We start from the raw sequence: 72,089 nt of genomic DNA, 5'->3' as shown, positions 1-72,089 counted from the left end.
AGCCCTTTCATATGCATACAACTCAGTGATCTCTTCTATTCAATAGCTCAAACTCATCCTGATTAATCGAGGACCTTGAGGAAGAAGAGCCACCATATCCAAAAGATCGACGACTAGAACTAAACTCTGATACAAGGCCGTAAACTCTTCCCTTATGTACGCCACCAGCCGCCTTAATCCACAAGTCCATATAATTCTCCTGGGATGGTTGGATTAGCTTTCCTTGATCATCAGTTGGTTGGCTTTGAATGAACTCCTCCAAGGATTGTTTGAAAGTATTCTGCAAAAAAGTTACAACTATTATATGAATAAATTTAATTAATAAAAAATATTAAAAAGTAACTTGAAATCTTACATAGGTTGTCTCGGCTCGTGGCTCGATCCAAGTTATTTTTGTTCCATCCTTTAGCTTCTTCATATGTGTATACTCAAATACCTCATCTTGAGTAACCGGTCTTTTTAAATACTTTTCCTGTTAAATACCATTTAATGCAGTAAGTTCATTTTGTTAAATTTCTATATTTTTTCACTAGGGACAAAATTTGTTTGTTTCACCAAATCATTAAATATTTACAAGTACAGTAGCTATTGCTAGAGAATTTCTTTTCTTGGTTGATGCATAAGAGATAAACAACACATGAAAAAAGCAAAATTAAAGTGTTATGTCCATGAAACTTCAAAAAGATCAGTTAACTGTTCTCAAATTAAAGTGCTATGTCTACGAAACTTCAAAATTATACTGAAAGTAATGTTTGACCTCCTTGAGTGTTTTGAGTTTTTTGTTATTAGTAATAGATGTCCACACTAATACGTACTCTGCTTGGATGGTTTTATGTGAAAAAGAAACTTCCTTAAACAGAAGAATATCAAAAACTTATACACAAACTTCATTTATTCCACATCTCATGTAATACAAACAAGAATACAAAGCATTACAAATGTATTAACTCACAAAGAGGAGAGGACACAATTCCTCAAAAAGAAAAGACAAAAAAACAAATATCGTAAAAACATTTACTACATTTTGTTTATTGATACAATATGGACAGGACCATATAGCATAGTCTAAGGAAAACGATAAGTGGCAGAGGATTTTAATAAATTAAGGGCATTTGCGTCTGTTGCCGTGAGTAGTCATATTTGCATAGCAAGGGCAAGTTTCAGTGTTGCCAGAAGTGCCAAGAGGAACACAGTTACATCTAGCACAACAAGTTCCACATGCTCTCTTACACAATCTTGGCCTTGATGATAAACGGCACCTTGCTTTACATGCTCCCCCACAATCTTTACACACACACACACACACAATTATCAATTAGTGTTTGTTTCATAGATTTACTTATAGTAATTACCTTATAAGTAACTTAATTGTATAAACACAGGACTAGACTAGTATAATAAACACATACCAATCTTCTTCGATGAGCCCCCATACTTATTGAACCTCCCGTGTGCAAGGAGCCACCTTTGTCGGACAAGCGGGCCGCCTTTGCCAATTCACTTTTCTTTTTAAATTCTGGAGAGGCCCAATACTCAGTTAGTTTAGTCGATATATCCTCAGTAATCCAACTTGGCATCTCTTTCTTATCTCGAGCTTCTAGAAGCATATCAGTCAACCTATCGGCACATTTCTTAAAAAAGACGCCTCGTACCTCTGCCTCACGTTCAACTGGCCAAGCACACTTCATCTGCAAATAATTAAGTTGTTAGATTGGTTAAATATGAGTTGAAAAATGAAATAATTTATTTTACCCTAAATTCATCAAACATCTTGTCCCTAATGTTCCATGGAACATCTGACCAGCACTTCCAAGGTCCATGATAAAATGAACATATTGATTCAACCACAACTTTTGTAGCTTGAGTACAAGGATGAAGCCTGCATTAAATTAAACATGTTAGAAACCAGATTTATAATTAATTAGAAAATAAACAAATAATACGTACCCAACTCCATCGAGAATGATAATCAACCTCCCGAGATCATCTAACCTTCCAAAATTTGGAGGATCTTGAGCATGTATAGGAGGCTGTGTAACTGAATCACTATCAATGCATGGGGACGTCGGAGGGCTATCTACTCCAATACGCATCCTAGAAATGCTAGGAGATGAATATGGAGTAGATTCAGATGAAGGCATGAAAGAGTGGTTTGCACGCCGACTAGAAGATGTGAGCATGCTAGGGGAAAAATAAGAGGGTATGCCGAGGGAAGATAATGAAGGAATAATGGGAGACGATGACGATTGAATGCCATGGAATGGAATGACTGGAGTAGATGATGGGGGTATGGCAGGTCTAGGTGTAGGCATAGATGGGCAAGCAGGTCTAGATGAAAATATCCCATTTATGTCTTGGGAAGACATATGATGATAGTAAGGGGCAGAGGACGGAGCAGTATACCCTAGGTGTGGTATAGAGTATAAGGGAGGTGGAACTGAAGACGGGCATGTAGGTGGAGGCACATGCGGACCAGAAGGTGCAGGTGGTGAAAAGGTAAGGAGACGACCTAAGTTACATAAAACTTATTTCTTCTTCTTTGATTTACCTCCAGCAGCCATCTGAATAATACAAGCATAAGAAAAAAAAATAACATGTTAATTCTCTTAGCAGCAAATTTAAAAGCATAATTACTACATAAGTTAGAAAAAACAAATATGTCAATTATCTTCATCGCTTGTTTTATTTTCATCATCCATTCCATCGTCATCGCTTGTTACATTTTCATCATCAGTTTCATCCTCCCCGCTTCTTTTATTTTCATCAGAAAATTCTTCCTCATCAATGAATTCATTTCATCACCTGAATCTTCCTCCGCATTGGCCATAGATGTCCCAGTTCCATAATTTTACTTCAACTGACAGATCAATTTCTTCGTATATGCCTTCACTATGTAGCTCATATTCTAATTCATTATCCACAATTTGTTGAACACTTGATATATCATTTTGGTATGCTACAACTAGTGAATCCTCAACTTCCACTCTTCCAACTGGCTTAGTTTTAATAACTACCCACCATTCATTCTTATTTTTACACGTCAATGGATAAGGAGCGTAATACACTTGCTTCACATTTTGTGCTTTAACAAATGGATCATAGCTTTCGTAATCCTTCGCGTGCTTAACTTCTACTATTTTGTATTGTGGGTGTACCTTTGTACCTCTATTTGGTGTGGGATCGAACCACTTGCATTGAAAAAGTACCAACCTTTTCTTTGGCCAACCAACATACTCTATTTCTAAAATCTCCTGGAGCACACCATAATAATCAATATCCCCACCTTGGTCACCATCACCACCTTTCACCCATACCCCGCTATTAATGGTTTTCTTATTCTTAGACCATTCTTCCGTATGAAACTTGTATCCATTGACAAAATACGTAGACATGATTTTGACTTATGGGGTAGGTCCCCAAGTTATATCACGCAAAAAAGATCACATATACCATTATTTGGATTATGAACCTATATAGAGTTGAAAAAAATTGAGAAGTTAGAAAAACATATAGTGTATAAATAATAAAAAATTTGTTACATATTAATTAATACTTACGTAATCTCTAAACCACTCTGAAAACCTACGATAAATATTAGCATGGACGAACTGACTCACAAAGTAACTGTCAGACATTTTACAATATTTATTAGTTAAAAGAAGAATAGATTATGCACATAGGTCAATAGTATAATTCCAAACCTACTTGTAAAACTGTTGAACTGCGGGGCAATTCAGTAATACATGTGTTGCAGCCAATTTTTTTCCTTATCAGTCCAACTTTTTTTTTGACGACTTCTCGGACCTCTACCTAATTGATTGAATATGGATATAGGGGGTGCCAAAGGATCATTATCGGCACGAGTTATTGAATTTGAAAGTTCAAAGTTCATAGATTTTGATTTAAGGTGTGATTCATCGTTTTAATGTTGTTATGTGTTTTTTGAGGCCTCAAATAGGTCTGTATTGTGTTATGGAACTTGCTGGCATGTTCGAACGGGGTCCCGAGGGGCTCAGGTGAGTTTCCAACGAGGTTCAGATCATTTCATTTCATTTTTGGATTTTTGCTAAGCTGCTGGTTTTGGTGTGATCGCAACTGCAGCTAGTTTCCGCGGGTGCGGTGGTCGCAGAAGCGACAATGCAGTCACAGAAGTTGGATGAGAGCTGGACGAGGAGGCCCACAGGAGCGGAGAAAAGGGCGCAGGTGCGGATACGCAGGTGCGTCGAGTGGATGGAGCTTGGATTGAGGCGATTTTTGAAGCAATTTTCATCTTGTGGACTGGGGTAAGTATCATCTACTCATTTTTTACTTTATATCACGACTCTACATTGGTTTTTGGTAATTGGATTATGAATTTTAAAGAAGAAATTGGGGTTTTTAGCCTAAAGTTTCATAATATGAATTTTTCAGTTTTGAACATCGAATTGGAGTCGGATTTGAGTTAAAGTAGTATGGTTGGACTCGTTATTGGAGTCGGATTTCAGTTTTGTAATTTTTTTTGGGTTTCGAGGTGCAGGCCCGAGTTTTGCTTTTTGCCGATTTTGGGCTTTTGATTCAAGATTTGATCTTTTTCGATCAGGATTGGTTCCTTTAGAATTATTTGATGTACTTGAGTTGTTTTTGGTTAGTTTCGAGCCGTTCAGAGGTCGGAACGCGTGGGATGGCATCGTTGGAGCCTCGCTTGGCTTGCTCGGCATTGGTATTGGCTTGTTAGAGGTAAGTAACTCTTCTAATCTTGGAGCTGAGGGTATGAACCATAAATATACGTGTTATGTGTTTGGTTTTGAGGTGACGCACATGCTAGGTGATGGGCACGTGGGCGTGCACCATGTTAACTGTGATTTCCATTATTTATGTGGTACTGTGTACTTACCTTAACTTGTCTAAAATCATGACAATGCATACATGAAAGCTAATTGTCCTGCTGATTCTTTATCTAAACTCAGCCATGATCTACCTCAAATCACCCACTTTGAGAATATTCTTAACCTCTCCATCCAAATCAGAGGACAAATCAGACTTGACCAAATGAACACACCAGTCTTTAGACATAAGAAAACAAGCAAACTTCAGTCTTTATCAAATCACACTTCCACCTTTAACTCTAATGGATATGGTTAAACATCCGAAATACTTGGGAGCAAATCACACAGTCCAAACAACTGACTTCTGGGGTAGCAAAGAGGGCAAAAATGTCCAGTCTTTCCTTAACACTATTTTCTTTTTTGCAGGAAGTAGGGATAAACTCATATTACTGATATACATGCAAGGAGTGGTATTAGCATCCCAGATGCTCAACCTCCTGCAGATGTGTCAATTCTCCTGGGGATATCACATGGATCATGAAATCTTGACATAAATACAATCACCTACAACGTGGAGGATCCATCAGGAACACACAATGAGAACTCCATGCCATCATCAGTTAGAGAAGGTCGATCATAGGGGTTCAAACCTAACTAGAAAGCCTTGTTTTGCCATCGGTTATCACCAGCTAATGGACACACAATGCTTCAATTTTGGAAGTCACAAGACAATCTCCAAGGCTTATTGGATGAAAGTAACATGCCATTGCTCACCCTCTTCGATCAACAACACCGGGCATCAACAACAGCAACACACATGCCCAGTTTCAAGGGTCCTTTTGATACATATCTTCAACTTGGCTTTCTTTGTACCCAATGTCAAAGAAAAGTTGAAGATAGCCCCCACCATTCTCAATTGTTTTCTGTCATACTCTATAAGGAACATCTACACTGTTTGCAGTTGTACAATTTACTGTATATGGAAGAAAATCTTCCAACTCACTAGATTAGTAGATTTAGGATATCTTGTGCTTTTTGTATAGTTGACCTATACTTACTTCACAAGGTTTTTGTTTACCCAAATGCCTATCGATGCTGGATAGATGGTTGGTATCCTATCATAGGTCTAACTTCACATAGCTCTAAGGGTACATTTTGTTGTTATGTTTGGATGACTAAATGTACATCAAGCTTTCTTCTGGAGGTAAGGTTTATGTCCCCCTCCATTGTTGTACTTTGTAATTTCTTATCTATAAAAACCAACCCTAGGCCTAAGCCCTAGTGGACTTTAATAAAAAAAACAAAGAGCTTGAGAACAAGTTGACCTCAGCGCCAGCTCTAACACTTCCAGATGGTCCAGAGTGTCATGCCGTGTATTGTGATGCCTCAGGTGTTGGGTTAGGATGTGTCCTAATGCAACATGGGAAGGTAATTACGTATGCTTCAAGGCAGTTTAGGAAGCATGAGAGGAATTATCCAACTCATGACCTCGAGTTAGCTGCGGTTGTCCATGCACTTAAGATATGATGACATTATTTATATGGTGTTCATGTTGATATATTTACAAATCATAAAAGCCTGCAATATATCTTCAAGCAAAAAGAGTTGAATTTACGACAAAGGCGATGGCTTGAGTTATTGAAAGATTACAATGTTAATATTCTCTACCATCCAGGGAAAGCTAATGTTGTAGCAGATGGCTTAAATCGCCGATCTATGGGTAGCTTAGCACATGTAGAGGCCGAGAAAAGACAATTAACTAGAGAGATTCATCAATTGGCTTATTTGGGGGTTTATTTAGTAGATTCTGATGATTGTGGAGTTGTACTCCAAAATACTACAAAATCATCTCTCATAGCTGACGTCAAGGAAAGGCAGTACGAGGACCTATAGTTGGTCGAGTTGAGAGAGCGAGTTTCGCAGCAGAAGAAGCTGTTGTTAGAGCTCAAGGGAGATGGGTCTCAGATACAGGGGTCGTTTATGTGTTCCATATGTAGTAGGGCTACGAGACAGGATTATGTCAGAGGCACCTTATTCGTGGTACTCCATTCATCCTGGGTCGATGAAGATGTATCATGACATTAAGGATGTGTATTGGTGGAACGATATGAAGAAGAACATTGATGGGTCTGTCGCCCAGTGTCCTAGTTTCCAGCACATGAAGGTGTAGCATCAGAAGCCCGAAGGGCTAATGCAGACTATAGAGATCCCGATGTGGAAATGGGAGGTGATAACCATGGACTTTGTCACGGGTTTACCTCGTTCTCATCATAAGTTCGATTCTATATGGGTGATAGTTGATAGGCTCACAAAATCAGCTCATTTCCTACCGGTCAGATCTATATATACAGCAGAAGATTATGCAAAGTTATATATTAAGAAGATAGTGCAGCTACACGGAGTACACGTATCTATTATATCTGACAGTGGGGCCCAGTTTATAGCACATTTTTGGAGGTCATTTCAGAGAGGTCTAGAGACTCAGGTGAATCTCAACACAACTTTTCATCCACAGACTGATGGACTAGCCGAGCGCACAATTCAGACGCTCGAGGATATGTTACGAGCATGTGTGTTAGATTTTAAAAGAAGTTGGGATGAACATCTACCTCTTATTGAGTTTGCATATAATAACAGTTACTACTCCAGTATCCAAATGGCTCCGTATGAGGCTTTGTATGGGCGTAAGTGCAGATCTCCAATAGAGTGGTTTGATGTTGGAGAATCTGGATTACATGGTCCAGACCTGGTTCAACATGCCCTAGAGAAAGTAAAGATTATCTGGGAGTGACTGTTGACAACTCAGAGTCGTCTGAAGTCATATTTTGATGTGCGACGACGAGACTTAGAGTTCGGGGTTAATGACTGGGTATTCTTAAAGGTATCACCTATAAAGGGAGTGATGAGGTTTGGCAAGAAAGGCAAGCTTAGCCCACGGTATATTGGGCCTTATAGGATCATTCAAAGAGTGGGCCAAGTAGCTTATGAGTTAGAAGTGCCCTCAGAATTAGAGTCAGTCCATCCAGTTTTTCACGTATCTATGCTACGGAAGTGCATTGGTGATCCTACCAGAGTGGTGCCCAAGGATGATGTACATATTACGAAGGACTTGTCATACGAGAAAATTCCAGTTGCCATCCTAGACCGACGAATCCGCAAGCTACGAAATAAGGAGGTAGCCTCCGTGAAGGTTTTATGGAGAAGAAAGAATGTGGAAGAGATGACGTGGGAAGATATAGCTCGAGATGGGATTCTATTACACAAATCTATTCAGACTAGTAGGTCATCAGGTGAGCTCTTATTTCTTGACTTTCAGTATTTATGATTTACGGCTGTGTGAGGCAAAGTGTTGCTATTTATAGACATTGGCCATATGTGGCATGCATAGTATGTTTTCTGGCTGCGTGCATGTTGGTTTTAGTCTAGTGTATGGAGGAGACTCTGGCAAACATTTTCCAAAGTCTCTAAGAGTAAACATTTGAGGACGAATGTTCCTAAGGGGAGAAAGATGTTACACCCTATATTTTTGTACGTAAAAGTGCATCGTGAGCAAACTAATATAGAACAAAAGATGAGATTATATTTGAAAATATATAAAGAAAGTTAATCATGTTACCTTGGAGGTTACAAATATTGAAGATCATGAACAACAGGTACAAAGAGGGTTGGAAGGTTCAGAAGCTAAAGTAATTGAAGAAAATAATGTTTCGTCGAAAGTCGACAAGTTGGGAATGTTATAACATGTACTTTTGGGTGAGATTAGGGTATTTAACATGATAAGGAGGTTAAGTTATGAGTTATGTTAGTCGTGTGATAGTCGTGTGTTATGGTTTGAAGTCAAGCGAGTTGTGGAACAAAAGTCGATGAAAGTCATCACAAGTTACGTTCATAAGTTTTACTGAAACTTTGGGTCAAATGTAACTGCGATTTTCTCCAATATACTTAGAGTTACGGGGTGTTCCACCCATCAAATTGAAGATCTATAAATCTATTTTCTAACGCATTAAACCGTTTATCAATACAATATTGAAGTATAGAGATATGTGCATTTTTGCGAGACTGCGCAGACTGTCACCTACTTGCTTAAATGAGAGTCTAAAAATGAGCCAGTACGGGTCGTCCAAAAATGGGCCAGTTCGGGTCGTCCAAAAATGGGCCAGTTCGGGTCGTCCAAAGAGGACTTTTTAAAGTCCTATCTCCTTCATATATTATACTGATAATAAGACATAATAACCAGACATAAAATCTGCAAAAAGCCTCCCAAAAATTGCCCACAACCCTAATTGATTTTCTCTCCCTTTTAAGTTCTAATTGGAGGTAAAACCTAGAGTTTGAAGAACCAAGATAGGAGCTGAGTTATCCAACAAATAAGATAAGTTGGAAAAGTTATAACATGTACTTTAGGGGTGATACTGGGGTGATTAACATGATACAGAGGTTATGTTATGAGTTATGTTAGTCTTATGATAGTCGTGTGTCATGTTTTGAAGTCAAGCGAGTGGTGGAACGAAAGTCGATGAAAGTCATCACAAGTTACGTTCATAAGTTTTACTGAAACTTTGGGTCAAATGTAACTGCGATTTTCTCCTAATATACTTAGATTTATGGGGTGTTCCACTAATCAAATTGAATATCTATGAATTTATTTTCTAATGTATTAAACCGTTTGTCAATACAATATCGGAGTAGAGAGATATGGGTGTTTTTGCGAGACTGCGCAGACTGTCACATACTTGCTTAAATGAGAGTCCAAAAATGGGCCAGTCCGGGTCGTCCAAAGAGGAACTTTTAAAGGAATATCTCCTTCATATATTAGACTAATAATAAGTCATAATAAACAGACATAAACTCTGCAAAATCCTCCCAAAATTTGCCCACAAACCCTAATTGAGTTTCTCTCCCTTTCAAGTTTTAATTGGAGGTAAACCCTAGAGTTTGAAGAATCAAAGATAGGAGCTGAGTTATCCAACAAATAAGATAAGTTTACTGCTCTATTTCATCCATTTTTTCTGCTGTAAATGAATAGTAATTCGTTCTATATTTGTAAGAACTCACGGGACGGTGATCGAAAGCCGTGAGTTCGAGTTATTCACTTGTACCAGACTGTTTTGTGGACTGTTTTGTGTTGCTGTTGGGCTGCGTATTTTACTACTGTTTTGTGGGGTTTTGGAGGAGGAAGGGTGTGGAGAAACAATACATAAATGTAGGGTTGTGGGCTAGTCGTTCGTCATAATATTTTCGGGTTGTTTGACACTACTACGGTGGTCGTTTTGTGTATGAAGAGATTGGGGTGTGTTGGGCTGTTTTATAGTATTTTGTGGTGTATATAAAGTTGGAAAATAATGTATATATGTTGTTATTTTTGCGTTCTTGTGTTTTTGGTGTTATCTTGAATTTGGAGGAAGTAAGGATTATAGGGGAGATGCTGCCCGTGTTAATACAAAATAAGCTTGTTGTTCGTTTAGCGATAGTTGTACCTTTCGTAACTTAATGATAGTATTATTATCGTTGTTGTAGATTAGGGTACGAAGAGGCAAGTTCAACTTGGTGATTGAAAAGATTGTGATAAGGTATATTAAGGCTAAACCTTTCCTTAATTTTGGCATGATCTCGTAACTACATCTGTTTGACAACGAGACATAAAGAGAATTTTCGTATTCATGAATTTATATACATTATCCTAGTCTCATAAGTTTACAGTATTCTCCCTTATTAGGACTTTATATTCAGTTATAATCGAGCTATAATCTATAATCGAGACATAAAAAGATATAATCGAGCTAAATCGATCTCCCTATAATATATATATATATATATATATATATATATATATATATATATATATATATATATATATATATATATATATATATATATATATATTACAGTACTTTCACCACCATCGAGCAATAATCGATGGGCAGACCCCTATTCGGCAACCTTTGATCAGATGGTAAGTTATATATCGAGCCTACAGTGGCCGAGTGCCTATGAGAGAGACCAGGATGGCCGAGACACAGAGCCTAGTATGGCCAAGCGCCTATGAGCGAGCCTACTACGGCCGAGTAATTACACATATCGAGTATTACATGGCCGAACATTTATTTTACTTACTATATTTAAGGAGTTGAGTTATTATCAATATGTAAGTATATCTCCAGATCATCTTTGACTTCCAGTTACTTTCAGTTATTATATTATCAGTTCAGTTTCAGCTTTCAGTTATGTTATTGCCTTACATACTCGGTACATTATTTTGCACTGACGTCCTTTTCTGAGGGCCTTGCATTTCATGCGTGCAGGTTCAGATAGACAGACATGTAGACCTCCTCAGTAGGTGTTTCCCGAGTTCAGCTTGATCGGTAAGCTCCACATCCTTCGGAGTTACCGAGTCTACAATTTTGTGTACATCTTCTGTATGTATGTATATATGTTATGGGTAGGTCGGGGCCCTGTTCTGATTACAATACATCCATTAGTAGAGGCTTGTAGACATATCCTGTCAGCTAGTGCATTATGTTGGGCTTGTAGGCCTGGTATATATATTTTGTTGGTTTGTCAGTTGTAGTAGTTATAACGGCCTTGTCGGCCCAGCTTTATATTGATGTTTTGTCAGCGCTAGTTTCCGCTCAGTTTTATATTTTGTTTCGCAAAGTATCTTTGCAATGTGGCCCCATGGCCAAATTATGACATTATATGTTCAGAGTCCCTTAGCTGTAAGTTGGTACGCTAGGTTAGGTGAGGCACCGGGTGCCGGTCTCGCCCCCCCAGTTTCGGGACGTGACAGATCTGATAATTAAAAAGAATCGTGTATTTTTGGACCTCGAAATAGCAACAGACGAGATAAAGTTGATTAGTGAAACATAGGGGTGTACAAAAGAAACCGATAAACCGCACCAACCCGATAATCCGAATCAAACCGAAAAAAAAAACCCGACTATGGTTTGGTGTTGGAAAAAAAACCCGACCATAGTTGGTTTGGTTTGGTTTTAACTAAAAAAAGTCAAATCGAAACCAAACCAACCCGACATTACGTATATAGAAATTTTAGATATATTTAATATATAAATATACTTATTGTGATGTAATTTATAAATATTTTTTAAACTTTTTCATAATTTTATGTTTTAAGATATTATGTCAAGGTTGGACTTAGAACTTTTGAATGTTCCAATAAATTTTATAGCCATTAATATTAGTAACTTAAATAATGCTAACAAAAGTCCAAACCAAAATCAAATCAATATTAATGCTTATAAAAGAATACTATGAACGGTAATGTATTGAATATCTATTTTTTGTTTTGCAATAATTTAGATAAAAATGCATAACCTATTTTTATTTTTTCTTTAGCCTTTAGTCATGTAATTAATACTACCTTATTAGTCTACTTATTTTAGCGTGATTTAGTACTTTTAGATTATGTTTATTTTTATTATGGCTTTTTAATTAGCAGTTTATATTACATAATTTTATTGTCTTTATTGTTGAATATTTTAGGATAATGCCATGACACATCTCATATTTTGTATTATTTTCTTGAAAAATACCCTATATAGTTATATCTTACTAGGATTAAATAAGTATTTTGAGCACAAGTTATATATTTTGTGCTACGAAAATTTTACCGTAAAAAATCCGAATAACCCGAAAACCTGAGAAAAATCGAGATTGAAAAACCCGAGTTTTATTGGTTTGGTTTGGTCTTTAAATTTAATAACCTGACACAATTGGTTTGGTTTAGTAATTGCAAAATTCGAGCCATCCCGACCTATGTACACCCCTAGTAAAACATATGAGATTCTAAAATAAGTTTTTTTGTTTTTGGTATAATAATAAATTAACTTGAAAGGGTCAAGTTCCCCCTCCCCTCCCTTCCCCAACCCCCTTCTAGGACCCATGATCTTTGTGATATAGCATCCATAATATCGAGCAATCTAGCATTAGGTAGGGGTGTGCATATGTCGAGTTGGTTCGGATTTTTCAATTACCAAAGCAAACGAATGGTATCTGATTTTTAAATCTATAAACCAAACAAAACCAACAAAGTCAGGTTTTTTGATTTTTTTGGGTTTTCAAGCTTTTTCCCGGTAAAGTCTTCATAAATATGTAAATTGTGCTCCAAATATTTCTTTAGTTCTAGTAAGATATAACTATATATAGTGTATTTTTTAAGAAAATAACACAATAATATGAGATAAGTCATAGCATTGTACTAAAATATTCAATAACAAAGATAATAAAATTGCATAAAGCAAATATTGCTAATTAATAAGCCATAGTGAAAATTAATATAATATAAAAATACTATATAGTCATGCTAAAATAAGTAAAGAAAAAGATAAATTAAGTTATGTATTTTCATATAAATTAATATAAAATTAAAAAAATAGATATCCAACACTATCATCATTCCTAGCTAGTGTTGAACTGAATTGCTTTTGTTAGAATTAGGATTAATTTGAAGTTGAGTTACTACATTTATGAGCTATAAATTTTATTTACCATTCAAGAATGTTAAGTCCAAACTTAAAATAATACGTTAAAAGATAAAATTGTGAAAACATTTAAGTAGTATTTATAAATTACATTATAATAAATATTTATATGTATAAATGTACTATCGGGTTGGTTTGGTTTCAGTTTGATTTTTTTTAGTTAAAACCACACCAAACTAATTATAACCGGATTTGTTTTTTCCAATACCAAACTATAATCGTATTTTTTTCCCGATTTAACTTAGTTTGGTGCGGTTTATCGATTTTTTGTACAACCCTAGCATTTGGTGTTGGACTTTAAGCTTGGTGTAGCTTAATTTTAAGCTTGGTGTAGCTTAAAGAGGATGAATGGGAAATTGAGAGAAAATAAAATATTTGAGTTTCCCTCCTTGGCAAAGGGATATTATCCCATATTGGAGGAAGAAAAGACTTTTGATGGGTATTTATACAATTGCTCTTCTTCTAACTCTTAAAGAGTTAAGAAGAAGGCAAGGCTCGCGTCGTCGTCGTCGTCGCTCGCTCGGCTCGGCTTCGGCTTGAACAAAATTTCTTTCCATTATTTAATTAAATTAATTAACAAAAATTCAATCCGAAATAACCCATGACCCGCGACCCGGTCCGGTCCGTTTTCTTTCCCGAATTATTTTAAATCCGTTTGTTGTTTCCCGTAATTTTTCCACATGTTCCAACAGATATGGCTGTTCTGAAAGGTTGCAAACCTTTTCAGAATGAGTGCCAAATGGTCTATTATAAATATGCCTTGAATTCCAGAATTTTTACTTACTAAATTTTCTAATTATCTTCTTCTTCTTCTGCACAATATTTTTCAGTGTGTTTTACGACCATTGAGTGGCTCGCCGTTTACCAGAGTTTTTGGTACCAATACGCTGGTGAGTTAAATCGTTCCATCCTGGGAGGATAATATTCCAACACTTCGGATACTTGAGGAGAATAATTTTCTCAAGGACACACTGTGCATTCAGTGAGCTCGATTTATTCCTATACTGTTTTTCAGAATTTATTTCGTTAAACTAGTGTTACTAACTTTCTGTTTTTGTTTATATATTTCAGAAAATTTAATGATTTAATTGTTTAATTGTTTATTACAATAATGCATATTAATAACATTAGGCGAGACTCGAACTTACATTCAATTCATCAATTGTAATATGGAAATCTAAATCCACGGACTTCTAAACAATTTATAGTACAAAATTAAATGTTAGTCTGAGATCAATAATGTACTCAGGACGAGAAGGAGCTTATGGACATCAACAAGTTATTAGTAATGCCTTTTTGAACAACGAGTCTTTTTAGGCTAGCAGCTCCACCAATAACTTTTGACCATTGACACCATTTATTTTGTTTCTCATCCGGCGTTCGATACTTGCACGGGAATTCTAATTAATCTGAATTCCAACAGCGTGCGACCAATTAAATGGAGAAGCACTTCCCACCATAATTTTTTTTATTCCGAAGCTTGAACTGATGCCCGAAGTAAAGATGAAAGAATTATGTTCATCCATCATAATCTTTGGTGATAACATTTGAAATCATTAATAAAAGGGACTTAAAAACCTTTTTTTTTGGGGGAGGCTTTTGTTTGATTAATTATGTCATTCTTGAGCATTAATTACTGTGCAGCTGGAGGAACTGTAATCTAACAATAAAGAAATCACAATTTAGTTCAAATTCAACTATTATTATGTTAACTATGTATATCATGGTACAAAAGAGTAATCTTTATACCACTATGTCATACGTACTTTGTATAATCTCTTCACAGTCACGACGCTTTTAAAATAGTGTAATATTAATTGAATATTTGCACTTGATCAACTTTGCACATTTGTTTTCTTCAAAATACATGACACCGGTAACAGTAATTAATCCTATACTTTATCGTATATTATTTCTTTTTCTTATCAATTTTATTTCGTTCGTACACCCAATTAAAAATATATAACACTTTACGCGTCTCACAGATGATATTTTGACTCGTCTTACAAATTTGTTTTTGGAATGATCGAAATATTGATCATACCCATTGATTAATATTATCATTGCACCTCATCATTACAGAACTACTCAATTAACGTCCATTATTGTTGCTATATGAGTGACCACACTGAAAATTCAACTTACCATTGTTAATTATGGTAATGTATCAGTATATAATCTTCACTTCCCTTTTAAGTTTATGCAGGGATGCTCAAGCAGAATTGGAAACCGCGCAGGTTCAATAAATTAAATCAACTCAAATCACTTAATTCGCTTCATTCTTGTCTACTTTTGACTTTGTACCTTTTTAAGAAAAAATAAATAAAATATGTATTTTATAATTTTACCCATAATAATGATAGCATTTTAAAAAATCTTGAAAAATGATTTGGGAAATAAATGATTAATGATAAGGGTAAAACTGGAAAAAAGATTACTTTTTTCTTAATTTAATAAAATGGACAAATAAAAGTGAAAATATATTTTTAGTATAATAGAATATAATGTATTATTGTAATAGGTTTGACTAATGCTAATAGCTTGTTTGGTATTAACTCCCAACTCCCAAGACACCCCCCGACCCCGAAGAAGGAAGGAATCAAAATCAACCAAGGTCACAAGTAATTAATGTATATACCACTTTGTAATTATATTAAACGAATATATTTTTATATATAAATAAACTTAGTGCAAATTCCCTAGATCTCTAGTAAAATTAGAGTTTGTGTACTTCTTCCGAACTTATAGCTTGCGTAAAAGGTTACGATTTTGGTTGCCCAAAAAAGCCCAAACTCTTCTCTCAATCTCTCCTACACCAATTCTCACATAGTGGCGGGAGTTGGGATGGGTAAATTATACTATTATAAGGTTAAAATTATTTTTTTATGAATATCAAGTAGATGTTAAATTTTCCTGACTTGTTCGTTTGTACAAATTCTGACCCCCTAACAACATGAACACTTTAAATCTTTTTACTGCTAAAACAATCCAACTTGACAATAAAATTACCCATATTGCACTACTACGTCCAATTTTGTCTAAACCCTTTTCTTCTCTCTCTTTTAGAACCCTAGCACAAAAACAACTCCCATTGCTGCCTTCTTTCTCGACCATCAAAGCCTCTTCTTCATCTCCTTCCTTGTTAAACCCTAAAAACCCTAACAACCAACCTTTAAACCCGTTCTCATTTCACTTCTATCCTCATTTATCAAACCAATAATTATTGCCACTATTATAAGGTTAAAATTATTTTTTTATGAATATCAAGTAGATGTTAAATTTTCTTGACTTGTTCGTTTGTACAAATTCTGACCCCCTAACAACATGAACACTTTAAATCTTTTTACTGCTAAAACAATCCAACTTGACAATAAAATTACCCATATTGCACTACTACGTCCAATTTTGTCTAAACCCTTTTCTTCTCTCTCTTTTAGAACCCTAGCCCAAAAACAACTCCCATTGCTGCCTTCTTTCTCGACCATCAAAGCCTCTTCTTCATCTCCTTCCTTATTAAACCCTAAAAACCCTAACAACCAACCTTTAAACCCGTTCTCATTTCACTTCTATCCTCATTTATCAAACCAATAATTATTGCCACTATTATAAGGTTAAAATTATTTTTTTATGAATATCAAGTAGATGTTAAATTTTCTTGACTTGTTCGTTTGTACAAATTCTGACCCCCTAACAACATGAACACTTTAAATCTTTTTACTGCTAAAACAATCCAACTTGACAATAAAATTACCCATATTGCACTACTACGTCCAATTTTGTCTAAACCCTTTTCTTCTCTCTCTTTTAGAACCCTAGCCCAAAAACAACTCCCATTGCTGCCTTCTTTCTCGACCATCAAAGCCTCTTCTTCATCTCCTTCCTTATTAAACCCTAAAAACCCTAACAACCAACCTTTAAACCCGTTCTCATTTCACTTCTATCCTCATTTATCAAACCAATAATTATTGCCACTATTATAAGGTTAAAATTATTTTTTTATGAATATCAAGTAGATGTTAAATTTTCTTGACTTGTTCGTTTGTACAAATTCTGACCCCCTAACAACATGAACACTTTAAATCTTTTTACTGCTAAAACAATCCAACTTGACAATAAAATTACCCATATTGCACTACTACGTCCAATTTTGTCTAAACCCTTTTCTTCTCTCTCTTTTAGAACCCTAGCCCAAAAACAACTCCCATTGCTGCCTTCTTTCTCGACCATCAAAGCCTCTTCTTCATCTCCTTCCTTATTAAACCCTAAAAACCCTAACAACCAACCTTTAAACCCGTTCTCATTTCACTTCTATCCTCATTTATCAAACCAATAATTATTGCCACTATTATAAGGTTAAAATTATTTTTTTATGAATATCAAGTAGATGTTAAATTTTCTTGACTTGTTCGTTTGTACAAATTCTGACCCCCTAACAACATGAACACTTTAAATCTTTTTACTGCTAAAACAATCCAACTTGACAATAAAATTACCCATATTGCACTACTACGTCCAATTTTGTCTAAACCCTTTTCTTCTCTCTCTTTTAGAACCCTAGCCCAAAAACAACTCCCATTGCTGCCTTCTTTCTCGACCATCAAAGCCTCTTCTTCATCTCCTTCCTTATTAAACCCTAAAAACCCTAACAACCAACCTTTAAACCCGTTCTCATTTCACTTCTATCCTCATTTATCAAACCAATAATTATTGCCACTATTATAAGGTTAAAATTATTTTTTTATGAATATCAAGTAGATGTTAAATTTTCTTGACTTGTTCGTTTGTACAAATTCTGACCCCCTAACAACATGAACACTTTAAATCTTTTTACTGCTAAAACAATCCAACTTGACAATAAAATTACCCATATTGCACTACTACGTCCAATTTTGTCTAAACCCTTTTCTTCTCTCTCTTTTAGAACCCTAGCCCAAAAACAACTCCCATTGCTGCCTTCTTTCTCGACCATCAAAGCCTCTTCTTCATCTCCTTCCTTATTAAACCCTAAAAACCCTAACAACCAACCTTTAAACCCGTTCTCATTTCACTTCTATCCTCATTTATCAAACCAATAATTATTGCCACTATTATAAGGTTAAAATTATTTTTTTATGAATATCAAGTAGATGTTAAATTTTCTTGACTTGTTCGTTTGTACAAATTCTGACCCCCTAACAACATGAACACTTTAAATCTTTTTACTGCTAAAACAATCCAACTTGACAATAAAATTACCCATATTGCACTACTACGTCCAATTTTGTCTAAACCCTTTTCTTCTCTCTCTTTTAGAACCCTAGCCCAAAAACAACTCCCATTGCTGCCTTCTTTCTCGACCATCAAAGCCTCTTCTTCATCTCCTTCCTTATTAAACCCTAAAAACCCTAACAACCAACCTTTAAACCCGTTCTCATTTTCACTTCTATCCTCATTTATCAAACCAATAATTATTGCCACTATTACAGCTACTACCCTTTTATTCATTGGATTCTATTTTAATCCAATACCCGCCATTGCTCCCTCGCTTTCTTCCCCACACGCTACGGAGACAAATATGAAGGATTCAGTTTTTGAAGATTTCTTGTTATCTAACCCGAAAAATGTCCGTGTTCTGACGAAATTGATGAAAATTCAGATAAAGAATAGAAAAATAGTTGAAGCTATTAGCACTATTGACAAATTGATAGAGCTCGATCCAGATAATACCAGATGGTTATTGTTGAAATCTCTTTTGCGTGTTTACAGTGGGGCCAAATTCAGGTCTAATGAAATCTTAAAAAAAGATCCTTTACTTGAAAAGACTTATCATGTGCTGCTGATGGTAGCGTCGCAAGAAGATTCAATTGAGGAGTTGAAGAAAATAAAGAAAAAGATCGAGGAAGGGATAATAAATGCTTCGTTGAGGAAGAATGTGGAGGATTTTGATGAATTGATACTTGTTTGGTACTTAATATGTTGGGGTCTGATTACTTTGGATTTTGACCTACTTGTTTCGGCGTTCTTGTTACTTGTTAGGGTTGGGCATAAAAATTGAAAAAATCGAAAATCCTAACGGACCCAATTACTTTGGTTCGTACGTAACAAAGGAGAATAACGGGAAATGAGGACCGAGTTGGCCCAGTAAACATTACTAGCCTCTATTTTATTTTATTTTATTTTGGATTGTAATATTTATAGTTAGAGTATTAAATTCTATTTTTATGTAATTATGTGCTTGTACAAACTTACTTCGACGTAATAAATTCTTCAAATAACCAACACATTATACTTCGTTGAATATTAAGAATATACCTAATCAAAATCGAACAAGAAAATCGTATCGTACAAAACTAACTTCGGTTCAGTATTTGAAATATACAATCAAAGTATCGAAAAAAACTTCATAAATACCGAATCGAAGTATCAAACATCTATCCTTAATCAAAATCAAAATACATGAGCTAATGAATGCTAGAAGAGAAGGTGACTATTTAAATGTGGTGTGTAAGGATCTATATATATATATATATATATATATATATATATATATATATATATAGTGTAAGATCTATTATTACAATTTGACTTATAAGTATTCTGATTCTTAGACTATACTTTCTACTTTATATACCATTTACGTTGTTGTTTTAGTTTTTAAGCATTATAGCCATATTTTATGTATAAATAGACATACACATATTACTTTTTGTAATAAAATTGATTTACAACATTCAAATGTTTGTTTCATTTTTTCACGTCCATTGCCTACAACAATCCTTCTTCATATATACACATATATATATATATATATTACCCGTACGCGCGTGTATCTATCCCATCTTAATAAGTATAAATTTTAATAAATTACATATATATTATTTAAAAATTATATTTGAGTTATAAAATAAAACTTAAAAGATAAAAACGCAAGTTTCCGATTGATGATTGTTGATATTATTTAGCTAACTCAATAAAGGAAGAAACTATAACCATAAAAGTCCTCAATCATTTCAATCAATATATTTAACTTAAAATTTGTTTCAGTTTCATAATTTTATTAATTCGATTTCATAAATTATCATACTTCCTTTTTAGTTTCAAGAAGAACGCAGGACTCTTGAAGATTTAAGAGTTTCTGATTTTTTCTTTTAGAAAATTCGTGTTCGTAGAAAACACAAACAATATCAGATAACGAACATAAGACGTTTTTTTGGTCAAGCAAAATGTGAATTGTTCTGTTTCTTTGATCAATAATAAATACTATGATAATTGTTTCAACACATTAGAAAAGAATAAATTTCTATTGAAAAAGTAGAATCTAGTCGTTATATCTTGCTTAATCTAAGCTTTCTTCATTTTTAAGACAACTTTCATTTTCTCTCCATGAACGTAACTACTTGTAATTGATTCAGCATCCGTGTTGTCACGACCCAAAAAAACATAAAGGTTGTGATGGCGCCGGACTTCACTGTCAGGCAAGCCAACAATAAATACTTAATTGGGTTCTCATTTTGTTACTTTTGAAATCATATTTTTCTTTCAATTTAAATCGTAAAAGATGAAGTTTACAAAAAATAAATAAATAATAGTATCTTTAAAATTTTCAATACAGCACAACCCATAATCCTCCCAAAACCCGATGTCACAAGTGCATGAGTATTAACTAGGAATATATAATAAAATACAACAGCTGTCCGGAATACAAATTGGACAGCAAAAATGTAAGTACTTTGGGGGAGACTCCGTTGGCTGCAAATCGTCGTACAGAATACAGCTCACCTAAGTCCCCGCTATAATCGCGCCTCTGCGCCCACAAGGCCGCTAAACATATGTGTACCTACACAAAAATGTGCAGCAGGTGTAGCATGAGTACGTAAATCAACGCGTACCCAATAAGTATCCCGCCTAACCTCAAAAAAGTAGTAACGAGGGATCGACTCAGACACTTACTATGGGCTATAATGAGGACCGAGTTGGCCTAGTAAACATTACTAGCCTGTATTTTATTTTATTTTAAATTTTAATATTTATACTTAGAGTATTAAATTCTATTTTTATGTAATTATGTGCTTGTACAAACTTACTTCGACGTAATAAATTCTTCAAATAACCAACACATTATACTTCGTTGAATATCAAGAACATCGAAGACCTAATCAAAACTGAACTGACCAAGAAAATCGTATCCTACCGAATTAACTTTGGTTCGATATTTGATACATACAAAATAACATAACAAACTTCATAAATACTGAATCGAAGTACCAAATATCCATCCCTATTCCTCGCCCATGGCAAAACACGGCGGAGATCAAAGTCAACATACATGAGCTAATGAATGCTAGAAGAAGAAGAAGAACAACAACCCAGTTAAATTTCACTAGTGGGGTATAAGGAGGGTAATGTGTACGCAGACCTTACCCCTACTCCAAGGGGGTAGAAAGGCTGTTTTCAAAAGACCCTCGGCTCAAGAAGACGAAAAGAGGTAATATATTAGTATCATCAAAAGAAACCATGAAATAAATAAAAGTATCACTAGAACCAGAAAATAGATGAACAACAAAACAATAACCAGTAGATACAGCTCGACACTAAGAGGAACGAAAAAGTAGTGTGACCCAACATTAACCACTAACAGTCTAAGACTAAGTCCTAACAGACTAGCCTTACTCTGGTGCGCCATAGAAATATGTATAACTACCTCCTACCTTACAACCTTAATGCTCGACCTCCACAACTTCCTGTTTAGGGCCATGTTCTCGGTAATCTGAAGCCACGCCATGTCCTGCATGATCACCTCTCTCCAATACTTCTTAGGCCTCCCTCTACCTCTCCTCATACCTACCAAAGTCAGCCTCTCACACCTCATCACATGCTCATCTTGGCTTCTCCTCTGAACGTGCCTGAACCATCTGAGCCTTGCTTCCCGCAACTTGTCATCCATAGGAGCCACGCCCACCTTATTTTGGATATCTTCATTCTTAATCTTATCCATCTTAGTATGCTCGTTCATCCACCTCAACATCCTTATTTCAACTACTTTCATCTTTTGGATATGTGTGTTCTTAACTGGCCATCACTCAGCCCCATACAACATGGTTGGTCTGACCACCGCTTTATAAAATTTACCTTTGAGAATCGGTGGCACTTTCTTGTCACATAGGACTTCAGACGCTAACCTCTACTTCATCCACCCCACCCCTATACGGTGTGGGACATCCTCGTCGATCTCCCCATCCCACTGAATAACTGACCCAATGAACTTGAAACTGTCCCTTTTGGGGATGACCTATGATTCAAGCCTCACGTCCATTCCCGCTTCCATCGGCTCGATGCTAAGCTTGCACTTCAGGTACTCCGTCTTAGTCCTGCTCAATTTGAATCCCTTAGACTCAAGGGCCTGCCTCCAAACCTCCAGCCTCTCGTTGACGCCGCCTCGCGTCTCATCAATCAGCACTATGTCATCAGCAAATAACATACACCATGGCACCTCCCCTTGAATATGTTGTGTCAGTGCATCCATCACCAGGGCAAATAGAAATGGGCTAAGCGCAGACCCTTGGTGTAACCCCATAACAATTGAAAAATGCTCCGAGTCGCCTCCCAGTGTCCTAACTCGAGTCTTAACTCCATCATACATATTCTTAGTCACTCGAATGTAAGTAGTAGGCACATCTTTTGCCTCCAAGCATCTTCATAGGACCTCTCTAGGAACCTTGTCATACGCTTTCTCCAGATCAATAAACACTATGTGCAAATCCTTCTTCCTATCCCCGTATTATTCCATCAACCGCCTAATAAGGTGAATAGCTTCCGTGGTAGAACTCCCCGACATGAACCCGAGCTGGTTGTCTGAAATAGACATCGTCCTCCTCACCCTCATTTCTATCACCCTTTACCAAACTTTCATGGTATGACTCAGTAATTTGATACCCCTATAATTGTTACAACTCTGGATACCACCTTTGTTCTTGTACAACGGAACCACCGTACTCCACCTCCACTCCTTCGACATCCTTTTCGTCCTGAAAATTATATTAAACAACCAAGTCAGCCACTCCAGGCCTGCTCTACCCATACACCTCCAAAATTCTACATTGAATTATGAAAAATTTTGTAATAAAATTGATTTACAACATTTAAATATTTGTTTCATTTTTTCATGTCTTTTGCTTTACAACAATCCTTCTTTATGTATAATTTTTCATAATTCAATGTATTGTTCCTTCATATGAATAATTGATTAAAACTACTCCTCCCGTCCTAGTTTACTTGTCCACTATTGAGTATTGACTTAGCACATTCCTTAAGAAATAAAAAATAATATGATAATTTTATTATATCACCCCTATTTATTATATGTTGAAAAATGAATTGGAAATTAGTAATACTTAATAAGAAGCGTAAAATATATAGGTATAACATGAACATTGATTTTTCAAACTGAACAAGTAAAAGTAGATATTTATTTTTAGTAGAATGGATAAGTAAACTTGAATGAAGGGACACAATTTTGGTGATTAAATACCACTATAGCAAAGGAATGCTTTAGAGGTGGAGGAAATCATTAACTAAGTTTCTTTCTTTTACTTTGTGGAAGACTGCTAGCATTGGAATAACAAGAACTTTGATAAGAATTTCAATATTTTGTTGAAATAATGTGAACTCTATAAAATGTCTTTTCTCAATCTAGTAAGAGGGGTTGGTTAAAAGAGATGGATTCCTTTTTAATGCATGTTTACCCGAAAAATCGGATAATATTAAATTTATGTATGGTTCTAAGGATATGTAATACCCTTTGATACAAAGATAACAATACAAGTATTTTGACTATGAGAATGAGAATGATGAACAGAAAATAGGATGAAGTAAGACACGCACAAGGGAAATCTTTGTGCGGTAAGAAAGGGTCTGTTGTTTTTCAATCTATCCAATGTCTGTAGTGTTTACAAGGATCCCCCTTTTATAATAGAGGGTCATTACATTATTTATAACAAAAATAATAAAATAAAGCATATAGTGGAGAACCCATGATGATTTGTCTCTTTCTCTATTCCCGCCAAGATTCTCTCTCTTGGTGCGGTTGTAACGGCTCTTGTCTATGAGCTCGATACTGGCTCGAACTCGATACGGGCTCGAACCCGTCACTAGGTTGGCCCTTCGGTCTTGGCTCGAGTTCGACCTTCGGGGTGGGCGTGATGCCTTTCCGACCTCGAAGCAATGCCTCGACTCGATAAGATTATCGAGTCGACTCCTCGAGCAGCCTTTGGACTCGAGGCTCGTTTGTACCGTCTTCGAAGCTTATTGCCAAAATCATTCTCTGACTTCTTGCCACTCGATCTCGATCGAACGTAGGAAAACCGAAATCTATTTTAACCGTATACAGATAGTCCCCTCGATTCTTATAAAGGATATGGTGAGAATCGACATGATCTTCGACGGTTCAATCAGACAACAAGCTGACGTTTTATCAAGGACCAATTATGACGTATGTGATAGCTGTCCCATCGATTTAGTCTTTCAGGACATTTAATGCTTGTCAGATGATGGTCGGCCATTTCTGATATTGAACCGGCGTGATGCAAGCCTATAAATAACCCTTCCATCTAACTTTTACCTTTTTTACGCCTTCACTCTTCCAAATTCTCTTTATCTTTTCCCTCTGTTTCGTTGCCTTAGAGCCACCTACACCAGAGTTTCGGGTGCCGTCAATTTTTTTTTTACTTTCCTTTGCCTTTCTTCCTCTCATATCAATGTCTAAAACTTCAAAAACTATACCTCAGAAGGAGAAAGCTTCTTCTTCACGGCCGTCCGGTGACAAGGCACCGATGGAGCCGACCATTCACGACTATGTTCCCAGCCCGTGCACTCTAAAGATCGATTTTAAGGTTGAGAATCCTTCATCCGTTCCGGGTCGATGCGAGCACATGTCGATGTACACGTGCTCTATAACGGAGGGTCATCTCGAGGCCGTCAGAAAAGAATGCAACTGGGGTCCCGAGGTTGTGTTGCAGATTCCATCTCCCGAAGAGAACGTCATCACTCTTGTGGAGGGTTTTTAAGTGTTTACACTTATCCCTTCACGTTGGGACCCGTCGACCCGGTGATCATTTATTTTTGCAAAATATATCAGGTCACCCTCGGTCAAATTCATCCCTCTCTATGGCGTATAGTGATCTTACTTCGCTTTTTCTCTATCAAAGCCGGGGGGATGGATTTTTCTCTGAACCATCTCATACAACCTAATCAGACTTCACCGTCGGGCATCGAAGGCTTTGATGTCGAGCATCGACAAAGATAAGGATCGGGGTTGGATAGGTCGTTATTTTCGGGTGAGGACCTGTGACCTTATTTCGGAAGAGAAGATGTCGTTCCCCGAGGAATGGAATTTCGACCGTAAGTGTTTCGAGTTTGTTTTTCGTATCTTTTCCCGATTTTTTCTGATGTCTTTCTCTGATATTCAGCTGCCCCTTGGATGCCACAAGTGGTACCTGACCTCGAGGATTGGGTTCGGAAGTTAGCCTCGACTTCCTCTTATGCCGAACGCGCTTGGCGTGATTTGGCTAAAGGTAGATGGGAGGCCAAGAACCATGGTAAATTTTTTCTTCTTGTTTCCTTCGAAGTATTATTTGTGTTCTATTTGTTATTGATTTACTTTCATGTAGGTTTAACCAAGGATGCCTCTTTGAGGGCTTCGAGCGGTGAAGAAGGAACCAAGTCCCTGGTCCCGAAACCGGGGAAAGATAAGAAGCGAAGAGCTGCCTCTTTGTCAGAGGACCCCAAGCCCAAAACTCGGAGGGTGAGGAGGAAGTCCATTGCCCTTCCGATTGACTCGGTCCAACGACTGAGAGAAGAAGAAGAAGATAACGCCTCGACTTTGGTGATCCGATTTGCGAAAGCTATCGAAGTTGCTAGAGCTCCTGAGCTGATGATGGCTGTACCGGTCGGGGTCGGTCCTGAAATCCCAAGGCTTGATCGGAGCACCCCGAGTGATTTGCTCGGGGCTATGACAGTGGGTCATTCGCCTTCTCTTCCAACCTTTTCCGAGGAGGCGTTAAAGGAAGCTCGAGAATTGAAAACCCTCGATATGTGCGGAGGCTTTAGTGTAGGGTACCCTTTTCGGGATTGCTTCACTGTAGTCGATGATGCTTCCGATATTGGTGACGCTTCTCTTATGCTAGAGTAGGCCCAACGTTTCATTACTTGGGTGATGATTTTTCTACACTTGGTTTCTTTGTTCTTTTCCATACTTGACTTGTGTTTTTTCCCTACTTTGCAGGCCATTAGTAGGTTTCGAGTCGATCTTAGTCAGTGAGAGGCCGAGCTTCAGAAGGTCTCGGGTGAGAGAGATGCCCTGCGGATTCTTTTCAGCCAAAAGGACGAGGCTATAAAGGACCTCCAAGTGGAAGGGGCCGGACTATATAAGCAGGTGAGCCTCGTTTTGTTAAAGTATGGGTCTGACTCAACTGTGGAAGTTAACCCTTCGTTGTCTCAGCTGTAGCAAAAGGTTGAAAAGATTGGGTTACTTCAGGAAGAAGTTGATCAAATCAAAGCTGAATATAATCGGTGGAAGGAGACTATCGACCGCCTGGCTGCGGAAAAGGAAACCATTTTGACCAAATTACTATCGGCCAATGTTCAGCTTTGAAGCGTCAAGCAAAAGGGGTCGGCTCAGGCTAAGAGGATCGAGGAGCTTGAAACACGTCTTGCTGAGGCCAAGGCAGAGGTTGAGTCATCGAAAGTTATGGCGGATAAGTCCATTGCTGTGTATTGGGCCGATGCCGAGGCTGCTCATATGGAGGCACGGGAGGTGGCAGATACTGCCGACGCTCGAGCTCATTGGGTTGCCGAACTGGCTAAATGTAGGTCTCGGAGGGAGAACCTCGAGGAGATACATGCTCGAGGTTTCAATCTTACCGAAGAGATAAAAAGGGCAAAAGAGCTCGAAGCTGAAGCCTTGGCTTCTGATGATGATGATGGCAGTAGCAAGTAGGGCTGCTTATTGGGCAGATTGGGCGGTTAATTACTCTTAACGGTTTGGCTTAACGGTTATCGGCTTTTAAATGTATTAATCCACTAGCCACCCGATAAGATATCGGGCGGATTGGTATCAGTTTAGCTCTTATCGGGCAGTTTATCGGCCTAATTCAATCTATATTGCGTGCGTTAATTGTTTGTTGACCGCCTAGCATACAAATTCAGAATAGAAAATTACACATTGAGTCCAGACATACATGTCTGTTAATGCCTACATAAGAATGATGTAGTGTGTGATGTGGTGTAGAGTGAAAAAAGCAGAACACATTGTAGTTTACATTACATCCCAAAGCAGACTATGATATGATGTAATTAAGGAAAAAGTAGTTCTAATGGATATGCCACTGTAACTCTTGCTAGATATAACATGGATCATACAAGGATATCAAATTTTATTGAGGTAACTATATGATTGCCTGGGTTTAGATGCAAAGGAATAATTTCAGTAGTTTAGCTCATTAAATATAATGGTATCTAAGCTTTTATTAATTTATTCATAGCACAAACGAAGCAAAATTACAATAAATGTGCGGTCCTTCCCTTTGTTTCTTGTTCATTTCTCTTAGAAAGGTAACAATATATTAATAATTAACACAAAGGCTGTGCTGGAGCCATATTTACAATTTTAAAAAGAAAAAATATGAGCTTGCTCTTCATAATAGGGCACTAAGATAGAGTGCTGGAAGCCTGGAAGTCGACGAGATAGAGTATTGCGGGTGGCTGCTGGAGTGCTGGTTGAATTTCTAGTGAAGCTGGTTGAATTATGGTCGAATAAAGAGAACCATAATTCTGATGGTGGCTGCTTGCTGAAGTTTAGGCATTAGGGTTCTGGTTAACGGATTATCCGTTAAGAAAATTGAATAATCCGCCCCCAAACCGATAAGCCGTTAATAAAAAAAATTCAATCTGTTCCCCATCTGTTAAACCGTTAACCCGATACCAATAAGCCATTAAGCTTCGATTTCGGTTCGGTTTTCGATTTCGGTTCGGTTTTGAATACCCCTAGTAGCAAGAGCGGATCCGAGGACGGGGAAGAGCCCGACAGAGAAGCGAACGCCCCTTAGGATGACCAGGAAGCTTAGTTCTTAATTAATTTTTTTAGTTCTGTATGTATCACGCCAATCAATCATGTAGACAATTTTGTATATATACAACTTGGTCGACTCATTTTGTGAAGACTTTAATCAAATTCTGACTTCGTAGTCTCTATGATCGATCGATTATTTTTTCAGACTTGAAGTGATGTAGCCCTTAGGCTTGCTAGTTGAGTCAATGATTCGAACTTGAAGAAATATAGCCCGTAGGCGTAATGGTCGAGTGAGTGCTCGCTCAAACTTAAAATGAAAGCAGCTTATAGGCTTATTAGCCGTTAAGTGAATGATTCGAACTCGACGTAATATAGCCCGTAGGCTTAATGGTTGAGCGAATGTTTCGAACTCGAAGTAATGTAGCCCGTAGGTGTAATGGTTGAGTGAATGCATGCTCGAACTCGAAATCAAAGTAGCCCGTAGGCTTATTAGTCTAGTGAATGTTTCGAACTCGAAGTAACATAGCCCGTAGGCATAATGGTCGAGTGAGTGCTTGCTCGAACTAGAAATCAAAGTATCCCGTAGGCTTATTAGTCGAGTGAATGTTTTGAACTCGAAGTAACATAGCCCGTAGGCATAATGGTCGAGTGAGTGCTTGCTCGAACTAGAAATCAAAGTAGCCCATAGGCTTATTAGTCGAGTGAATGTTTCGAACTCGAAGTAACGTAGCCCGTAGGCATATTGGTTGAGTGAGTGCTTGCTCAAACTCGAAATCAAAGTAGCCCGTAGGCTTATTAGTCGAGTGAATGTTTCGAACTCGAAGTAATGTAGCCCGTAGGCGTAATGGTCGAGTGAGTGCTTGCTCGAACTCAAAATCAAAGTAGCCCGCATGTTTATTAGTCGAGTGAACGTTTTGAACTCGAAGTAATGTAGCCCGTAGGCGTAATGGTCGAGTGAGTGCTTGCTCGAACTCGAAATCAAAGTAGCCCGTAGGCTTATTAGTCGAGTGAATGTTTCGAACTCGAAGTAATATAGCCCGTAGGCATAATGGTCAAGTGAGTGCTCGCTCGAACTCGAAATCAAAGTAGCCCGTAGGCTTATTAGTCGAGTGAATATTTCGAACTCGAAGTAATGTATCCCGCAGTCTTAATGGTCGAGTGAGTGCTTACTCGAACTCGAAATCGAAGTAGCCCGTAGGCTTATTAGTCGTCGAATTTGTCTTGATTCTGATTGTGCAATAAATCTCAAAAATAGAGGAACTTTCTTGGACGTTGGTAAAGAGGGAGGACTTTCTTTGCAAGTCATTATACATGTGTTCACATTTTGCGCCTGGGTTCGGGCCAACCTGCATGAGCATGGTTCGTTTCGACCATTTGGCTCTTATAATTTTTCCTATGGGAACCCTGTTGTTGCGAAATAACTTTATTGCATCTGAACTCGATGTATTTGAGGGCCTACTGAATGCCTCCCCAGTATTCGAGGTCGATTGTAAAGAAGCCTCGGATATTGTTGTAAGTGCAACACGATCAATGGTTGCCTCATTAAAAGCCTTGCCGAAAAATCCATTTGGGATAAAATCGGTCTAAGGGAAAAAGAGTGCAACGCGTACTTTCAAGTGAAATATCTATCTTAGCTCTTGTTCGGACTTCTGTAGGGGTCAGTTTCGAAATGTAAATGAATATGGAAAGGTCGTACCTTAGCAGTAGTACCGTTTTAGATGTGATACATTCCAGCTGCTTGATAACTGTTTGCCATTTATAATGCCGAGCATGTACGATCCCTTTCCGACGTTCTTGAGCACCTGATATGGTCCTTCCCAATTTGGTCCTAGTTTTCCTTCCTTCGAATTTCGGGTATTGATGGTGACTTTTCTTAACACTAAGTCCCCGAGCTTGAAATGGCGGAGCTTGGTTCTTCGATTATAATATCTTTCGATTCGCTGCTTTTGGGCGGCCAATTGGACTGATAGTTTCCCTCTATTTTCCTTTAGCGTCATTCAACCCCTTCTTTAGGTTTTGAATGATAGTTTTGTTCATTGACTCGGCCTGTCCGTTCCCACTGGGGTGGTATGGTGTTGATAGTATCCTTCTTATTTTGTGATCCTCGAAAAATTTTGTTACTTTGCTGCCAACGAATTGTTTCCCATTGTCGCATACTATTTCGGCGAGTATCCCAAATCGGCATACAATGTGATCCCAAATAAAGTCTATAACTTCTTTCTCTCTTATTTTCTCGAATGCCTGCGCTTCAACCCATTTAGAAAAGTAGTCAGTCATAAATAAAATAAATTTGGCTTTACCTGGGGTCGATGGCAGAGGGCCGGCGATATCCATTCCCCATTTCATGAACGACCATGGGGATAGGACTGAGTGAAGTTGTTCTCCGGGTTGATGGATCATTGGCACAAACCTTTAACATTTGTCACATTTTCGAACAAATTCCTTCACATCTTTGTCCATATTGATCCAATAATACCCTGCTCTGATTATTTTTCGAACTAATGTATCAGCACCGGAGTAATTCCCACAAGTGCCATCGTGCACTTCCCGTAGGATGTAATCGGTATCTCCTGGGCCCAAGCATACTGCCATTGGCCCATCGAATGTTCTTCGATATAGCTTTCCGTCGGAAGCCAACGTGAATCGAGCTGCTCTAGTCCGTAGGGCCCTGGAATCTTTAGGGTCCGATGGAAGTTTTCCGCTCTTTTAGTATTCAATATACTTATTTTTCCATTCCCAGGTTAAGCTTGTAGAATTTATCTCGGCGTGACCGTCTTTGATTACCGATCCCGAAAGTAGAACGACAGTCCCCGAGCTCAAGTCATCTACCTCGACCGACCATCCCAAATTCGCAAGCGCATCAGCCTCATTATTCCGTTCTCATGGAACATGCCGTATAGTACATTGTTTGAAATGGTGCAAAGTGACACGTAGTTTGTCTAAATACCTTTGCATTCTACCTACTCGGACTTCGAAGGTTTTGTTTACTTGACTCACCACCAGGAAAGAGTCGCAATTAGCTTCGATGACTTCTGCTCCCAAGTTTCTAGCTAGCTCGAGACCGGCAATCATGGCTTCATACTCGGCCTCGTTGTTAGTCAACCTGGTAGTTTTAATAGATTGTCTAATAGTGTTACCCATGGGCGATTTCAAAACTATGCCTAGTCCGGACCCTTTTACGTTCGAGGCTCCGTCCGTAAAAAGGGTCCATACCACCGATGATGTACCCGATTTCAACAAGAGTTCTTTTTCGACTTTCGGTACGAGGGTTGGCGAAAAATCATCCACAAAGTCTGCTAAAATTTGAGACTTGATGGCCGTACGGGGTTGATATTCGATATCGTACCCACTGAGTTCGATAGCCCATTTGGCCAATCGGCCTGATAGTTCGGGCTTGTGCAAAATATTACGAAGTGGGTATTGGGGTGACATTGAAAGTACGGTCTTAACTTTCTAGAGGCGCTTATCAGTGCAAGCGCCAACTTTTCTAGGTGTGGATACCTGGTTTCTGCTTCTCCTAAGGCCCGACTTATATAATAAATGGGAAATTACGTACCTTGCTCTTTTTGAACTAGGACACTGCTTACGGGGACTTCCGATACTTCCAAGTACAAGCAATGTTTTTCGTATGTTTTTGGAGTGTGAAAAAGTGGGGGCTCGATAGATATCGTTTTAGTTCCTCTAATGCTTGTTGGCATTCCGATGTCCAAGAGTAATCGTTCTTCTTTTTGAGTAGAGAGAAAAACTTGTGACTTCGATCTGATAATCTCAAAATGAATCGACCTAAGGCTGCAATCCGTCCAATTAGCTTTTGTACAGATTTCACGCTGTCCACGATGGCGAGGAACTTGCCCGACCCGACCCCGAAAGCACATTTTTCGGGGTTGATCTTCATGTTGTATTTCCTCAAAATCTTGAATGTTTCCTACAAAAGGGTCAAATGGTCCTCTGCGCGCAGGGATTTAACTAGCATGTCATCAATATAAACTTCCATTAATTTACCTATTTGTTCTTCGAACATTTTATTTACTAGGCGTTGGTAAGTAGCCCCTGCATTTTTTAGTCCGAAGGGCATCATATTATAGCAATATGATCCATTTTTGGTGACAAACGAAGTATTTTCCTTGTCCTTCGGGTTCATCTGGATTTGATTATACCCGGAATAGGCATCGAGAAAAGTGAGGATCTCGTGGCCGGCCATGGCATCGATCATTCGATGAGAAATCCTTGTTCTATTTGTTCATGCGATGAGAAATCCACATTTGGGGCACGCTTTGTTCAAATCCTTATAGGTCAAACACATTCTAAGTTTGCTCCCCTTTTTAGGCACTACAACTACATTGGCTAACCATTCGGGATATTTCACCTCCCGAATGGACCCTATATTGAGAAGTTTGGTTACCTCGTCTTTTATGAATGCGTGCTTTTCCTCGGACTGGGGTCTTCTTTTTTGCTTCACCGGTCTGAACCTATGGTCCAAGCTTAACCGATGCGTCGTTATGTCCGGTGGGATCCCTGTTATATCTAAATGGGACCAGGAAAAATAATCAATGTTATCGATAATAAATCAAACAAGTTTTTTCCTGAGTTCAGGGCTCAACCCCGTCCCCAGGTATACCTTTCGTTCGGGCCAATGTTTGATTAGTATCATTTGCTCCAGTTCCTCAATTATTGATTTGGTGGCGTCAGAATCATCGGGGATCACGAAGGATCGAGGGATCCTCGGATCATCATCTTCGATCTTCTGGTTATCTAACTGGGTCGAAACCGACATCTGTGATTGCTATTTGGTGTTCCGTTCTCCTTCTGAGCCCGATCCCTTTATCGGCGAAGGTGAGGATATTGATTTTGTTTCCTCGACGACGAACATTTATTTTGCGGCCGGTTGTTCTCCGTACACTGTTTTGACACCTCTCGATGTTGGAAATTTGAGGACCTGGTGTAGGGTCGAAGGCACAACTCTTATGTTGTGGATCCATGGCCTTCTAAAAAGGGCGTTGTATCTCATGTCACCTTCGATCACGTGAAACTTTGTTTCCTGGATGGTTCTGGCCACGTTTATTGGTAGGATTATCTCGCCTTTGGTGGTTTCACATGCCATATTGAATCCGTTTAGAACCAGAGTCGCGGGTACGATCTGGTGCTGCAGACAGAGCTGTTCCACGACCTTCAATCTGATGATGTTGGCCGAGCTACCTGGGTCGATTAACACACGCTTAATTTTAGTTTTATTCACGAGTACAGATATTACCAGTGCATCATTATGAGGTTGGATGACTTCTTCTTCATCTTCATCATCGAAGGACAAAGTCCCTACGGGTGTGTAATCTTGAGTCCGAGATCGCTTTTCCATCACAATCGATGTTTTAGTATGTTTAAGCGCTCCCTAAGGGGTATCGACACCACCGATGATCATGTGAATGACGTGCTACGGTTCCTCTTGCTCGTTTTGCTTGCCGAAATCCCTATTTTTAAAATGATTCTTCGCCCTATCACTCAGAAATTTCCGAAGGTGCCCTTTGTTAAAGAAGCGGGCTACTTCCTCTCTTAATTGCCTACAATCTTCCGTTCTGTGGGGGTGCCATGATATTCACACATTTGATTGGGATTCCTTTGGGCAGGATCGGTCTGCATGGGTCGAGGCCATTTTATTTCTTTGATGCGTCCGATAGCCGACATGATGGCGGATGCATCAAAGCTGAAGTTATACTCTGATAATCGAGGTGCTTCTATAGGATCAAAATATTTATCAAATCCGCTCTTGCTCATAAGTCCCCGAGAATTTTTTCCTCGATCAATCCTTCGACTGTTTCGAACTGTATTGCGTGCCGAACCATTGTTCATCTGATCTGCAATGTACGGTTGGTATCGGTCTCTACTCGACCTCTGTTCTCTGTCGATCTCCCTTTGGCTTTTAGTAGCTGTCTTGCTCTGATGCACGGGTCCATACGTAGCTCCCAACTAATCATCATCGACCCTAATTTTCGATTGATATCGATTGTGTATATCTGCCCAAGTTATTGCTGGATACTCGATCAAATTTTGTTTTAGCCGACGTGATGCTGTCAAACTTATTTCGTTCAACCCTTGGGTGAAAGCTTGTACGGCCCCATCGTCTATGACCGGTGGCAATTCCATGCGTTCTATTTGAAATCGGGATACGAATTCCCTCAGCATTTCATTACCCCTTTGCTTTACTTTGAAGAGGTCTGATTTCCTTGTTGCAACCTTTATGGCACCAACATGTGCCTTTACGAACGAATCTGCTAACATGGCAAAAGAATTGATGGAATTTGGTGGTAAATTGTGATACCAGATCATTGCTCCCTTCGAGAGGGTCTCCCCGAACTTTTTCAACAACACGGATTCGATCTCATTGTCCTCCAAGTCGTTACCTTTGATGGCACATGTGTAAGAGGTGACATGTTCGTTAGGATCGGTTGTACCGTTATATTTGGGAATTTTGGGCGTACGAAATTTCTTGGGGATTGGCTTTGGGGCCGCACTCAAGGGAAAAGGCTTTTGTATGAATGTTTTCGAATCAAGCCCTTTCATCATTGGTGGAGCCCCCGGGATTTGATCGACCCTGACATTGTATGTTTTCACTCTCTTGTCGTTGGCTTCGACTTGTTTTGTGAGTTCCTCGAGCAATTTAGTAATTTCGGGAGTGGTCCCCAATTCTTGCTCGTTTGATTTTACTACGTCGGGCTCCGTTCTGGGGGTGATTTCTTGAAGCGGATTGGAATCCGGCCTGCTCTGTTTATGAGTTTGGCTTTGTAAATGAGCTATCACTACTAGTTGGGCATGTAGCATCTCGAAGATCATACGCAAGCTGGCCCCAATTTCCCCCGCGTTATGGGTGCCTCGGGCTACTGTGAGACCCCAGGTATTTCTCTCTTCTCTTACGTAATATACGTAACATTGAGTGGTTATATTAGGTATATATAATTGGGTATAGCACATTGGGAGAATAAGACTGAAAATTTGTGGTAATATCAAGGAACTAAACTAAAGCTTTAAGTCAAAGGAATCCCTTAAACAAAGGTTCATAGTTAAAGAAATGGCTCGGGTAGCACCCCGCGCGTTCGGAAGGTTTAAGTTAACTTGCACCTGTGGGATAAGACTAAGAGTGTATAATATACTAAGAATAATATGTTATGAGGTATTATAATATCACACTGGTCACATGTTAAGTTTTGGAGTCAAGCAAGTTGCGAAATAAAGGTCGGCAAAAGTTATCGTAAATTTCTCTAATAAATTTTTTAAACTTTGGGTCAAATGTATCAGATCATTTCTCCCAATATATAAAGAGTTATGGGATCCACAACTACCAAATCGAAGGTCTACGAGTCTAGTTTGCAACCAAATAAATCTCACATCAAACCGACATTGGAGTAAAAAGTTATGACTGTTTTACCGCGGACTGTCCAGGCTGAAATCGAGTCGCGAACCGGGTCGGGTCAAACAAGTGGTATAAGTCGGAAAATCCGACTTTTAAGACCCCAAAACATTTCTCTTCGTCCCAAAACAGTGAGAAAGCTTAAGAGAGGGTTTCATGGTATTCTTGAGTGATTAAGGTGCGTTTTTAGCGATTTCTATCGTTAAAGTTTGCCCCCGTGCCTAGAAGCGCAATCTCTACGCTTTGCAATCGTTTTCCCCTTCTATTAGCTGTGTTTGGAGCTATTTTTGGAAGATAGGAAATTGTTGTTCTTGCTGGTTTTTTAGGATTTATACTTGGTTTGCCAAGTTAATCATCTTGGGACTCTTTTATGATCGGTTTTACAAAGTTCTACGGGCGATTCGTCAAGTTAGGGTCAATTGGCAAATCTGCCGATTTATACTCATTTATGAACTATTTATATGTGCGTATAAGCTGCATATATATAGTGGTTTCGAAGCTTAGGATGTAAGGAAGAACTTTCATGAAGGAACTATAGGAATTTGGACGTTCGTTGGAGAGGTATGTTAAGGTTAAGCTTCATCCTTCCTTTTAGCACGAATTTTAGGAAATTCCTAAGACGCCGAATGTGATATTTTAATATTCTGTTGCTAGAAAGACCTTCTGTGAAAGGCATTGGTATCGTAGCTAAAGTATTTTCATGATGCTATTAGGTTGATATTCCACTCGTTCGGTTAAAAAGGGTATTCGACATCTATATATGTCATTTTGTCGGCTTTCTTAAATATATGTCCATATATATGAATTCTTATTCATCTTTGGGTTGTGTGACTTAAAAATAAAGGCATTTAGTATTTGCGATCAGTCCTTCTTCCTTGTTAAAGTGTATTTTAAAATCTCTAAAGTGACACGTCGATTTCAAAATTCTCAAATATAAATTTTATGTTTAAACTACTAAAACATTTGATTTTTTTGAAATACTTTATTTTACTAATTATCAAGAAATCAGGTATAAGGACTAAGTGAAGCACCTTAAGCTTTTTATGAACATATTCAGAGTTAAGTTATCTTTCTAAAATTTGAGTTAAGTTTTCAAACTTATTAAAAAAGATATGAGGTTCCACGAGACATTTGTATACGATACGAAGGTGATTATGAGATTATGAGAATAAGAGTACCAATGAGCCAAGGTTGGCTAAGTTCTTGTTATGGCTTATTATGTGCATTCAAAGTTCATATCATACATGACATATTATGCATGGACTTCGAGCTATAATCGGAGGTAAGGGACCTATTTGCTCGAAAGACTATATATATTATACAGATGGCCACAGGTTGGCAATATGATACCGGTTAGCTACCGGGAGATACCGCCATTGCTAGAATTTAGTTAGGTATATCATGCATTTACATCAATATATATGTATTCACGACATACGATTACACGAGCATACCGTGCATATTTTATTACTATGAGGTCGTATGTCGGCCATGGAGGCTATCAGAGTTTCAGTGTCAGGTGGTATCTTTATTACCTTTTTACATCAGCTATGTATGATTCTACTTTCTGCCTTACATACCAGTACATTTTTATTCATACTGATGTCCCATTGCCTGGGGACACTGTATTTTTGTTTCGTGCGTGCAGGTCCAGGTAGGGACTCTGATCGACCCCTTTGCTAGGATTTCGGGGTTCAGCTGTGAGTTGGTAAGCTCCACCTCTTCCTGGAGCTTTCATAGGATGGTTACTTTTGTTGTACAGTTTGGGTATAGTTGGGGCCTTATCCCGACAGTGCTTATGACACTCTTAGAGGCTATTGTGGACATAATATTCTGGGTTTCTTTTTGCTGCTTTTAGTCTCCAGCCCATAGGCTTGGCATGTATATATAAGTGTGTAGGCATGTATGTCTTCAGTCGCGGCCTCGTCAGCCAGCTAGTATTTTATTATTTTGGCTTGTCTACCTATGTTTATATGGCTTATTGTTATTCATGTCATAACCTTACGGTCCAGGCTTAGTATTTCAGATATTGTGCAGCCCGATCTGTTGGGCCCCCAGTCTAATTAGCTAGTATGTTTAGTGGCTAACTCGATCGAATACAGTATCGAGTGCCAGTTGTGCCTCCCCTAGTTTGGGGCGTGACAAACTTGGTATCAGAGCAGGTCGTATTCGAGGGAGTCCACAAGCCGTTTCTAGTAGAGTCTTGCTTATGGGTGTGTTGTGCACCACACTTATAATCAGGAGGCTATGAGGCATTTAGGAATGGTTACATTTCTTTCAATTAATAGATCGTGCTATAGAGCGAAGCTATAAGAACATATGAAATCTAAATCGCGCTTTGTGTTTCCTATCTAACAGGCTACCTACGCTCAGGAGATGGCACAACGAGAGATAGGTATGGATCCCGGAGAAGGTACCGATCGTTCCCCACCGGGTCAGAGGGATAGATTTCCCTTAGAGGCTCACAGTGAGTCTCCAGTACCCCTAGTTTCAGCTTCCCCAGAACTTGTTGGAGCCCAGGGAGATGCAGTACCCCCAGCCTCACCAGTTCCATTGGTACCTGAGGCAGCACACAGGACCTCCAGCACCTATTGTTCCTGTCACGACCCAACTGGAGGGTTATGACTAGCACCCGGGCCATACTTGCCGAGCACCAACGTACATTTTATCTAACCTTCCTTATTATCTTTAAAGGCCGACAAGATCAATATAAATAGTAGTCATGGATCATGAACATCCAACAATGAAAGATAATGTCATGAACATACATAACATGGGACGACAAGACTGTCAAGAAACTATATATAAGGTACGAGCTATCATGATGCCATGAAAGACTATACAACAAAAATCAGCCGAAAAGGCATTCTAAACCATACATAAGTCGACACCTGTCTATGAGCCTCTAAAAGAACATAAGTGCTACAACATTGCCGGAACAGGGCCCCGACATACCCATAAGGTCTATAACAAAAATGCATACCAAGACCACGGCAAGTCCGGAGAAGGGATCTCGCCAATAACCGCTGAACTGGACAGCCTACTGTGGTGGGGGAGCTACGTCTACCTGTCTATCAGGACCTGCAGCACGACATGCAGCGTCCACAAATAAAAAGGACGTCAGTACGAATAAAGTACTGAGTATGTGAGGCAAGAAAGCATAAGTAAGAACAGTAATGTAAACATGGATAGAGAATATACAACCTGTGACATCTGGGTACCTCTGAGGGCTACTGACATGAAATACATGATACATACATATATATACATAAACTTTTAAAACATACGCCTTTGTGGGCATCACCATCATCATATCGTACCCGGCCATAATAGGCTCGGTAAAACGTACCCGGCCATCATAGGGCTCGGTAGAATCGTACCCGGCCACGTGGAGCTCGGTAAAACCCAACTGATCAGTGGTTGCACAATAGGTGCCATACCCGGCCAACTATAGCGCGGCTCGGTAGAGTAAAATAGATACATTTATATGATGCATGCTGGACTCATTGGAATCACATTTTGAACCTTTCGGAGTGACGTAAGGTCGGTATCCTTCGTACACGTTATTAGGATTAACTCTTCATCAAGAAACTTATAAGAATCAGGAACTACCAACAACATTGATAATATAAGAATAAGAGAAGTAACATCAATACCAATCGTTTCATAAGAAGGGCAGCAATGTAAGTACTGCTAGCTTCTAAGAGTAGAGTATCTTTGGGAGCTCGTTCATTATATTATGTACAATCGGAGTCGTGCAAAAGAATGAAGGGGATAGACTCACATACCTTGTATATACTGCCCAACCTCAAGCTATGCAAATATCACGACTCCTTAGTCTACAATAAGACAAATGACACTATCATTATCGTTTAAGCGTCGTAACTATTATGTATCGACCACAACCTATTTTACGATGAAACGGACAGCACCTCCCCTATTTATATGACTTCACACAAGTCAATACAATCACCAAACAGCCCAAACAACATCATTAATAATCATATTGAGCCTCCAAAACAGTCCACCAACCAACAACATTACTACCAAGCTTTTCGATATATATTTCACAAGTTCTAGCTTCAACGACTTAGCTGCAACTTGGATAATCTTAAATATATATAGAGTAAGAGGTTCCTTACCTTTAAACAGAAATAACAACTCCAATTTGACCTTAATTTTCCACGAAATATCCCTTCAATTCTGCCACAAGAACAAGGAAGCAAAACTAGCAATTAATTCGGGTTTTTCGGCACTAGAATTACTTTAGAAGACTTGAAATCACCTAGGGTTGATATTAAAAACTTGAAGGTGTATTTACAGGACATAAAACACTTAAAACAACCTCCCACACGAGCTGGAACAACACAAAAATCAGCAACAACAAGAAGAACAAGAAACTTACTAGCGCCACGGGATTCCCGACATTTGATTTGTGTTGTTTGCCCTTTGTTTGGGTCTTAGATCATGAGAGAACCTTGAGAGACTGTTTTTAGGGTTATAAGGTCTGAATATACTGAAAAATAATGACTTAAAACGGGGTTGAGGTATCTTATATATGTCCATATGTCTTAAACCGCCTTTGTGGGCCCCATAGAGAGCAGCTTGGCGCACTCTCGCGAAAACGTGAATATCTCTCTATTCCAAGATCGTATCAATGAACGGTTTAATACGTTGGAAACTAGACTCATAGATCTTCAATTTGATAGGTAGATCACCCCATAATTCCAAGCACATTGGGAGAAAAATACAGTAACATTTGACCTAAAGTTTAAGTAAAATTATAAACCTAAGTTGCGACAACTTTTATCAACTTTTGTTTCATAACTCGCTTGACTTCAAGACTTATGATGCGGATATTATATGATTCAAATACATTAAAACAAGACCTCTTGGGACAGTTAATCACCTCTAGTGTTACCCGAAAATACGGGTTACAACATCCTTGATTCGTTTAACTTCTAATATTTGTTAACCACTCTTATACACCCTTGTATCGTTTAAGACCAATAGGATTAACTTCTTATCATCTCAAAAATAATCTCTTCTTGGATTTACATCGACTAACTTACGACGTGATCTATGGTATGCGAATTTGGGTTGTAACAGTTCCCCCATCATAGACTGGGGAGCAGGGGATGAGGGAGGCTGTTCAGTTGCTGACTAGGATGGTTTCTATTCATGAGCGACAGCTAGAGTCAGGTGCAGATGCCCGGAGAGATCGTATAGGATGCTCGACGGTACGAGAGTTTCTTCACTTGGCCCCTCCATTATTTACAGGATCCAGTTCCACTGAGGATCCCCAGGACTTTATAGACCATATGTAAAGAGTATTGAGGGTGATGCACGCCTCCGTCACTGAGGCTGTGGAGTTGGCTTCTTTTCGACTACGTGATGTAGCCGTCCTATGGTATGATGCATGGGAGAGATCTAGAGGACCTGATGCTCCGCCAGCAGAGTGGGAGGACTTCTCTGAGGCTTTTTTAGCCCATTATTTTCCACGGGAGGTTCGGGAGACCCGTCTTGACCAGTTTCTTAGCCTAAAGCAGGGGGATATGAGTGTGAGGGATTATAGCCATAAGTTTAATTCTTTGGCAAGGTATGCACCAGATATAGTATGTACCATGAGGGCTAGAGTTCATCATTATGTGGATGGTTTGGGGGATCATCTGATTAGAGACTGTAGGGTTGCATCCCTATCGGATGATGTAGATATTTCCCGTATACAGGCTTTCGCTCAGACTACAGAGGACCTTTCCCGTAGGATTCGTGATACTCGCAAGGATAGGGAGCCGAGTAAGAGGGCTCGTACTATGGGGTCTTATAGGGAGCCACGAGTTGATTTTAAGCCCCCACTCCATCGATATCCACCTCAGTCAGCAGGTAGTTTCCCACCACAGATGCAGGACCAGCGGTTTGATCGTTATATTCAGTCAGGACCGGGGCAGAGCTCAGGCCAGCCTGAGGGCCGTCGACAGGAGCGTTCTGCACAGATGAGACAGCTTACTCCTCCATGTACTCAGTGCGGTAAGCTGCACACCGGGCAATGTAGACAGGGTTCGAGTGCATATTTTCATTGTGGGCAGATAGGACATTATATTAGCCGGTGCCCGGGGTTAGGCAGAGGTACACCAACTCAGCCTTCAGGATTCACAGCAGCCTCTTCGCCCTCAGTCCGTGCTCCCCGACCAGGTCCACAGTCTACTCAGGTCCGTGGTAGGGGGAGAGGTGGAGGAGACACCTCAGGTTCTAGTGGTGGCCAGAACCGTTTTTATGCACTCACAGGCCGACAGGATTCAGAGGCATCCCCAGATGTTGTCACAGGTATATTGACAATACATTCTCATGCCATTTATGCATTGATGGATCCCGGCTCTACATTTTCATATATTACTCCATTTATTGCTGGTAAGCTTGACATGAGATCTGAGTTGTTGCCACAGCCAGTTGAGGTGTCTACACCAGTTGGCGACTCTATTATAGCTAATCATGTCTATCGAGATTGTACAGTGTTAATTAATGACCGTCCAACCTTTGTTGATTTAGTTGAATTGGTTATGCTAGACTTCGATGTCATTATGGGTATGGATTGGTTGGCAGCTTGTTATGCTAATATTGATTGTCGTGCAAAGTTGGTCCGATTTTATTTTCCCGGTGAGCCTGTCCTTGAATAGAAAGGTAATGCAGCCACGCCCAAGGGTAAGTTTATTTCATACCTTAGGGCTCGAAAGTTTATTGCTAAAGGTTGTATATACCATCTGGTTCATGTTATGGATATAGATAAGGAGCCAACGACTCTTCAGTCGGTTCCTATTGTGAATGAATTCCCGACGGTATTCCCTGACGAGCTTCCAGGAATTTCCCCCGAAAGGGAAATCGATTTCGCTATAGATTTTCTTCCTGATGCGCAGCCTATATCCATTCCTCCCTAAAGAATGGCTCCTGCAGAGCTAAGGGAATTGAAGGAACAACTGAAGGACTTGCTCGATAAAGGCTTTATTAGGCCAAGTACATCCCCATGGGGTGCTCCGGTGCTCTTTGCTCGAAAGAAAGATGGGTCCTTGCGGATGTGCATTGACTACAGGCAACTAAATAAAGTCACTATCAAGAATAAGTATCCTCTTCCATGGATTGATGACTTGTTCGACCAGTTACAAGGTGCCAAATGCTTTTCGAAGATCGACTTGCGATCCGGTTATCATCAGCTATGAGTCAGGGATATTGATATCCCAAAAACAATATTTAGGACGAGGTATGGCCATTTTGAATTCCTTGTCATGTCTTTCGGGCTTACAAATGCCCCAGCAGCCTTTATGGATCTTATGAATCGGGTATTCAAACCATTCTTGGATCAATTTGTGATTTTATTTATTGACGACATCATATTCACGATCGGAAGCCGAGAATGCGGACCACTTGCGAGCTGTATTGCAGACTCTCCAGGACTACAGGTTATATGCTAAATTCTCTAAAGGTAAATTTTGGCTAACTTCTATAGCTTTTCTTGGTCATGTTATTACCGGCGATGGTATCAAGGTTGATGGCCAAAAGATTGAAGCTGTGATGACTTGGCCGAGGCCCTTGAATCCGACAGAGGTTCATAGCTTTTTAGGCTTGGCAGGGTATTACCGAAGGTAAGTGGAGGGATTTTCCTCTATCTCTGCACCATTGACGAAACTGAAACATAAGGGAGCTAAGTTTCAGTGGACTGAGGCATGTGAACAAAGTTTTCAGGAACTAAAGAAAAGGCTTACTACGGCACCTGTCTTGACTCTTCCGGATGGCACCGAGGGTTATGTTGTATATTGTGATGCCTCGAGAATTGGCCTAGGTTGTGTTCTTATGCAGCATGGTAAGGTTATCGCGTACGCCTCCAGACAGTTGCGAAAACATGAACAGAACTATCCTACGCACGATCTTGAGTTAGCCGCAGTTGTATTTGCCCTAAAGATTTGGCGGCATTATCTATATGGGGTTCATATTGATGTTTTCACCGACCACCAGAGCCTTCAGTATTTATTTAAACAGAGGGAGCTGAACCTACGACAAAGAAGATGGCTAGAATTACTAAAGGACTATGATGTTGATGTTTTATATCATCCCGGCAAAGCTAATATTGTTGCTGATGCCCTTAGCCGGAAGTCCAAGGGCAGTCTAAGCCATGTTGAAGCTGATAAGGTCAAGATGACCAAATATCTATGCCAGCTAGCTAGTTTGCAGATGCGTTTGGTAGATACAAAGGGTGGACGGATTCTCGTTCAGAATACGGCAAAATTTTCTTTTGTTACTGAAGTGAAAGAGCGACAACACGAGGATCCCGAGCTTATAAAACTGAGGGAAAGTATTCCACAGCAGCGACAACCTTTATTTGAGCTATCTGGAGATGGAGTCCTTAGATACCAGGGCCGCTTATGTGTACCGTCAGTAGGAGAGCTCCGTGCCAAGATTCTTTCGGAGGCCCATTATTCTAGATATGCAGTTCATCCCGGAGCGACAAAGATGTATCGGGACCTTCGATAGATCTATTGGTGGAATGGAATGAAAAAAGATATCGCGGAGATGGTAGCCCAATGTCCCAACTGCTAGCAAGTTAAACCCGAACATCAGAGGCCTGGAGGCCTAACTCAGTGTATTGAGCTTCCATTATGGAAATGGGACATGATAAATATGGACTTCATAACTGGTTTGCCTCACACTCCACGGATGTATGATTCTATTTGGGTAATTATTGATAGGCTTACAAAATTTGCTCATTTCCTGCCAGTCAGGACGACATATTCAGCCGAAGATTATGCCAAGCTTTACATTCGAGAGATTGTTCGCCTTCACGGAGTGCTATTATCTATTATCTCTGATCGAGGGGCTCAATTTACAGCATATTTTTGGAAATCTTTTCAGAAGGTCTAGGCACGCAGGTAAATCTTAGCACCGCTTTTCATCCGCAAACTGATTGACAGGTAGAGCGTACTATTCAGACAATTGAGGATATGTTACGTTCCTGCGTGCTAGATTTTAAAGGAAGTTGGGATGATCATCTACCTCTTATTGAGTTCGCTTATAATAACAGCTTCCAAGCTAGTATTCAGATGGCTCCTTACGAAGCACTATACGGGGGGAAGAGTAGGTCGCCGATCGGTTGGTTCGAGGTCGGGGAAGCAGAGTTGCTAGGTCCTAACTTAGTCCAGCAAGTAATAGAAAAGGTAAAACTTATTAGAGACCGGCTGCGTACAGCACAAAGTCGGCAAAAGTCTTATGCAGATGTTCGATGACGAGACTTAGAGTTTGATGTAGAAGATTGGGCTTTCCTGTAAGTATCGCCTATGAAGGGCGTCATGCGATTTGGAAAGAAGGGGAAGCTCAGCCCTCAGGTATGTTGGACCGTATAATATTATTCGGAGGATATGTAGGGTGGCGTACGAGCTTGATTTGCCTTTAGAATTGGAAGCAGTCCATCCTGTGTTTTATGTATCTATGTTGCGGAAGTGCATTGGAGATCCTTCACGTATTACGCCCATTGAGGATATTCACATTACTGAAGACTTATCTTATGCAGAGGTACCAGTAGTTATTTTAGATCGGCAGGTAAGGAAGCTTCGAACTAAAGAAGTGGCTTCCGTGAAAGTGTTATGGCGAAATAACAACATCGAGGAAATGACCTGTGAAGCTGAGGAGGAAATGAGGAAGAAGTACCCCTACCTATTTACGACTTAAGGTGAGTCGCATTTAAATAATTGCCAATTATTTCTTTACAGTAACTTAATTGGATTTTAAATGACTTGAAAGTGCAATTTAAATTTCTTATTGCGAGATAGCTATACGAAGCCTAGTAGTTGGAATCTTCAGAATTTGATTTATGCTTTGTAAATGTAACAAATATAGCCTCGCAAATAACATATTAGCGGACAAGAAATGAAATCAAAGAATTGACTTGACCCATTCGCAGACGAATGTTCTTAAGGGGGGGAGACTGTGAGACCCCAGGTATTTCTCTCTTTTCTTACGTAATATACGTAACGTGGCGTGGTTATATTAGGTATATATGATTGGGTATAGCACATTGGGGGAATAAGACTGAAAATGTGTGGTAATATCAAGGAACTAAACTAAAGCTTTAAGTCAAAGGAGTCCCTTAAACAAAGGTTCATGGTTAAATAAATGGCTCGGATAGCACCCCGCGCGTTCGGAAGGTTTAAGTTAACTTGCACTTGTGGGATAAGACTAAGAGTGTATAATATACTAAGAATAATGTACTATGAGGTATTATAATATCACACTGGTCACATGTTAAGTTTTGGAGTCAAGCAAGTTGCGAAATAAAGGTCGGCAGAAGTTATCGTAAATTTCAATAATAAATTTTCTAAACTTTGGGTCAAATGTATCAGACTATTTCTCCCAATATATAAAGAGTTATGGGACCCACAACCTACCAAATCGAAGGTCTACGAGAGTCTAGTTTGCAACCAAATAAATCTCACATCAAACCGACATTGGAGTAAAGAGTTATGGCTCTTTTACCGCGGACTGTCCGGGCTGAAATCGGGTCGCGAATTGGGTCGGGTCAAACAAGTGGTATAAGTCGAAAAATCCGACTTTTAAGACCCCAAAACATTTCCTCTTCGTCCCAAAACAGTGAGAAAGCTTAAGAGAGGGTTTCATGGTGTTCTTGAGTGATTAAGGTGCGTTTTTAACGATTTCTATCGTTAAAGTTTGCCCCCGTGCCTAGAAGCGCAATCTCTACGCTTTGCAATCGTTTTTCCCTTCTATTAGCTGTGTTTGGAGCTATTTTTGGAAGATAGGAAATTGTTGTTCTTGCTGGTTTTTCAGGATTTATACTTGGTTTGCCAAGTTAATCATCTTGGGACTCTTTTATGATCGTTTTTACAAAGTTCTACCGGCGTTTCGTCAAGTTAGGGTCATATGGCAAATCTGCCGATATAAACTCATTTATGAACTGTTTATAAGTGCGTATAAGCTGCATATATATAGTGGTTTCGAAGCTTAGGACGTAAGGAACAACTTTCGTGAAGGAACTACAGGAATTCGGACGTTCGTTGGAGAGGTATGTTAAGGTTAAGCTTCATCCTTCCTTTTAGCACGAATTTTGGGAAATTCCTAAGACGCCGAATGTGATATTTTACTATTCTGTTGCTAGAAAGACCTTCTGTGAAAGGCATTGGTATCGTAGCTGAAGTATTTTCATGATGCTATTAGGTTGATATTTCACTCGTTCGGTTAAAAAGGGTATTCGACATCTATATATGTCATTTTGTCGGCTTTCTTAAATATATGTCCATATATATGAATTCTTATTCATCTTTGGGTTGTGTGACTTAAAAATAAAGGTATTTAGTATTTGCGATCAGTCCTTCTTCCTTGTTAAAGTGTATTTTAAAATCTCTAAAGTGACACGTCGATTTCAAAATTCTCAAATATAAATTTTATGTTTAAACTACTAAAACATTTGATTTTTTTGAAATACTTTATTTTACTAATTATCAAGAAATCAGGTATAAGGACTAAGTGAAGCACCTTAAGCTTTTTATGAACATATTCAGAGTTAAGTTATCTTTCTAAAATTCGAGTTAAGTTTTCAAACTTATTAAAAAAGATATGAGGTTCCACGAGACATTTGTATGCGATACGAAGGTGATTATGAGATTATGAGAATAAGAGTACCAATGAGCCAAGGTTGGCTAAGTTCTTGTTATGGCTTATTATGTGCATTCAAAGTTCATATCATACATGACATATTATGCATGGACTTCGAGCTATCATCGGAGGTAAGGGGCCTATTTGCCCGAAAGACTACATATATTGTACAGATGGCCACAGGTTGGCAATATGATACCGGTTAGCTACCGGGAGAGACCGCCATTGCTAGCATTTGGTTGGGTATGTCATGCATTTACATCAATATATATGTATTCACGACATACGATTACACGAGCATACCATGCATATTTTATTACTATGAGGTCGGATGTCGGCCATGGAGGCTATCAGAGTTTCAGTGTCAGGTGGTATCTTTATTACCTTTTTACATCAGCTATGTATGATTCTACTTTCTGCCTTACATACCAGTACATTTTTATTCGTACTGATGTCCCGTTGCCTGGGGACACTGCATTTTTGTTTCGTGCGTGCAGGTCCAGGTAGGGACTCTGATCGACCCCTTTGCTAGGATTTCGGGGTTCAGCTGTGAGTTGGTAAGCTCCACCTCTTCCTGGAGCTTTCATAGGATGGTTACTTTTGTTGTACAGTTTGGGTATAGTTGGGGCCTTATCCCGACAGTGCTTATGACACTCTTAGAGGCTATTGTTGACACAATATTCTGGGTTTCTTTTTGCTGCTTTTAGTCTCCATCCCATAGTCTTGGCATGTATATATAGGTGTGTAGGAATGTATGTCTTCAGTCGTGGCCTCGTCAGCCAGCTAGTATTTTATTATTTTGGCTTGTCTACCTATGTTTATATGGCTTATTGCTATTCATGTCATAACCTTACGGTCCAGGCTTAGTATTTCAGATATTGTGCTACCCGATCTGTTGGGCCCCCAGTCTAATTAGCTAGTATGTTTAGTGGCTAACTCGATCGAATACAGTATCGAGTGCCAGTCGTGCCTCCCCTAGTTTGGGGCGTGACAGCTACGGATCGGGTACCGCCCTGGATTCTTCTTTCCGGTTTGAAATGTTGATGCGCCTCTAGAGCTATTTGTGAATTGACATCCAATGGTACTTCGGCTCGAATTTCGGGTGCTTCGATTCGAACCTCAGTGCCATTATCTAAGGGGCTTCCGGGTGCCAAGTTGTTGGTTTCATCTTGAAGGCCGGCTTCGTGGTCGATAGGTAAAGCCATTCCTGATTTGAAGTTGTAAGTTGGTGTGTACTGTAGGTTTATATCAAACAATCACCGTTATCTTTAGCCCCACGGTGGGCGCCAAACTGTTTACCCGAAAAATCGGATAATATTAAATTTATGTATGGTTCTAAGGATATGTAATATCCTTTGATACAAAAATAACAATACAAGTATTTTGACTATGAGAATGAGAATGATGAATAGAAAATATGATGAAGTAAGACAAGTATAAGGAGATATCTTTGTCTATAAGAAAAGGTCTGTTGTTTTCCAATCTTTCCCCCCCGGCTCCAGTGTTTACAAGGATCCCCCTTTTATAATAGAGGGTCATTACATTATTTATAACAAAAATAATAAAATAAAGCATATAGTGGAGAACCCATGATGATTTGTCTCTTCCTCGATTCCCGCCAAGATTCTCTCTCTTGGTGCGATTGTAATGACTCTTGTCTGTGAGCTCGATACTGGCTCGAACCCATCACTGGGTCGGCCCTTCAGTCTTGGCTCGAGTTCGACCTTCGGGGTGGGCGTGATGCACTTCCGACCTCGAAGCAATACCTCGGGCTCGATAAGATTATCGAGCCGACTCCTCGAGCAGTCTTCGGGCTCGAGGCTCGTTTGTACCGTCTTCAGATCTTATTGCCAAAATCCTACTCCGATTTCATGCCACTCGATCTTGATCGAACATAGAAAAACCGAAATCTATTTTGACCGTATACAATGTATTCCACCGGGGCGACTGGATATCTTTTTTCTAAGATATGTTTCATTCAAACTCAAGCAATAAACAGTAATTATTGAAGAGATAGACACATTGGTCTATCCGTATATAGACTATGGGAATACTTCTTTGTTAAGGTGCAACGTACTAATAAACTATATTCACATGGTTTATCCGTATATAGACTATGGGAATACTTCTTTGTCAAGGTGCAACATACTAATAAACTATATTCACTAACTCTACAAGGTGCAGTGTCCTAGCCTATATTGTTCGGACTCTCCAAAAATGTCGTTGGGGGCGTGTTGGATTTTCCAATAATATTGTATTTTTTAAGGATCCAACAAAGATATAACAACATTTTAAAAAGTCCGCGCAACATATCTAATCTTTCGGCCTGCTCAGTGTTCTTTTCTCTTTAGGCACTGAATTTATTGTAGCCACGGCGTGGTTTGTTATCTTTTATGCTATTTCGAGATCTTATGAGTTTAAGTCTTAATCACTAGATTTTACACAATCAACTCACATAAAAATTAATTCTATTTCATAACATTGTTGATAACCATAAGGGAGGTAATTTTTTAACATTATGGGGTACTGTGTTCAGTAAAAGAAAAAAGCGAACCTTTGGGCTCTTTAAAAAGTAAATATCATTCGCCCGGGAATTTGCATATATATCCGATATTTGGGTCATTATTGAAGCTATACCCTTATTGTATAAAAATTTGCAAGTTTACCCGCTTTAAAATTAACTTAAGTCTGAAGTTAGAAAAATTCGCGTATGAAGATGCAAACTTAAGATGTATTTAGGAGTGTTTTAGTCTGAAGTGTTAGCTAATATTTGCATGCACTTAAAATGCTTTTAGTCTGAAGTACAAAATTGCACTTAAGATGCACTTAATCCTTAATTGGTCAGAAGTGCAGCTAATTTTTGCATGCACTTAAGACTTTTTAGTTAGAAGTGAAAATTTTCCAGAAATAAAAACTTTGTTCTTCAAATTTCAACAATTCAACACACAATCTACTCCAGATGAGCTCAAATATAAAACATAACTTTCAAATATTATAAAAAAGCAAAACCCAATCATCAATTAGTCAAAATAATAACAAATCCATTTTGCAATTAAGAGGAAGAAGAAAAAACCCTAAGCAATAACAAAAATAGGAGCGCCATACCAATTCACTATTATAAAGCACTATAAAACACCTTAAAGCCTAGTTACAACAATACGTAGATCCACCGTCATTTTTTTTTCACATCAACTAAAGTTCTGTTTGTCCATAAGAAATTTTTTACTTTTTTGGAATTTTTTAAAACTTTTTTCGGCATCATTTTTTGGTCATGAAAATTTCAAATTTCACTTGAAGTTGAATTTTGAAAATTTTCGATAATTTGAAAATTTTCAAAAAATTATTTTTCAAATTGTTCACTTCAGCTCAATCACAAAAATTCAAAAACAGTTCAAAATTATATTGATGTCCAAACACAGCTCTAATTTTCATATACCATTTTCATTTTTTTTTTTTTAAAACTTTTTTGCCGAAAATTGCGTTGTTCCAAAATTTGATACAAGAAAAGGTGTAATTTGTGGAGGTTTTTTCTTAATTTTGTAACGGTTTTGGACCCCCACAAATGGTTTAATTTTAAGAAACGCCATGGTTATCATCGCCACAAGGCTTTTTGTGGCAGTTTTAAAGAACCCCAACACGACCTCCGCAAATTAAATTTGTGATTAGTGGGAGTTTTAAAGTCAATTAAGGGCGGCTTAGTAACAATGTATAACCATCACAATGTGAGCTTTATATTAAAAATAATTAATTAGTTGGGTGTATAATCTCCACAATATAATCTCTTTCATAAATTTTAATTTGTGGGGGGTTAATTACCATCACGAGTTGAATATTAAAATACACTTTCTTCTCATTAAATATTACACGATTAAATAAGATCAAGCTTGTATCAGCATATGCATAAACAAAGAAATTATATACTAAATAATACTCATTATATAACAACAATCAAATTTCATTAATCATCCACAATAGCAACAGTCACAAATTCAAGTACTACAAATCATACTAAAGCAATATAAACTAAAGTAGCTCCTACACATTACTACTTAAAATCCATAAAAGCAATAGTAGTTCCACATTAAATAAATAACATTCTCAGTATTTGCTTGGTGATTCTGGTAACTGTTGCCCGATGATCCTCTTTCATCAACCGGTGAGGTAGGTTCACTCTGTGCATCATCACTTGGCTTGAAACAATAGAAAGAATATTTAGATAAAAAATCTGACCATTATACCATATTTAAAATTTTAATGCTTCCTTAAAATTATCTAGCTATGACCAAGATGAGGACTATATCCTCGTGACAATTCAGTTACATGTGGTTGAGGAGCAAACAGACCAACAAATTGTTCAGGAATTTTTCCTTCCTTTGATATCATGTAAGCTTTCAGTGTTGTAAGGTATCTACTAATTGGGACTTCAAATGAGTGACCTCTTGTTGTAAATAAGTGAAAGTTGCAGATGATGTACCGAAGCTAGATGAAGAATGGTTCAGCCCGTTAAGTCGTTGTTTGATATTCTTGGATGTATTTGAAGGAGCTGCTCCCATACCCATACATTGTACCCTTCCAGAATGCTCTGCCCCTAACACCTTGCCAATAATATCATCTGAGAAAATTTTAGATTCATTGGCATTGCCTTGAGTCAATTCAATTTGTTCCTACACGCAAACAAATTATCAATTAGTATGTACAGAAAGTAAGATTGAGATGTAAAATGTTAAAATAAAACTTCAAATAATGTCAGAGAAACACACCAAAGCTGAACTTACTACTATAGTCCTTGCCTCATTATTTACAAATAATCCATCATTTCTCTTATGAGTTTCGATAAACATCTTTCCCCGAGTAGGATATTCTCCAGTTTCCAAAAACTAAGAAATAGATAAACCAAACAGATTGTAATAAAGCATTTAAATTAGAGAACAAGTAAAAATTATTAAGTTAATATGAATACCATCTCATGTCGTCGTCTCGAGTTAGCTTTGGATCCACCAGTCTGAGGCATTGTTTGCTTGCGTCAAATTTCTTTATTTCTTCTACAACTTTCCTATCAACAAAATAATAACAACTTAAAAATTTATTCTAATATTTAATCATAACGACAGCAAAATCTATTCAAATAACCAGTCTTACAATTGTTGATGATTTTAGACGATAAGCAATAAAACTAGCCCACTGATCTCTATTTATACCTGATGGCACATTGCTTAAAAGTTCAGTTCTGCTTTTGGCCGGGTCATAAAATTCATCCCACAACCTATGTCTATGTGTAGCCCACTTCTTATTCAAACTAGCATTTCAATATCTATATGCAATGGCATTGGTAGTCCTAAAAAAAGAACCGGGGCTTCAAATGAAAAAGAAAAATAAAGTTAGTTTTCTATACATGCATAAAAATCTAGTTACAATAAATAGACATATGTGTAATACCTTTAGCATAGTTTCAAAGCAGTCTTCCTTATAAATTTTAGGAATACCTGACGGTCCTGACCACATGTTAAAATTAATTGGGAAGAAATTGCCATCAATAGCCAGTAATTTACAATATCCGGCAAGCAACTCTTGCGCTTCCCCATATGCTGCATCATAGATATCAAAGTCCACAATAGAGGCCATGCCTTACTCATTGACTAGATTTTTGTTTGCTCATTCCCATGAAGGAAGGACAATGATAGACACAAACATAAAATACACAAGGAGTGGAGCAGTACTATGTAATAAAACTGCTCGTTCAACTTATGCAAAGGAAAAGGCATGTATGTATTCAAAGAATATTATATACATGGGAAAACACACATAGCATGGAATACTTTTATGGAATAATACTGGATAATGAATATGCACAAGTAATGGCATGCGCGTTGGAGGACCATTTCATGGCACTGGCTAGATTGGGAACGGGGAAAGGGCAAGAACCAAGGCACAATAAGATACTTTTTGACAATTCAAAATATAACATTACCGTGACGATGCCTTTTGTAACGACCCGACCGGTCATTTTGAGCTCTAGTACGTCATTCAGTGGTTTGAAACCCTGAGCAGCTTCACTGAAGATATTATGACTTGTGCGTATGGTCGGAATTGAATTTTGGGAAGTTCGGAGTTAGTTTGGGAAGAAAATTCTAAATTCGGAAGCTTTAAATTGGAAGAATTGACTAAAGTGTGATTTTGAGTAAACAACCTCGGAATCGAGATTTGAAGGTTCCAACAGGTTCATACGATGATTTTAGACTTAGGCGTATGTCCGGATCGGGTTTTGGATGGCCCGGGAGCGTTTCGGCGCCTATTGTGGAAGGTTGGCATTTTGAAAGAAATTTATAAATTTGGGTTGAAGTGTATTTCAATGTTATCGATGTCCGTTTGGGATTCCGAGTCTGGGAATAGCTCCGTATGGTAGTTCTGGTATTGGGCCTAAGGCCATTTGGCTTACGCGAACGTGTAGAGGGGTACGCGAACGCGAAGGGGCGGGTCAGCTGGCCTTCGCGAACTCGATCAAAGGGTCGCGAACGCAAAGAGAGATTTCTGGGCAGTGAGTTGTTTTAAAACGAGATTTTGGCTATTTTCACTTTATTTCCTCCATGGGAGCCGGTCTTGGAGCAATTGTGGAGCTCCATCTTCATCATCTATGTCAAGGCAAGTGATTCACACCTATTGCAAGTTAAATACTTGAATTATATATGGATTTAGACATGAAAATTTATAGAAATTTGAGATTTTGAAGAAAAACCTAGAAATTAGTATTTTTGGAATTTGACTACGAAATGGGACATGAAATTTGGAATAAATTATATATTTGAGTTCATGGTGATATGTATAAGGTTTATCTTCCAAAATTTTCGAAATCCGGGCACGTGTGCCCGAGGTTAATTTTATCGACTTTTCAAGTGGAGTTAGAAATTGTTATAAATTGGATTATAATAAGTATTAGAGTGTGTATTTATGGATTTGCACGTTTATTGACTAGTTTTGGAGCGTTGGGCATCGGTTCGAGTTATTGGAAGGGCTTGGGAGCCGGTTATGAAATTTCGGGGCGAGGTAAGTCTCCTTTCTAACCTTGTAAGAGGGAATTAATCCCATAGGTGAACTAAATTATTATGTGCTTCTATTTGTGAGGACTACGTACGCGCGAGGTGATGAGAGTCTGTACGTAGCTACTAGCTATGCCTATGTCCGGGTAATTTTAGGCTTACATCATGCCTTGTGGGTATTGTTATTGATTTAATTTTATTGTTTGTCTTGGGAAGGGGCGGGATTGAGTTTGCTTATTAAATATTTTGAAAGGAGTTGAAATTGAGGAAAAATTGGGATCTTAAAAGTTTTCATTTGAATTTCGTATTTTGAAAAGAATGGAGGAATCGTATAATAACTTAAGAAATCTATGTGTAATCGCGTCGCAAGTATGATCCGCGAGCGGGATAATTTCTTAAATTTATATTTTACCGTGTCGCATGTATGATCCGGGAGCGGGGTAATAGATGCATCTATGGTTCGCGCCGTTCGACTCTCACATTGCACAATTTACATTTATATTAGATCGGGCCAAACGTACTCGGTGGTATTTGTGTGCGATAATAGAACATGAAGTTCCTTTAATAATTGTTATAAATTCTTTATTTGAAAGATCATTTGTTTTAAATGAAGGAAGGGATTTGGGTTCTTAAATATGGTAATGAATTGCTCAGTTATTTCTTGTTCTGAGTTTTATTGTTATATATATCTTGCTTAATTAGACTTTCATATTATCATATTGTTGGCCCTTAGTAAGTGTCGAAGTCGACCCCTCGTCACAACTTCTTCGAGGTTACGCGGGATACTTATTGGGTACGCGTTAATTTACGTACTCATGCTACACTTGCTGCACATTTTTGTGTAGGTGCGATTATTGCGATGACTTAGGTGAGTTGCATTCTACGTTACGAGTCCGCAGCCAGCAAACCTCCTTCAGAGTATTTATAGTTTCCTGTCCAATTTGTATTCTGGACAGATGTTATATTTTATTTTATTTTCCTAGTTGATGTTCATGCACTTGTGACATCGGGTTTTGGGCGATTATGGGTTGCACTGTATTGGAACTTTTAAAGATATTATTATTTATTTTGTAAACTTTATCTTTTACTATTTAATTGAAGGAAATATGATTTCAGAAATATTATTAGAAACGAGAATCAAATTAAGTATTTATTTTTGGCCTGCCTGACAGCGGTGTCCGGTACCATCATGACCCTTATGAATTTTGGGTCGTGACACCCTTTTTATTGATTAAACTTCTATGGGTGGTGTTAACAATTGTTTGCTCATTCCTAGAAAGGGAGATTAATGGTAGGCATAAAGGAGAGCTGGGCAGTGCTCTACACAGCAAGCGTGGCTAAATTTGCAACAATATGCCAACCAATTTTGCAAAGATTTGACATTTAAGATGGGCGTCAAACGACATGAAGTTTACTGTCCAATTTTATATCTTATTTTAGCTTCATTAGACTACATTTTGTACTATCACTGTTAGATATTAATCTCAACTGCGATAACAGGGATTATGTGTTTTTGCAAATTTTATTTCATACACATTGTAGGACTTCTTGACTTTGTGTCTTTTATTTTAATTATATATACAAACTAACCCTAAGCTCTTTACCTAGTGGATTTGCAAAACAAAACAAAAAATAACACTTGTCTACTGATAAAGAAAAGTGTTACTGGAGCAATTAAAAAGATCTTGAAAATTACTTAGCAGTAATCTCTAAAACTCCCATTTTCATTCAATAACATAAAAACAACTTTGAAAATAGAATCTTATACTGGTAAACTTGAATACTTTAAGAAAAACGTTTATATACAACAAAAACTCAAATGCGAAGCTACAAACATTTAAAACTGAAACTCAAATATTACTCTTTCTTATCAAATTAACATTGTTTACTGCTAAAAAAATGTTATTTGAGTCATTAAGAACACTCTTTTGTGAGATTAATCTCAAGCTCTCATTTTCATTCAATAACTGAAAGTGAATAGTTTTATAAATTTATATCCTTCAAAGAAAAAAAATATTAAAATCCTAAAACAAATCTGAATAAAACTCGGATGATCCAGAACGAACATTAAAGGGCCCATCAGGAACAAAATAAACAAGTAATTATGTATATAAAAAATCAAAAAGATGAATAAAAGAGCGGAAAAACTCACCGGAAGGCCATATGTGAAGATTGCACCTCTATGTCTCCCTTTTTTCGGTAACCAGAACAAAAACAAAATACACATTGCTGGCGTCTGAAAGATCACTTTTTAACCGTCTGATTCAGACACAACAAAAGATTCAACAGCTAAGATTTGATTCACTTCACTCCAAAGCCACTAAAACCCTCTGCATAAACACCTAAAAATTTAACAAATCCAAACTGGGAACTAAAAGTCTCTCACCAAATAAAAAAATCAAAACGTGAAAATGAAATCAGTTGAAACTTACCGATTTACCATATCCGATTTACAAAACAGGATGAATACTAAAAGTAAGGGGAGGGGACTAGTAGAAAGGTGTTAAAGGCGGAAGTTTCTGGAGAAAAGGGGTTAAAGGCGTGAAGGGTTGGGAAAATGAGGGAAAGGAAAAAATGTGGGAGAAAATAAAGGCGCTCTTTTTTTTTTATTTTTACGGTAGCCGGGGTTTATTTGCGTCACTTAATGACACCCCCCAAATTGATACAATTTGTGAAAATAGTAAAAACCTCCTCAATAAAACCTCCGCAAGTGGTCTATTTTCTTGTAGTGAAATGCCCACTAAGAAGAGAAGAAGAAGAAGAAAAGGGAGGAGGAGAAAAAAGTTCATCTAAGCCTTTTTCTTCTCTCTGGTTTAGAACTCCACCGCCCTCTTTCTTGGCCATCATTGCATCTTTTTCCTCAATTCCCTTCCAAAACCCTAAAACTCCCAAATCCCTAAATGCTCAGAACCTTTAAAACCCCTAAACCCATTCTCGTTTTCATTCTTATTTTCATTTTTCAAACCCACTGTAACAACGAATTTTCGCGTCGAGAAAAATAAATAATCAAGACTAGATAATTGCGTAACAAATATAGTATTTGATTTCAATAATGAAAGTGTTACAATCTCTATGAATCTCTTTCTTGAGCTTGAATTTGGATTTGATCATGAACAAGTAATTTGGTCTTGAACGCCTTGGTATTTGATTTGGCTTCGTTCTTGTTCTTGAACTTGAACTTGAACTTGATCTTGTAGCTTGAGTGCTTAAACTTGTAGCTTGTAGAGAAATTTACGGTGTTTGATCCACGAGCTCTCTGCTTGCTTCTTGTTCACTTCTCGTGTCTTCTAGCTTTATGAAAACCTCTATTTATAGTTGTAGGGAGTGGTGTGGCTCTGCGATTTGATTGGTCCGTTTGAACTGACCAATACCATCTAGACACTTGGCACAACTCTATTGGTTGTTAATTTGACTTGGATTGCCACCCTTCTTGACATGTGGTATAATTTCATTGGCTCATTTATTTGATTTGGATTGCCACATCATTTGACACATGGCATAATTTTGTTGGCTCGTTTATTTGTCTTGGATCGCCACATCACTTGACATATGGCATGAGCCTGCTTTAAGATGGGCTAATAGCCATTTGGACCTTGGGCTAATGAAGTTGGCTTATGTCACGACCCAAAATTCAACTAATCGTGATGGCACCTAACCCAACTCGTTAGGTAAGCCAACTTTCAACTATCCAATTCCAATAACAATTATTAAAGAAATTTAAGTAAATAACTATCTTAACCTTATACATTCCCCAAGAACTGGTAGTACAAATCATGAGCTTCTAAAAATAGAATATAGAAAGCGAAAATGAAATAATACATAGTCTGTTTGAATAATACATAAACAGAGCTTTTATAAATCTAAGGCTACCATGAACAAAAGGCAGCTACAACAGGAACGAGGTACATCTTCAAGTCCGGCAACCATCGAGCACAACAACAACAACAGCCAACATCTGCACGCAATGTGCAGAAGTGTAGTATCAGTACAACCGACCTCATTTACTGAGTAAGTAACAAACCTAGCCGTAGATTGAAAGTAGTGACGAGCTTCCACCAAGTCGGGTCCAAAACCAATAGTCCACAATAATCCATAACAACATACAGCAAATAATACCAGAAGTAACTCAGGGATAAAATACTCAGCCAAATAATGATTTCAAAAAAAATTATAATTCTTCCTTTCAAATACCTCAATGAAAACCCAAATTGTTTGCCGAAATTTCCAATAATATAAATAGTTTGAAAACAATAAATTCCTCCAAACATATTCTCAATAATAAATAATATATTTTATTTTCCTTCCGGATAACCCGGGTAAAACAAATACATCACTATGCCTATCTGTCAAAAATAAATGTGTGAGAAATCATGAATGATGTGATGCAGTACAGCACGAGGAAATACATCTCTATGCATGTATGTCATGTGTGCATGCCAATTCAATGCAACTCATTGATAAAATCATAAACAGCCCCTCGGGCAGAACATCACTCATATACAGCCCCTCGGAGAAAACCTCACAGTCACTCGTGCCACTCGGGCATACCTCACAATCACTCTTGCCACCCGGACATACCTCACAATCACTCTTGCTACTCGGGCATACCTCACAATCACTCATGCCTCCCAGTCACTCAGCACTCGGCACTCATACTCAGTAGGTACCTGCGCTCACTGGGGGAGTGTACAGACTCCGGAGGGGCTCCTTCAGCCTAAGCGCTATAATCTACACGGACAACTCACGTGCTGCACGGACAACTCACGTGCTATAATAATAAAGTATACTGCAGGCGGGCAGCCCCGATCCACACTCATCATCACAAATCAGGCCCTCGGCCTTACTCAGTCATAAATATGCTGCAGGCGGGCAGCCCCGATCCACACTAATCCTCACAAATCAGGTCCTTAGCCGATATCAAACATGCTGCGACGTGCAGCCCGATCCCATAAATATGCAACATACTGCGGCGTGCAGCCCGATCCCATAAATATGCAACAGAAATTAGGCCCTCGGCCTCACTCTGTCATAAACCTCTCAAGCCACTCGGGTATTTCAGTAAAACAGGGCATTCGGCCCAAAACATATATACGCATCAAAATAGAGTCATAAAACTGAGTTATGATATGCAATGAAATGAATATGACTGAGTATGAATTTTTCAATTTAACACAATAATTCACAGCAATATGACCTCTGTGGGTCCCAATAATACTGGCACATAGCCTCAACATGATTTTTAATATGCTTTTCAGCTCAATTTCTTTAACACATAAAACCGCATAGAAAATGCCAAGATTATTTAACTATAAAATTCCAAAGAAATAATTATGTCACAATTTCTATAGTGCACGCCTACACGCCAGTCACCTAGCATGTGCGTCACCTCCCAACAACTCACAAAATACATATATTCAGGGTTCATACCCTCAACTCCAAGATTAGAAGAGTTACTTACCTCGAACAAGCTGAATTCAATGTCGAGCAAGCTAAACAATGCTCCAGAAATCCCATTATGCATGTATCAACTCTCGAACGGCTCGAATCTACCACAAATAATTTGATTCAGCCCACAAAATTTATAGGAATTAATTCCATATCAAAATACTAATATTTTCACAAAATCCGAAATTACGCCCCAAAAATCACCTGTGGGGACCACGTCTCGGAATCCGATAAAATCATAAAATCCGAACCGCCATTCAACCACGAGTCCAACCATACCAAAATTACTCAAATCCGACCACAACTCGGCCTTCAAATCCTCAATTTAAACTAAGAGAGTTTTCATACGTTTCCAACTTAATTCACCAATTAAATAATAAAAACAACCATGGATTCGGGTAATTTAACCAATATTGAGTTAAGAACACTTATCCCATTGTGTCCTCTGAAAATCTCCCAAAAATCGCCTCAATCTGAGCTCCAAATTGTTAAAAATGGTTCGTCCCATTTTCTGAACTTAAACTTTCTGTCCAGATCTCTCTTCTTCGCGAACGCGACAGGACCCTCGCGTTCGCGAAGCACAAAATGTGCTTCCCAACATTTGCTCTTCAAGAACGCGAGACACTGCTCACGAACGCGATGATTAACAGAGCCCTTCTTCGCGAACGCGAAGGCAAAAACCCAAGCAAACTATGTTTCCCTTCGCGAACGTGATACCCCATACGCGAACGCGATGCACAACCCAGCTTCTCTTCGCGAACGCGAGACCCCTCTCGCGAACACGAAGAGTAAATCCTGCCTACCTGAAATTCCACTTCGCGAACGCGAGGGCCCACTCGCGAACGCGAAAGAGAAAATCCGAAAAATGCAGCAACAGATATCAGCAATCTCACCAAGGCCAAAAATGATCCGTTAACCATCCAAAACTCACCCGAGCCCCTCGATACCTGAACCAAATATATCAACAAGTCCTAAAACATCATACGGACTTAGTCGAACCCTTAAATCATCTCAAACAACGCTAAAACCATGAATTACACCCCAATTCAAGCCTAATGAACTTTGAAATTTCTAGTTTCTACAACTTGCGCCGAAACATATCAAATCACGTCTGATTGACCTCAAATTTTGCACACAAGTCATAAACGACATAACGGAGTTATTCTAATTTTCAGAATCGGATTCCGACCTCGACATCAAAAAGTCAACTGCCCGGTCAAACTTACCAAAAATTCAATTTTCGGCATTTCAAGCCTAATTCAACTACGGACCTCCAAATAATTTTCCGGACACGCTCCTAAGTCCAAAATCACCATACGGAGCTATTGAAATTATCAGAATTAAATTACGAGGTCGTTTACACATAAGTCAACATCCGGTCACTATTTTAACTTAAGCTTTAAACCTTGGAACTAAGTGTTCCACTTCATTCCAAAACCTCACCGGACCCGAACAATTACCCCGGCAATTCACACAACAACTGTAAAGTACAATTTGAGTAGTAAAAGGGGAAGCAGGGTTGTAATACTCAAAACAACCGACCGGATCGTTACATTCTCCCCCACTTAAACATACGTTCGTCCTCGAACGTGCCAAGAGTTATTTCCAAGCCATCAAATCACTGTTCCATCTTACCACACACGTACCCGGGGGTGAACCCACGTCACCCTATTCAACATATGCTTGACTACACAATACAATTGAAAATCATTAATTTAACCTTAGCTCATAAACCTTGGAGTTTAATTTCCAACCTTTAAAATTTCTTTCAAGACACGAATCTTACATTTACACACTGCATAAGTCCGAATAAGCTGCATCGAGCTATAACTATAACCACGGATATAATCACCCAGCATATTACACAACTCGCATGCTCGTAGCACCATTCCTGATCGCAGTGACTACTCCAAAACGAACCGCATACTAGTATTAAACCCATATCGAACCAAACCTCATCCCAAAACCTTCGTACACTGTTGATAATAAAAGAATCACGCAGAATCTCGTAACCCTTTATCAGACCAACAAGTCATGGAGGTCTCTTTCCCCAATCGGAACCATAATCATTTTCTGCGCCGACTTTCAATATTATACTCCTGAATATACCGAAATTAAACCTGATAGTACCCATTCCAGGTCCAACGACCTTATATTACTAAACATAACTGCTCCACAGACATACCGCACCAATATAACTCGGAGCCACAACTCGTGCCATCCGTGTACTAATACGCAACAATTCAAATGTACCCAGTTATGGAAAATGACTCAAATGAGAGAACTGCCCCGCCAGATTAACAAGTACTTCCACAACGAAATGCTGAAAATTCATCATACACCATAGAACCATCACCCGATTCTAACACGAAGTTCATATTATATACTCCGAGCCGCCCTGCTCCAATTTAATAACGACGGAGAGGCAAATGAAAAAAATACCACACAAAAACCTGAAAGGACATAACCATTACGCTATCAATCATGCAATATCTAATTACTCATCACACTCAAATTCCGCTATAAAGCTCAAATAGAACCGCACCATCTGTGCACATAACCAATGAATCACAACTCCTCGTAGCTTAAAGGAATAACTCCCAGATCATTTGAGAACACGAATAAGTTCAACATCAACCAAATGACACATCCCTCAATAATAGCAGTATGGAGCCAACCATTCCAGCTCGGTGTAGAATACACATCTTAATTGGGCCTATCTATGGACCCCCAAATCAACTCGGGTTACCCACAAATAGATAAAAATTCTTCCGAAAATCCATAATGACTGAATCATAACACATTCTACCATATGGCTAGCTCCGGCCACAACTTCACAGTCAACAACCATGAAACAATCTGCTCCTGAGAACTTCCAATCTCCAAATCCATAAAACACGCGAATCACCATATTTGATTCTATCTCCACCGCACGAATGCCTAATAACTCTCTCATACACGATCATCCCACGAGAAATACTTTAAAAGTTCTTCCGTGCCAATTGATAAAATTTGAATATCAGCAGTCTATCAACCATGTGAGTACCGCAATACTAATTTATACCTCCGTAAGTAAAAATACAATGTGCCTTCTGAAGTCCACTCCTTTCTCATACAACACAAAGTAGTAATAGTATTTATCTAGTTATTTGAAACCGTCCATGTTGTCCAACATTCGTTACCTTCTCTTCAAGACTGTACTTCCACTTGTACATGAAAATCTAGCTTTCGTACAACACGTAACATCTATATTGCCATCATGTGAAAAACACAAGAATCTTATTATCAACTTTGAGTCACCAATAATTTACATGCCATTTTAGTTAGAAACCTTTCTCTTGCTTCTTTCCAGGAGGAAATCACAATACATAACACGTTTTTCACATTGGTAGAAACCATCAAGAATACTTTGGAATCCATTTGCACATAATTAAGCCCTTAAAACTAAATTCCTCTAACTCGACCAAGCCACACAGGTCACCAAGTCCAGGTGTATTGCCACAAAGCACCTGTAGAAAACTCCCACATCATAAGCACTCAAAGAACCGATCATATCCATTACCATATTGATCCAACCTACTACCAACCTGTCCTATTGCTCCAAGTTCCTTCCGAATTCGTCTTCAGATTGATACTTCTTCTTGCGAAAATACCATGATCTTTAACCACAACTTACCCCACAAACATTAGCATAGAACCACAACGCCCTACGGCCCATAAGCAACTGTATTCTTCTTAAGCACCTTCAAAAATACTACAACTATAACACTCACTCTGAGAATGCCTTATGTGAATTTGAAATTGTTCTTCTTACCTTCCTTATACAAAAATGTAGAATCCATAGTCATATAGAATTTCCGTAAGTTCAGGCACCATCAAATGCAAATCTCGAATTTTTATCCATACCCAAGTCCGGAAACATTCTCACTTACTATATATAATTCTCAAACCCACTGAAATTTTCTTTCTCGGGAGTCACCCACTTTGCTCAAATCTAATTGCACCACCCAAATGGGCCAAAAGACACGTGCCGCATTAGCACCACAACACTCAAAGAAGTAACTCTACTTTAATACCACATATCAAATTCATACTCCATGCGCACTACATCATTCACCAATAACAACTCACTCATCCCGCGAATTTCATTTACTCATACGTGAAATATAATCCTTAACCAGAAATTTCCTTATTCGAGTCATCCTCGATCTCAACTTCTCCAAGTCATAGCTAACCCACAAGTATGCCTCAGACCAAAATTAAAATTTAACACCTAACCATGAGATCAAATTGTCAATAGCAGACTCCCCCACTTGGCTCAAAGCCATAGATTAAAATATTCCATAACTCACAATATCAATACTCTTTTACTGCCATAATGCCACAGTCAGTCCAACGAAACTTCTTCCCAAGTTCATACAGCGCCAACCATAAAAATACTTCAATCATCCGCTAAGCTCGTATTCATTCTCTTAACACACAAGTCAACTTTCTCAACCAGATTCAGATTCAAATCTCCACCCATACACCCCGTCGGCAGAAAAAAACTCTCCACTCACATCATAAGAAATACTCCTATATAGATTACTCCGCAGGGGATAATCCACCTACTTAGCCTCAATCTGGTATCTTGTTATATCTTTTCGCAGTCACAATTACTATGCAATCACTTAGTCAATCTGCGTCCAAACTCATTACCAGACATGAGAATTTAATTTACCCCAAAATTTAACAATATAAAAGATCCTTCAAAACATTCATACTCGAGACTGTGTGTCACATTAAAACGAAAATCAAGCATCCCATGGCCATTTCTTTACATTTCAAGGAAACACTTCTCGTCACATTCAAATCGTCTTAACACATCCCGCGGACACATCATACCCATCATACCACCATTCCACCGCTCATCAAGCCACAAATTCCACTGTAGGGTCATTACCGGACGTATTAGTCCAATTGTACAAGTTACAACTGAAGCTACCGAGCTTAAGCTGCGATCTAAACTTGGCCTCAAGTCCTCCAAACTGGCCCCTTCACCCATACATAGAATACTCATCTCGAACTTCGTTCATGGGATCACAAGCCCGCGATGCACAACTGATACTGAGCGCTCATGTGCGTATACGAATACGTGAAAGGAATTCAAAGAGTTTATATCTCAAGCTAAATCAATCTCGCACGATAAGAAAAGAAAAATGGGAAGTATATATATCATAAATGCCCTGTAGCCTCTCGAAGATAAGTATGGACGTCATCATACCGATCCACAAGACTCTACTAGACACTTGCTCATGATTTGTAGAACCTATGAACCTAGAGCACTGATACCACCTTGTCACGATCCAAAATCCAACTAGTCGTGATGAAACCTAACCTAACCCGCTAGGTAAGCCAACTTTCAACTATCCAATTACAATAAAAATTATTAAAGAAATTTAAGTAAATAATTATCGTAACCTTATACATTCCCCAAGAACTGGTAGTACAAATCATGAGCTTCTAAGAATAGAGTATACAAAGCGAAAATGAAATAATACATAGTCTGTTTGAATAATACATAAACAAAGCTTTTATAAATCTAAGGCTACCCTGAACAAAAGGCAGCTACAACAGGAATGCAGGTACATCTTCAAGTCCCGCAACCATCAAGCACATCAACAACAATAGCCAACATCTGTACGCAATGTGTAGAAGTGTAGTATCAGTACAACCGACCCCATGTACTGAGTAAGTAACAAACTTAGCCGTAGGTTGAAAGTAGTGACGAGCTTCCACCAAGTCGGGTCCAAAACCAATAGTCCACAACAATCCATAACAACATAAAGCAAATAATACCAGAAGTAACTCAGGGATAAAATACTCAACCAAATAATGATTTCAAAAAAAATTATAGTTCTTCCTTTCAAATACCTCAGTAAAAACCCAAATCGTTTGCCGAAGTTTCAAATAATATAAATAGTTTGAAAAAAATAAATTTCTCCAAAAATATTCTCAATAATAAATATTATATTTCATTTTCCTTCCGGATAACCTGTGTAAAACACATCCATCACTATACCCATCTGTCAACAACACGAGAAAATACATCTCTATACATGTATGTCATGTGTGCATGCCAATGCAATGCAACTCATTGATAAAATCATAAACAGCCCCTCGGGCAGAACAACACTCATATATAGCCCCTCGGGCAAAACCTCACAGTCACTCGTGCCACTCGGGCATACCTCACAATTACTCTTGCCACTCAGGCATACCTCACAATCACTCGTGCCACTCGGGCATACCTCACAATCACTCACGCCTCCCAGTCACTCAGCACTCAGCACTCAGCACTCACACTCAGTAGGTACCTGCGCTCACTGGGGGTGTGTACAGACTCCGGAGGGGCTCCTTCATCCCAAGCGCTATAATCTGTACGGACAACTCACGTGCTATAATAATAAAGTATGCTGCAGGCTGGCAGCCCCGATCCACACTCATCCTCACAAATCAGGCCCTCGGCCTCACTCAGTCATAAATATGCTGCAGGCGGGCAGCCCCGATCCACACTCATCCTCACAAATCAGGCCCTCAGCCGATATCAAACATGCTGCGGCATGCAGCCCGATCCCATAAATATGAAACATACTGCGGCGTGCAGCCCGATCCCATAAATATGCAACATAAATCAGGCTCTCGATCTCACTCAGTCATAAACCTCTCAAGCCACTCAGGTATTTCAGTAAAATAGGGCATTCGGCCCAAAACATTTATATGCATCAAAATAGAGTCATAAAACTGAGTTATGATATGCAATGAAATGAATATGACTGAGTATGAATTTTTCAATTTAACACAATAACTCACAGCAATATGACCTCTGTAGGTCTCAATAATACTAGCACATAGCCTCAACATGATTTTTAATATACTTTTCAGCTCAATTTCTTTAACACATAAAACCGCATGAAAAATTCCAAGATTATTTAACTATAAAATTTCACAAAAATAATTATGTCACAATTTCTATAGTGCACGCCCACACGCCCATCACCTAGCATGTGCGTCACCTCCCAACAATTCACAAAATACATATATTCAGGGTTCATACACTCAACTCCAAGATTAAAAGAGTTACTTACCTCGAACAAGCCGAATTCAATGTCGAGCAATCTAAACAATGCTCCAGAAATCCCATTATGCGTGTATCAATTCCCGAACGGCTCGAATCTACCACAATTAATTTGATTCAGCCCACAAAATTTATAGGAATTAATTTCATATTAAAATACTAATATTTTCATAAAATCCGAAATTACGCCCCAAAAATTATACGTGGGGCCCACATCTCGAAATCCGATAAAACCCACAAAATCCGAACCCCCATTCAACTACGAGTCCAACCATACCAAAATTACTCAAATCCGATCACAACTCGGCCTTCAAATCCTCAATTTAAACTCAGAGAGTTTTCAAACTTTTCCAACTTAATTCACCAATTAAATGATAAAAATAACCATGAATTCGGGTAATTTAACCAATATTGAGTTAAGAACACTTACCCAGTTGTTTCCTCTGAAAATCTCCCAAAAGTCGCCTCAATTCGAGCTCCAAATCGTTAAAAATGAAAAATGGGATGAAGTCCCATTTTCTGAACTTAAACTTTCTGAACAGACCTCTCTTCTTCGCGAACGCGACAGGTCCCTCGCGTTCGCGAAGCACAAAATGTGCTTCCCAACATTTGCTCTTCGCGAACGCGAGACACTGCTCGTGAACGCGATGCTTAACGGAGCCCTTCTTCGCGAACGCGAAGGCAAAAACCCAAGCAAACTATGTTTCCCTTCGCGAATGCGATACCCCATACGCGAACGCGATGCACAACCCGGCTTCTTATTCCGAATGCGAGACCCCTCTCGCGAACACGAAGAGTAAATCCTGCCTGCCTGAAATTTCACTTCGCGAATGCGAGGGCCCACTCGCGAACGCGAAAGAGAAAATCTGAAAAATGCAGCAACAGATATCAGCAATCTCACAAAGGCCAAAAATGATCCGTTAACCATTCAAAACTCACCCGAGCCCCTCGGGACCTCAACCAAATATACCAACAGGTCCTAAAATATCATACGAACTTAGTCGAACCTTCAAATTACCTCAAAGAACGCTAAAACTATGAATTAAACCCTAATTCAAGCATAATGAACTTTAAAATTTCTAGTTTCTACAATTTACGCCGAAACACATCAAATCACGTCTGATTGACCTCAAATTTTGCACAAAAGTCATAAACGATATAACGGAGCTATTTCAATTTCCAGAATCGGATTCCGACCTCGATATCAAAAATTCAACTCGCCGGTCAAACTTTCCAAAAATTCAACTTTCGGCATTTCAAGCCTAATTCCATAACGGACCTCCAAATAATTTTTCGAACATGCTCCTAAGTCCAAAATCACCATACGGAGCTATTGAAATTATTAGAATTAAATTTTGAGGTTATTTACATATAATTCGACATCCGATCACTATTTTAACTTAAGTTTTTAACCTTGGAACTAAATATTCCAATTCATTCCAAAACCTCACCGGACCCGAACAATTACCCCGACAATTCACACAACAATTGTAAAGTATAATTTGAGAAGTAAAGGGGAAAACAGGGTTGTAATACTCAAAACAACCGGCCGGGTCGTTACAACTTATCATTTAATTTGTAGTCCAATTAGATGGACTAGCCTAACATATTTATATTTCATTTAATTAATTAACCCAATTTACTAGCCACAATATTTGTTTGGACTAGTATCTTGAGTTTAATATGGTCCAAATTATTTTATGGATTCAAACCCGATAAAATTTAAATGCTTATAAATGTCCCCTACTTCGAGGCTAGTCGGGGTATAAGCTTGTTAATCCTCAAAGATTAGCCTTGAAGTAAGACGAAACACTTTTAATTGTCTTCTTGCAATTGCTTTCAGAGAGTTTGATTGATTATATAATTAAAGGATTAGTAGTCTTGTTTTAAGATTTAAAGCCCATTTAAGGTCAATACATATTTGGCCACACGTGAACGTATCCGATGATTTTAGCTATTTTTTTAACTTAATTTCTAGAAGGCTAAGAAACAGAAGTTGAATTCATCTTATTAACACATCCAACTCCATGTAACTATCTTCCAAATTGATGCCTAATTCCATGGAATTTGAATTTGAATGGACTCGCACAGATAGATTCTAGAGTCTTTGAGTTTCAATCAGATTGTAATTTTCTCAACAGTGTCCAATCTGATAAACTCAAATTCTTATTTTAAGGAGATCAACTCATTGGGTCTATATTGAATCCACGCCTATAAATACAAACACTAAGTAACATCTATTTTCGGCGTCATGCTTTATAACCAAAGGCAGTCTCGACACGACTCTTCTCAGGTAATGCTCGTCTTTTTTTCTTCTTCCTTTTGTTGTTGTTGTTGAGATTCCTATTCCATGCAGCTACTCCCTTTTTTCTTCTATTTTATCCACACAAACAATCTGTAATATTTTCAATCATTTATGTGGTTTGCTATAAAATTCTTAAAGAACCATACTAGTAAGAATAAAAGATGAGCATCATTTATCTCCTTTGTTCTGTTGCTAGTAATTTATTTGCAAAAGCCCCTTTAATGGTCTGAACCAATTTATTTGTATGGAATATTACACTTACTTGGTTATCTTGGCTTAGTCAGGGGTCCATAAGTATTTTATTTTAAATAGTCAAGCAATTTTGTCTCCAACTAGTGAAACTAGTCATGTAATCCAAAAGGTTTTGCTGCAACTTGGAAGATATGGAGCTTTATTTGCCTTTGGAGTTGCCTTAGTCAATATGAATTCGGTTTCACGATCCAACTCCGTCCTTCGCTAACTTCTCTTCTTCGTTTAATCTTTATGCTTTTCATTTTCTTATTCGTATTAGACTAGCAATGAGGAGTTGGGCCATTTTGGTTATCATCTACTTTGTAACTACAACTGGCAACTTCTTTTATTTCCACTATCTTGGACATTCTTCTTTTTTTCATGCTCGTGGAGTTCAAGAGAGTAGAAAATTTGAAGCGATTAAAGTTTATCCGCCTGAAATTTGCTCATGTTTGTAAAGTATTACCTTATACAAGATGGTATTACTTTGAACATGGCGAGGACTTTATACCATCTCAAGTAGAAGACTTTATTTTTTTGAGCCGAAGATGATTACACCATTTAAGCCAAAGTTTTACTTTATCTGAGGCCAAGACCATTACACCGTCTAAGCCAAAGATTTTTTTTTGAATATTTGACTTTACTTTATCTGAGGCGAAGACCATTATACCGTCTAAGCCAGAGAGTTTACTTTGTCTGAGGTGAAGATCATTACACTGTCTGAGCCAAAAATCCTTTTTGTTTTTGAAGATTTGACTTTACTTTATCTGAGACGAAGACTATTACAGCGTTTGAGCCAAAAAATTTACTTTGTCTAAGGTGATCTGAGCCAAAATTTACTTTGTCTAAGGTGAAGACCATTACACCGTCTGAGCCAAAGATATTACTTTATTTACATATTTGACTTTACTTTATTTGAGGCGAAGACCATTACACCGTCTAAGCCAAGGACTTTACTTTATCTGAGGTGAAGATCATAACACCGTCTGAGTCAAATAAATTTATTTTATCTGAAGCAAAGGACATTACACTGTCTAAGCTAAAGACTTTATCTTGTTTGAAGATTTAACTTCATTTTATCTAAGGCATAGACCATTATACCGTCTAAGCCAAAGATTTTACTTTATCTCAGGTGAAGATCATTACACCGTCTGAGCCAAACATTTACTTTGTCTGAGGTGAAGACTATTACACCGTCTGAGCTAAAGACTTTACTTTATACGAGGCAAAGTCTATTACACCGGCTAAGGTGAAGACTATATTTTGCAAAGACGAAGACAACCGTCTAAGCTGAAGACTTTACTTTGTCTGATGCTAAGACTATCATACCGTCTAAACTGAAGACTATATTTTATCCAAGACGAAAACCAGTGAAGATCATTATAGAGTCTAACATGCAGATTTTACTTTACCGCCAAAAGATTTGACCTTTTGGTGCAAAGGAACGAAAACTCGTCTTCATTTCGAGATGCATGAATCAGAGATTGTATGAAGCATGAAAAAAACTGACCACCAAGAATATCTCTTCATTTTCAATCTTCACATGTAATGGAGAGCATGTATTACGTTTCCTTTCTTTTTTGTCCGGACTCGTTTTATCACTAAAATGAAGAGCATGAATTGACCAATGTTTACAATGGAGAGCATTGTAAACATTGAAATCACATTTACATGTTTACAATGGAGAGCATGAATTGACCAAATTCGGGTTCAGTCGAAAGAAATAAAGGAAAAGTTGAGGAGGGAATAAAGATGTGTTAAAAGGAGAGTAAAAAGAGTGACATGAGGAATTTTATGCACAAATTTAAGTAATTGAAGGTAAATATGATGGTGCATTGAAGGTTTACAAGGATTTAGTGAAGGAGGAGCCGAAGGAATTTAGACCTTATTTGTGTCAAGGAATAATACATACATTGTTGAGGTAAAAAGATGAGGCTGAGAACTGTTTCGAGGAGTACCGGAGATTGGTACCACAAGGGCATCCTTGTGCTATGTATTTTGACGACAATTTGATTGGAACAAAGCTTTTTGCGCAGAAAGTGGAGAATGAGAGATATGGATCAAAGAGTGAACTAGATTGAGGCTTCGTATTTTGATTGGAGCTGAGATTGGATGATTGAGGTATGGTTAGAATTTAGTTACATTGTACGTTTTAGTTTATTTTTGCTGTTTGCGTGTTCGATATTTAGATTTACTTTTCTCTATGGTTTAGGGATGTAAGTAGTTTTAATCAGTGTTTTAAAAGGCGTGGGCGTAAGATGATGCATTTTACATATGCCTCAGCGAGGCGTAAGCCCCGAGGCACGAGGCGTATGCCCCATAAGTATTTAATTTTTAATATTTTATAAAATAATATAATGACAATAAATATTTATAAACAGGTAAAATTACATAAATATTGAAGAAAACTATAAATATGTGAAATATATATGCTCCATCCCCACAAAAAACTAGTCAAACAATCTATTATACGCTACTTACAAGCAATGTTTTAAAAGGCGGGGGCGTGAGGCGGGGCGTTTTACTTGATATGGGGTGATGCGTAAGCCTAGAGGCGGGGGGA

The 72,089-nt window shown here is 38.4% G+C and overlaps 1 protein-coding gene and 1 pseudogene across 9 annotated transcripts; one reads left to right on the top strand and one right to left on the bottom strand.

The window, feature by feature from the left end:
- Positions 1-18,482: 18,482 nt before the first annotated feature.
- Positions 18,483-71,607, top strand: LOC107808508 (protein SLOW GREEN 1, chloroplastic-like; annotated as a pseudogene).
- Positions 51,308-57,326, bottom strand: LOC107798691 (uncharacterized). 9 transcript variants are annotated; one of them, XM_075248148.1, is made up of 6 exons: positions 56,861-57,309; positions 52,593-56,758; positions 52,355-52,447; positions 52,155-52,271; positions 51,869-52,058; positions 51,308-51,584 (listed from the first exon to the last, which is right to left on the bottom strand). In XM_075248148.1, the coding sequence occupies exons 3-6, from the start codon at positions 52,403-52,405 to the stop codon at positions 51,577-51,579; spliced, it is 366 nt and encodes a 121-aa protein (XP_075104249.1). In that variant the 5' UTR covers positions 52,406-52,447; positions 52,593-56,758; positions 56,861-57,309; the 3' UTR covers positions 51,308-51,576. The 9 variants fall into 9 exon arrangements, with proteins under 9 accessions (XP_075104249.1, XP_075104244.1, XP_075104243.1 ...); XM_075248143.1 differs by lacking the exon at positions 51,308-51,584 and having other exon boundaries at positions 51,591-52,058; positions 52,593-52,747; positions 52,831-56,758; positions 56,861-57,318; XM_075248142.1 differs by lacking the exon at positions 51,308-51,584 and having other exon boundaries at positions 51,591-52,058; positions 52,593-54,048; positions 56,581-56,758; positions 56,861-57,318.
- Positions 71,608-72,089: the final 482 nt, after the last annotated feature.

The sequence above is a fragment of the Nicotiana tabacum genome, chromosome 24, assembly GCF_000715075.1.
Source record: "Nicotiana tabacum cultivar K326 chromosome 24, ASM71507v2, whole genome shotgun sequence".
Lineage (NCBI taxonomy): Eukaryota > Viridiplantae > Streptophyta > Magnoliopsida > Solanales > Solanaceae > Nicotiana > Nicotiana tabacum.
Note: the sequence above shows the minus strand (reverse complement) of the source record. Positions and strands in the feature narration are given on the sequence as shown.

Coding starts and splice junctions, on each gene's coding strand:
- LOC107798691 (XM_016621719.2), bottom strand. CDS start 52,405: ATGCCTCAGACTGGTGGATCCAAAGCTAACTCGAGACGACGACATGAG. Junction 52,272..52,354: donor CGAGACGACGACATGAGATG/GTATTCATATTA, acceptor TCTATTTCTTAG/TTTTTGGAAACTGGAGAATA. Junction 52,059..52,154: donor TAGTAGTAAGTTCAGCTTTG/GTGTGTTTCTCT, acceptor GTTTGCGTGTAG/GAACAAATTGAATTGACTCA.